The sequence below is a fragment of the Solea solea genome, chromosome 1 (genome assembly GCF_958295425.1).
Source record: "Solea solea chromosome 1, fSolSol10.1, whole genome shotgun sequence".
Classification (NCBI taxonomy): domain Eukaryota; kingdom Metazoa; phylum Chordata; class Actinopteri; order Pleuronectiformes; family Soleidae; genus Solea; species Solea solea.
Genome location: NC_081134.1, coordinates 19,405,789 through 19,469,527, shown reverse-complemented (window position 1 = coordinate 19,469,527; position 63,739 = coordinate 19,405,789). Strand labels below are relative to the sequence as shown.

General features: G+C 40.3%; 4 long non-coding RNA genes and 1 other non-coding gene across 5 annotated transcripts; 1 reads left to right on the top strand and 4 right to left on the bottom strand.

Moving 5' to 3' along the window:
* Positions 1 to 26,147: 26,147 nt before the first annotated feature.
* trnat-ugu (transfer RNA threonine (anticodon UGU)) lies at positions 26,148 to 26,221 on the bottom strand. The gene has a single exon. It is a non-coding gene; the product is annotated as a tRNA-Thr (tRNA).
* Positions 26,222 to 35,678: 9,457 nt separating this feature from the next.
* LOC131466691 (uncharacterized) lies at positions 35,679 to 39,091 on the bottom strand. Its single transcript, XR_009241447.1, has 3 exons — positions 39,020 to 39,091; positions 38,541 to 38,599; positions 35,679 to 36,446 (listed from the first exon to the last, which is right to left on the bottom strand). It is a non-coding gene; the product is annotated as an uncharacterized LOC131466691 (long non-coding RNA).
* Positions 39,092 to 47,515: 8,424 nt separating this feature from the next.
* Positions 47,516 to 52,873, bottom strand: LOC131471167 (uncharacterized). Its single transcript, XR_009241981.1, has 5 exons — positions 52,639 to 52,873; positions 51,623 to 51,655; positions 47,934 to 47,987; positions 47,755 to 47,829; positions 47,516 to 47,589 (listed from the first exon to the last, which is right to left on the bottom strand). It is a non-coding gene; the product is annotated as an uncharacterized LOC131471167 (long non-coding RNA).
* Positions 48,007 to 51,448, top strand: LOC131471161 (uncharacterized). Its single transcript, XR_009241980.1, has 2 exons — positions 48,007 to 50,350; positions 51,197 to 51,448. It is a non-coding gene; the product is annotated as an uncharacterized LOC131471161 (long non-coding RNA).
* A 4,318-nt stretch (positions 52,874 to 57,191) lies between the features above and the next one.
* Positions 57,192 to 63,100, bottom strand: LOC131471173 (uncharacterized). The gene is made up of 7 exons (XR_009241982.1): positions 62,833 to 63,100; positions 61,814 to 61,846; positions 58,449 to 58,502; positions 58,268 to 58,342; positions 58,036 to 58,107; positions 57,567 to 57,625; positions 57,192 to 57,248 (listed from the first exon to the last, which is right to left on the bottom strand). It is a non-coding gene; the product is annotated as an uncharacterized LOC131471173 (long non-coding RNA).
* Positions 63,101 to 63,739: the final 639 nt, after the last annotated feature.

Genomic DNA, 63,739 nt, shown 5'->3' with positions numbered 1-63,739 from the left:
TGCTCCTGCTCACAACTGTTTGTCTGCACTCAGATACGCTGTTTTTTTCTTTCTCTGTGTGTGTGTGTGTGTGTCGGTGTGTGTGTGTGTGTGTGTGTGTGTGTGCATTGACGCAGAGGAGAGGAACTTCAAACTGAAGCTCGGGACATTAGTGCAGCAACAGTGTACCTGAATGCAGACAAACAATCGTGAGCAAGAGCCCAGCAAATCTGCACATGATGAGCAGAGGGAGGGAGAGAGAGAGAGAGAGAGAGAGAGAGAGAGAGAGAGAGAGAGAGAGAGAGAGAGAGAGAGATAGAGCCTGGTGGATGCATAAAAATGTAGACGTGGAATGAAGCTAAATAAAGAAAGCTCTAGAAATGAAGCAACACTCTCCTAAATATATCTACATGCAAATATAGATAAGAAACTTCAGAACAGACAGAAAAGCAGTAGTAACGACATTTTCTATTTCTATTTGTTTGTTTGTCGATCCTCATTCTTTACAAACTCGAACACCCACACACACACTGCACGTTTGTTCTGTCTCTATGAGGACACTCACTCACTCACTGCGTTTACATGCATGTTAAAAGTCCAATTTTAGTCGGACTATAAGACAATAATCTGTCTTTTCTTAATGTCGTGTTAAAACATGTTAGTCTAAAATCAGGCTAGTCTTAGTCAGACTAACATATCGGACATGAGTCAGACTCCTACCTTCCTACCTACCTACCTTTCCTACCTACCTCCAAACCAATCAACCAATCAATGCAAGAATGTTGGTCTGTCTGTTAATTTTATAATCATAGGCATAATTTTTTTAATTTTTAAATGTTTTTCTTTAAATTTAATTTTGTTTGAGCATGATGATAACAGAGAGTCTTTAGCACATCTTACATAGTACTTAAACCAAACCAAACCCCCCACCCCCCTCCCCCCGGGCCTTGAGAAACGTATACATGCCGACATAACTACTCCACTGGATTATTGTCACACTCCTTATGTCGGGGTTAGCCGGATATGAACTTGTGCTGCCGCTCATATTTTCTCATAATCTCAATCTCATAATCTCTCCAATCTTTGCTCCCAGTACACCACAGGATACATTTTAAGTTATTATTGTTTGTGTACAAGTGTCTTAATGGACCCACCTCACCTCGCTGACCTACGTCAGATGATCGGGCCTTTGCTGTATCAGCTCCCAAATTCTGGAATGCTTTTTCCCACTTCCTGTTTTTAAGTCTCTCTTATAAACTCATCTCCTCACTGTGGCATTCGACGGTGATTCACTGTAGCCTCCACCACTAAATTCAAATGTATATTTTTCTATATTTGGACATTTTGTAGGCTAATATTTTTACTTCTTACTGTGATAAACCTGGTTGTTTTTACAGTTGCTATAGAAATAAAGTTGATTTGATTAGTGTAGCCACTGATATAAATATAACCCATCATTTTGCTGCCACTGCGGCTTTTGCTTTTGTTTGTTCCCTGCGAATACTGATCATAATAACGCATAGCTGCATAATTAACAGCCTGGAACAACAGGAGGCAGGTGAACGTTAACGTGTGAGCTCAGGTGAACTCACGCTCTCAACCCTAAAAGCCTCAAGCGAAAACATCTTCTCACTCAGCTCTCACTTCTTTTCACACATTCGTTACACGTCGAGCAGAAGCAGAAGTTGAGAGTCAACTTCTGCTTTCTCATTCCTCTTTTTCACAGCTCTGTGTTCTACTGTTGTTGTGCTTTGAACGTCTTAAGTGAATCATTATGTTCTCCCACAGACACTCTGTTTATCTGCAGAAGAACAAATTATCTGATATTATCATAAATACAATAAATCCTAAAAGAGATTATACATCACTGGACCCGCACAACGCTTCTTCTTCGCTCCCCGGAGTCGTCCTTTTGTAGCTTTTTTATTTTCGCTGTATTGGCCAAACGCCGAATTTTGATCAAATGGAAATCTCTAACTCTTCTCCCACATTCTCTCTGGATAAAAGAAGAGGTTATTTGGGTCAAACTAGAGAGGATTAGGTTCACGCTGAAGGGCTCACGGAGGGAATTCAATCACATGTCGGAACCTGTCCTCAAATACTCAAAGAGAACTGGACTCCTAAATGTCTATGACTGAGTTTAATGGCACATTATGTGAGAAATGTGCTACACCAAAAATATGAAATGACAATGATATGTCACTAGAAATTAAATAAACGTGTTAAATCAATCAATCAAACTGTGCTGGGAAAAAGTGCTGGATAATGTGAAGATAGAGTCACGCAACAGGTCCTGAGACTGACTGAGGAGCTTTGATTGTCTCCGTCTTTAATAAACTGATGATGGATGAGTGAAGCTGAGGCTGAAACAGGGCCATCAGGGATTGATGACACGGCTTTACTGTAAGTGCGATTAACAAGATTAAAGGCGTATTTAAGGGGTTTTATGAGGGCAACGCTAATGACATGATGCTGAAGTGAAGAATGGGTTGCAGAAGAAGATAGAGGAGTGTTGTAGATCAGGAGCTGCACAGTTTCCAAAAAACTTAAAAAAATCTATCTTTGTGGGGACATTTGTCTGGACCCCAAAACCTTAAGGGGCCTTTTCAGGGTTAAGACCTTGGGTTTCGGTTAGGATTAGGGTAAGGGTTAAGGTTAGGCACTTAGTTGTGATGGTTAAGGTAAGGGTAAGGGTAAGGGTAAGGGGCAAGGGAATACATTATGTCTATGATGTGTCCTCACTAAGTGTGTGTGTGCATGTGCTTGTATTTCTTATCTCTTTAGAACCTGGCATAAAAACCAAACTTGCCAGGACCAGCAGTCCTCATTGGAGACCAAAACCTGGTCCCTAAAGAGGCAGAACCTCATTTCTGATGAACTGGTTAATTTTGGTTGAAATTAGGTTAAGGTTAGGGGTTAGGCATTAACTGGTTATGGTTAAAGTTAGGGATAAGGCCAGGGGTGTCATTACCGTAACTCCTAGACTATTTGTGATATCTAGACTCCAAAACTATGGACTGGCGATCTGTCCAGCATGTGACCCCGCCTTTCCTTTCACCCTATGTCAGCTGAGATCGACACAGCACTTCCCTCATGAAGCAGAAGATGGACGGATGGATACCGGAAAGCAGAGAAATAGAGCTTTTTGCGCCCATATACTGTACTTGTCATTACGGTAGACACAGGGCCGATTTTCTGTACCAGTCCGTCCCTGTCCATAAATAATACCGATATTATTAATAAAACAGAAGCTGCTGGCCGTACAATGCCTGGGTTGTCCAAATAAATGGACAACTGTTATGAAAAACCAGTCCTAGAACAGAAGAAGAAAGGATGAGCGTGATGATCTTTGGTGAGATGGAAGATAAATGTAATCAGAGCTGAGAATCTAATAATGACACTGCAGTAAGTAAGTAACTGAGTAAATAGCAATAACGCTGATTGATGGCTGCTGCTGCTATATTGAATATTGGCTTTTCTGCTGGCATCATATAGTGTTGCTGTCCCGGCGACTGTCAGCCCATATGATGTAATGAAAACTGATGACTAATTAGACCCATGGGACAGAAGACGGCACGGTCTAACGGTGTAAAATAAATTCATTCTTTAAAGAGAGATTTGGTTCGATCATAGTTGACATGTGCTGACTGCATTGTCAAAACAGAAAAAAGAAAAAGGAGAGAGAGAGGAGGATGTGAAGAGAGAGCAGAGGAGGTAGAGTAAGTGTTGTTTCACCAACATCAAGGACCCTTCCTTAGTGGGACGGACTGGAATTTACAAGTCCATCGTTTACACGGACGCAGAATTAAATGATCTGATTGTGGTGTGTGTACACATGCACTAAGCACTCTGTTGGATTTTAGAATAAGAACGGGCTGCCCATGGCCAAGAGGAAAGGAATTGGGCTTGTAACCAGAAGGTCACTGCTTCAATCTCAAAATGGGATGCCCCTTGAGCACGATACTCAAGCCCCTGTTGGTCCACTGCTCCTTCACCTGGCTTGTGTGTTCACTACTGGTCAAGTTAACTGTATTTGCTTTACAGAGTTAAAGGCACAACATAAAATAGTAACATAATTGTAGGAAAGTCTACTGTTTTTTCATGTTGTATTATTTATCTAGCCCATTTACACCTTTGAGTTTCGTTTTAGTTTGTCCTAGTATGCTTTCCATACCTATGTGACGTCATAATCTCTTAACGAGGAGGTACGTTGATTCCGAGGTGTGGTGAAACTATGGTGGATACCAGTCGTGTGCGTTCATGCAGAAACGACCACACATACACCCATATATGTCCACTGACCCACCTGTAACTCCAACAAGTAACCATTAAAGAACATTAAGGAACCTCTCTGTGTCCTGCTTTCTGATCGGAGCCCCTGTCCTCAAAGTGCTATCAAGCCAGCACATTCCCAGAGTACCCACTCTATCACAATAATAAAATGGTAAAAATCTAGATAGAAGTGTCCAGGTTGCCAAGGAGAAGAAGTGTGTCTTTAAAGGTGATTTAAAATGTTCAATAGTGGCGGCAGATATAATTTCTGTGAGTAAATTGTTCCAAAGTTTAGCTACAGAAAGCTACAGAAAAGGCAAAAAAATGAAGAAGAAGGAGTTCAGAGAGGTAAGATGGTAAAACCCAACCAATACAATTTTAAAATCAACCCTAGAATGAAGAGGAAGCCACAGGTGTGCAATAAGGATTAATGGGTTAAATGCAGAGGACACAAATTCACTATTACTAACTGGTGTGTGTGTGTGTGTGTGCAAAAATGACTTATATCTTTTTTTTTTAGAATGGAAATACAGCCGTAACAAACTGGAAATACACTGCCTGGCCAAAAAGTCGCCACCTGGATTTAACTAAGCAAATAGGTAAGGGGTTGCTGCAGTTGGTCAGGTCTAGATTCAGCAACATTATGTGCCCAAAGAATGAGGTCAGCTGACTACCTGAATATAACGAATGACCAGATTATTCCATCAATGCATTTTTTTCTTCCCTGATGACATGGGCATGTTCCAAGATGACAATGCCAGGATTCATCAGGCTCAAATTGTGAAAGAGTGGGTCAGGGAGCATGAGACATCATTTTCACACATGGAGTGGCCACCACAGAGTCGAGACCTTAACCCCATTGAGAATCTTTGGGATGTGCTGGAGAAGGCTTTGCTCAGCTTATGGAAAAATGCAACAGTGAATGAGTGCCGTAATCAAAGCTAAAGGCAGTCCAACGACTTTTTTTTTGGCCAGGCAGTGTACGTCACATTTACGTGGCTCAGAAACGAGATGGCACCAAACCAGGATCTGAATCACATCGGAATGAAATTTGTTTCAAATACCGTCTCAGACCTTTCAAATTGGCATATTTACATGACATATTTTTATTCCCATCAGACTTTTATTCTGATTACTTGTGTCCATGTAGACATAGCTATATTGAGAGAAAAGTCAGGAACAGACATCAGACAAGCAGCACATAAATAATACGTAACATTAATGGAATAAAAGAAGAAAGAATAGAAGAGGAGAATTTTTCCTCCAAACATAATAAATACATGAAGAAATAAATCATTAATCTCTCTATTAATTCAAGGAATAATGTTATATATAGAGTACATATTTGGTTAATAGAAACAGCAGTTATGAAACTTGTGTTTGCCAAAGTTGAATTAAACGTAGAGTAAAAATCCAGACTCTTTGTTTCCGTCTGTCATTTTTTTTGTTTCCTAAATTGAAACCCAGTCACTTGTAACACGGTGCTGTGTCTCTGTTCTGCCGTGCTCACATTTCACATCACTCCACAGAACAACCTTGGTTGCATATTTCAAAGGGCAATTAATTTTGGATTAACACGAGCTCAGTCGGAATCTCTCACCCCCAAGCCGGGCTTTTACTTTGTTACCTTGAAACATGAGCGAGTTTAAAAAATCCCAACCAAAACTCTCAAATTGAAAGAAAGTGGGAATTAACATTAATCACACGTGTGTCCCCGAAAGCGGACACAAATCAAAAACTAGGAGAATGCACTCCTTTAAAAAAGAAATAAAATCACAAGTTGCTTGTTAAATCTTTAGAGAATAACACTCAAAATGTGGAGAGTTAGAAAAGCCATGGGCGAGTCAGCCTTCAAGATCTGATGAATAAATAATTCTGTGTCAAATCAAAAACATGATTTGAGAGGAATAACATTGCAATATGACAGAATTAGGCGATAAAGAAAAACTGTGACAAACTTTTCCACCAAACTTACACAAACAATAATATTATTTTAATTTATACAACATAAATAAAATGTAACACAGGGCTGGGCTGGTGCTTCACTCTGCTTTTAAATAAAACGTCTGATAAAAGGCATGTCTGGTTAGGCTGTGTCACTTCCTGTTTTACTTTGTAGTTTCATCCTACTTCCTGTCTTTGTCTGGTTCCCCCCCATTTTGAATTCCTGTGTACAAAATCTCGCTAACCACAGTGAATTTTGTGCTTTCAGATATTAAATGAGAATGAATTGTGAGGCTGCTGGTGCTAATCCAAAGTGACTGACGAAGGCGAAAGGCGGGGTACATTGTGGATAGATCACCAGTCCATTGCAGAGCCAACATAAGAGAAATAAACAACCATTCACTAACACACTTAAAGTGTCCAATTAACCTCTGCATGATTTTGGACATATGGGAAGAAACCGGAGAACCTGGACATGAACCAGCAACCTTGCTGCTGTGAGGCAAAAGTGCCAGCCACATAGTGCCTGGTACCAGGTACCAGATCACTTAAAACTACTTAAAAATCCTAAAAAACGTGGGTTAATCTCCAACAACTACAGGAGTCTGGTGTAAAGTCAAAAGTGTGTGTGTGTGTCTCGTATAAAACAAAGTCACCGCAGTTTCTCGCAGCCGTGCAGTGATGACTCCGCCCACGTTAAGTAGGTACTTTTTTTGTAGTGGAGATGCAACCTAATCGTGCCGTGCCGAGGCGAGTAGAGCCGGCGGAGACAAACTCATTGCTCTTCACTCTCCTCAGGTCCACTCAGTGCTAGCTCAAGTATCTGGGCTCAATATAACGGCAGACAGTGAGGGAGTGAGCTAAAATGACAGTGTGTTTTTGACATGATGGGATGTAACAATGTCAATCAAGCGTCTCCGCGCTTCAAGAGCCGCGACCCGGCGCCTCCTGAACAACACTTGTGGACAGAATGGAATACTCAAGCCCACTAGGACATTCTTAACATGCCAATCTCAAAGACATTATGTCCGTCTTCTGCGTCCTGAATGTGTCTCATGTTATTCAAAAACACTTGTCAAAGTCACGTCTGCCGCTTTTTGACCAGTGAATATGGAGTATCAGTTGTTGGAGCTGATTGAATAGTGTCCACCTGATTCTGAAAACAGGGACGGCAGCTGCGGTCCTCGGGGAAAACAACATCTCAGAGAGCCCCCTGTAAGTAAAGGAACTGTGTCACATCAGCAAAGAAGCAGCGCTCAGAAGTTCCTTGATGTCTCCCATGCTGGATAGTAAAGAAAACCCCGCTTGGAACGGTGGAAGGAAGCATTGTATAGACTTTCTTCACACAGAGAAAGGCGCCAAGAAAGTGTAGTGTCTTCTTCTTTGCTTAAGGTGCAACAGTTTGTGTTGCGATGTCTGTGTTTTGGTTTGGGTTTGTTTGGCCCAGCAGTTTCTCAAACTTTTTCTATACCAAGTAGCTACCACCTGGGAAAATATGGAGCTCTCCAAGTAACATCGCTATCACCAACGTTAAAATACAGTGGTGTAAATGGACTGAGCAAAGTCAACGATGGATCATTTGCTCTCTCATCCTCCTCCTCCTCTTCCTCACACATACTTCTCAGATGAAGATGAAGCCTAGTGTGACTTTGAAACGGCTCCTGGCACAAATTTGTGCAAGGAACCTATTGTTTTTCTTCAGATTATTAATATTAATAATAATATTATTATTCTTCTTCTGTGGCTTTGCGGTCATTTTTGAGGGGGTTAACGTGCATAAAAACCTCTTGTTTATTATTATTTGGTTCACTTTCTATCCACTCTGAGAACCACGGGTTTAACTGATTAAGGGGAGGAAAAAACTAGAACTACTTCCATTTTCCTCTTGTTTGCAGGAATAACTGTCTTCTGTCACCAAAAGCTGTGAGGTGCAGCGTGTTTGTCGTCACTCTCTGGTGAGAGGTGAGACTCCGCAGGTAGACACGTCTTGGTGTTGTTGTCGTGCGCGTGTCGTGGGCTTTGTGCAAAGTCGTTTTCTTTGCTCAAAGCCCAAAGAAAGATCTGTGATATAAAGTGAACAATCCTTAAAATTCACATTTTTTGCTTGACTTCACAAAGTTTGCACAGCGATGTTGAAGATAATTACAGTTTGATGTTTTTTGGGGGGGATTTGACATGATTTTATTTGAATAGTGAAGCGTTAAGACCAATGAGGTCCACTTTGTGTTAAACTGATGTGAGCCATTAAACAGCAATATACATTAGTTGTGAATGCTAATGCTGGATTGTGCAATACTCTTGCTATTTATTGGGTTTAACTCTCTGCTGAGAAGCCAAATGTAGAGACACGTACATTGTGGTGTTGCCTTACACATAACAGAATAAGTCATCTGTATCCATATCAGAACACTTCCTCACAGTCACAGACCCTGCAGCGGCAGAGACTGAAACATCGCGCTCAGGTGGAGTAACAACAATCCTTCGACGCTCTATAGCAACGGCTTTCGCTCTCGGCTACACTGCACTACTACTTGAGAGAGGTGACTGAAAAGTTTTGTTTTTTTTCCTGGCAGCTCAGGGAACTTTCTGTCAGCGCTTCAATTATTAGCCATAGGCAACATTTTATATGCTATTTGTTGTGAGCTCAGTTAGGTTTGTTGTTGGAGATAAGGAGGCAGAGAGAGAGAAATCAACAAGGAACCTTGAGCTGATTTTAACCGAGGAGCTGACGGACCGAGGCCTCATCCACATGGAAACACAACTTTCCCGATAGAATCTTTTTCTTCTTCTTCTTTTTCGTTCTTAAAGAAAGTTTTCCATAAACACAGCACTGGCCCCATTTATACCTGCCATTAAAATTCTGCCTTTTCTTTGGTCGGATTGCAAAAGGACCAGGACTTTGACGGATTGAGGACGGATTGTTGTCTGGTCTACCAAACCACTTCTGGAGGTGGTCGGAGACTACATTTAACAGAAGTATACATGCAATGCATCTCCGCTCCAGTCCCAACAACTACGTGAGCAGATATACGTGGTTGTCTCCGAGCACAGCTAATGTGAAAGTGGTGAATGTTCCACTTGGAAAAGACGACCTCTTCCCTTGCTTCGAAAACCCAAAGAAGAGTCCATACAATAGTGCTAGTGTACTTCATGTGCGGCTAACGTTGTTGTTGACATGGCAGCACACAGGATGTGACGCTGTAGTCTGCTGCTGGAAATCTTTGCAGAGAGGAGGGGGATGTGACGTGAGCGGTGGAAGGATGACTCAGGGTGCGTTCACACCAGCTCCTTCTATATCGAATCCTAGTTGGTTTGCTTGGAAAGTCCAGTTTGTTTGGGGAGGTGTGCAACTGAACTCTGATCCGCACCGTAGAAGAAAACGTTGGTCTCTGTTCGCTAAGTGAACCAAATGCAGGAAATGGACTACAAGGCAGGGCATTGTGGGTAAACCAAAACCAAAACATATGCGTGTGTAGAAAGATAGCCGGGAGAAATGGCTGAGCCTATTGTTGCAGCTCTGATGTGGAGGAAACAGAAGTTGTCCTGCATTTACCAACAGACGAGAGAGTCTTCTCCTTCAGTAATTCTTGATGCAGCGCCGCCTCAGGCGTGGAGGGGAATACGTCATTTTAAAAAGGTTCTTGCGAAAGTGTGAAAGCAAACTCTGGACTGGCTGAATGTGGCAACCCCCAATTGAACCGAGTTCCCAATCGTACAGAGTCCAGCTATAAGGTACTGTAAGTGTGGAAACGACCCATCCTACCAATCCGATCTGGATGTGGACACTGGAGACGCATGCTAATACCAGGTGTCCGATTAGACAGAAAACACATTCTAATGCAAGGTGTAAAGGGAACTGTTGTTTAAAACAGAGCAACTCTAAATGCAGGCCTGTAGGTGGCACTGTAATGCTGCCACAGAAATACAGACGACGGTGACGACAAGGAAGATGGATCCGTTTGGATAAAAAGCCAATACCATATACTTTTATTCCAGATTCTCCCAAACTGGTTCTTGTGAGTACAGACCCTGAGGCCATGAGATCCAGACATGATACAGGGTGTGTTTAAAAAAAAACTACTAATGGACGTGTTCTGGTGTATTTTACTTTATTAAAGAGGAGCCCAGTTCTATCATGGGCTTTTTTGTCGTCTGTATCGCTGCCAGATAATAATAGACACTCGAACAACAAGTGAGTGAAATGATGAGCTGCAGGACAAGGTCGTTCCGATGCACTTCTATCAAAGCCATTCAGAGTTTTACGGCTTCGACCTTCGGTTTGGCCTTAGTCGAAACCCGGTGACACAGTTTCAGAGTGAGCGAGTGTGAGGACGGCATAAACGAGGAGCAGGAAATAAAAAATGAAACTGACCCAAAAAATACAATGCAGGTTCTGACTTAGCTGTCCTACACTGACAAAGACATTATCGTCCCACTGGCTATAGTTTCACACATTCTGGGTAAAATAAAGTGGGCTGAGACCTGGGAGATCACTCACCTCTCATGTGACCACGAGGAGGAAAAATGTAACAAAGTGATGAATGAATTCAACCTTTTTTTTTTAATAAAAAAATAAAACTCATGCAGGCGCGGACGAGACCTAATGAAGGCAGTTGTAGAAGAAGAAGACGAGATTAAATGTGACACAGGCACAGTTCTTCCTCTCGTGTGAGAACTAGGGCTGGGAATTTAACCGCAACTCAAGACCCAGTGATGAAACCAGGCAATGCTGCGATAAAAATATACGCGAGACACTCGTATAACTTATATGTTCCTCTGAAAAGTAAACTTAAGTCATTTGAGCTTTGCCACTGTTCACCGAGCTGCTGCTGTGAGAAAGGAAAACTCCTTTTCAAAACAAGACACATCACAAATGAACATGCTTCAAATAGAACTGGAAAATAAAAACATCTTTGCAAAACCCTGGACTGCACTTAGAAGCAGAATGTCCAGTCTGACAGAAATTGAGGAGAAAAAGATTTTTTTTTAAATCGTTATATGATGTTTAATCGCTCCACAATTCCAATTCCACAACTTGTTAGCCAACTTTGCTGCCATGTCATCGTCATTTAAAGGAGTTTCTACATACATGCCATTCACTATATCCCCCTGACAACATAGTGTCAACACAGCGTTGTCAGCGTCTTTCACAGCTGCCATTACGGCTCTGAATAAGTAATTTGCGTCGCTGCTTGTCTTATCACTGTCATTTTAATTGTTGTTTGTGTCTATTTTAGTTTGCTGCTGGCTGTGCTTCAATTCGTCCCTCGGGGATAATAAAGACAAACTTTGAACTTTGAGTTGACCGAGCTCTCTCTCTCTTCCTGTCATTGACTGGTGCTTTACACTTCACACAGCACATATGGCGTGTTTGGTACAGTTTGGAACAGTTTAGTTTGGTACGTATTTCTTTGCGTTTCCATTAGGAATAGTGCAATTTTTCAGTACCCTTCCCTTGGGGGTACCAGAGTAATGGCGCGGTACGATACGGGTGGAGCCAGACCAACGACAGTCAGCTGAATGCGCGATAGAAACGCGTCACTCCACTGCGACTGGTGTTTTTTCAACGCCACAAACTGAGCCGAAAAACTGGTACACACACTGGTACATCCAAAACACCGGCTGAACCGTACTACGCCCAACTGCACTGCACCATGATGAAAACACAGCTATATGTATTTTTAAAAGTCTCCACAAATCAGTAGATTATATATTTTCAAAGACTTCACAAAACAAACAACAATTTTTGAGTAGCGATGGACCGGACGTCGTCATGGGTTTGGAGTCGCCGTCTGTCTGGAACTCGTTCCCCCAAGTTTTTCCCCGTCGACATCCGACACGATAATTGTAAATATCTAACGTTTGTCAGGTTCTAAACGTTAGATACTAACAATTCGGATGTCGACGGGGAACGAGTTCCAGACGGACAGCGAGTAGCCAATCAGCAGGCAGCTTCCTAAGGCCCGCCCACAAACAAAAAAACACTTTTTTCAAACAATATAATACAATATCTTTGAATGATGAGTGTTGTTTGTCAAACATTGACACAAATCTAATTCCATATGTCGTCAACTCTGCAGAACAAAGTGAGTGAGTCAAAATAATCCGCCGTCCTCAAGCTTTACTTTACTTAATTATGTAATTTTTTTTTATTTTCTCTTCTCCATTTTCGCTCAGAGGATGAGGTCGAACACAGACAGACGCAGCTCGTAATAATGCAGTGCTAAGTTCATTAACACTGAAGATAAGTGGACGCTTGATTTTGACCAAAGTCAATGACAAAGTTCAAATGCCAAAGAAGTGCGGGCGGCCAATATGGCGGCGTGCGAAAATCTGGACAAACTAATTATAGTAATGCCCTACAAGAGGGCACATGCACGCACAGTCTTTATCTCACAATGAATTTTCAATAAAATACAAAGAGTTGTTGCTTATTTCCCCTTTTCGCTCCCCACACACATCACTCAATGCTGCTGCCAGCAGCTTAATAACACACACACAGCACTGAATTCAGTGTGGGGACCAGATGGAGGTTTATTTTGAAATCCAAGCTTTGAAGCAGGACAGGAACATCGATTCACTGCCAGACAGACGGACATACATACAGTAGGAAGGCGTAAGAAATTCATCTTTAAGGGAAAAGGTATTTTCAAGTGTTTTTTTGTGTGTTTGATGAATACATGCTGCAGGGACACAAGGAAACCTCATAAAATGCAGAATATCTTAACAATAATGTTCTGTCTGGTGATCCACTGCTGCCTTCACGCATAGGTTTCAAATGAATAATGTTGTTTAGAGTTTCGGTAGTTATTTGAAATCCTTTATGAAGATTCACAGAGGTGACAAAAATGTGATAAACAAGGCAACACTCGACTAGCAACCCCTCACTCCCTGAAAGATGAAAAAAAGCCAATTTTCCCTATGGGATTTGGTGCAGGAGACTGAACGGGTAACAATTTACACTTTTGTTTTCATTCCTTTTCGTTCATGTTTTAGAATTGTCTTTGTTTGAGGAATGAATTTAACTAAATGATTTAACAAAACATACAGTATATACAGAGGATATAAGAATGTGCAATATAGAATGTCTTATATCCTTTTTTCTCCTGATTTTCACCAACTACATAAACACATTGGATTGAATTTGTGAAATTTGGAAACATGTCACAATTTTAAAGTTCACTCGGTTCGTTTTTATTAACAGAAAGAAAAGAAAAACTAAAATCAAATTTTGTGACTTCTCACAATTATCGGTACTTTATATCACGACCAAAAAATTTTATATACAATGACATACATAACTTTGTTTCAACAACACATAAGAAGCTGTTCAACTGTAACACAAGCACCAGTAGACCACACTACTCATCCCACATGCAATATACTGTGATTTTACACATTTTTAAGTGCAATATACATATATAATAACCCATGTTCAATCTTTGTTTATACTGTAAATATGAAGCCCATACTGTATATATTCTGGAAACTGTCTATAATGTACACTTATTAATGTAGTCTTATTTTGTTAATATTTTTCTATAGTTTACTTTAATGCATGTGTATTATTTATTATCTTTATCTTTACTGTCTTTGCTGCTGTGACTATGGAAATGTCCCCACTGCGGGACTAATAAAGGACTTATCTTATCGTATAAGATGTTGTGTATTATTCCCAGGGTAATTTACCATCATGAGCACCAAAGAAAAAAAAAGTCTCTTCTCAAAAAGTCAGGGGCAAATCAATGACAGGTAAACACAAAGGGAATATATTTGGTGCCTCATCTTGCCATTAGACAGCCTTTTCTTTGTGATATGAAACTCACGTTTAAGTATCTCACACAAATACACTGAACTATGCCTTGAAATGCAAATGTCTTGACTTTTTTGATTTTATTCTCTCAGTCTTCCAAAAATCAGTTTGATATCTACTTCTGCTGCATTTTCCCGAGCATCATCATCATCACCACGAACAAATAGTTACATTACCCAGAGCTTTATCTGCAAAAATGTCACAGAGAGTGAGACAAAATGGCCGCGTGTGAAGCAACAAAGTGAAACAACTTCGCAGCCATTTTGATGTATTGTGTGGCTGGGTTGCTCACAGCGCTGTCTGTGTTTTACAGCATGCAGTGGAGCGCTCTGACAGCTCACGTTATTGATGGCTTGACATTGCGGCGGCAAATATCTTTATTTATAGCCGCTGCCCTAACAATTCCCTGATTGACAGCCTTCTCAATGCTGCTGCGGATCAACACCATCAATTCTGTTTATTCTAAGTTCAGGGGGGACGGAGGGTATGGATATGACGGCGAGCTGTGTGTGTGTGGACTCCATGTACTTTTGCCGTTAAGTACAATATCAACCTTCTTCTATTTTACAGATTTAGATTAAATCTTCATGACAAACAACAAGCTATAAATCAAAGATTTAAAAATAAATAAATAAAAGGTTCAGACTTCAAAGCTCAAAATATATGTTGATGTGCTTCAAATGAAATGTGTGCGTGTGATTGAAATTGATTTTAAAGGTTGAATTTATCCATAAAACACTGAAAAGACAGAACTGCATCCTTATCTGCCAGTGCTGATTTATGGCAAGTTCCAGCACTATTCGCCTCAACTCGACTTTTTTTGGCTTTTCCATTCATGGTAGAACCTGGTACTGAAAATAGCAAATCACAAAGGCCTCTGTGTAACCCTGGCAACCATCATTTATCTACAGATTGTTACATCTTTGTTGAACCTAACTTAACTGGAGCAAAGGACAGATAACTCGACCACGCAGTCGTCCTCATGGTCGACTCTACGTATGGGCAGAGGAAGGGACCAGACTTCTTGACCCCGATGTCTCTACCCCTTCTCCCGCTTTTCTCCAAAACCTTACATAAACCATCACTCTGGGATTCACAGGCAGAAGGACAGAGGATGCCCAACTGTTAACATCTCCTTGTTCATGTTTGGCATCGTCTCAGTTCTCCTCAGATCTGAAGCTTTTCAACTTAACTCATCACTAACTCCAGAAACTCCACAATCAAATCGCCAAAAAAATACACCGTCATCCGTCAACGAGCTGCAGACGTTCCTGTGTTCCAGACATTGGACATTGTGTATAAAACAACGTGTTATTACGACCTGGCCCATGTTGAGGAGGTACTATTAAGTCACGGAAAACGACATGTTTGATACCCAGACCGAGTAGAGTCAAGACGCGTAGTGCTAGAACTGTATAATAGAGGAACTTTGTGCCGTTCACTTGCTGCACCAAAGTCCATACAGAAAATTACCAATTTTACTTCAAATTATTATTTATTTTACCGACCTCATTGTCAGGAATCCTGCGGTTGGATTAACTTACGCACACATATTTACCACATAAGACAGCAGTAGACCAGCAGCTCCTGTGTCCTTTGCAGGCTAAAAATGCTCTTTTTCTCTATGGACTCTGGTGCAGGAGAGTAAATGGTTTATACAGACTTCAGTTTCCAGTCAGAAAAGTCTGTCTAATGTCAAAGCTAACGCATGAAATTGTGCAGTGCTGTGCGTCAAGTGGCTTATACACTCACTGTTGTGGTGTAGAGGATCACCGCCACAGAACATGCCTGCGTTCTGCCTCATTCCGACCAGGTTTTGGTCTCCATGAGGACTTTACACGCTTAGCTCAAGATAAGGTACCAAATAAAAGTAGACACACATACACACTCAGCTTCAAACTGTGTATTCACAATAAAACAACTTCAATAGTCCTCACAGATTGTGCAGAGACGTACAGCTTTTCATTTGAGGTTTGCACTGACTCAAAGAAGTTCTAGCAAAAAGGTGAGAGTGGTGGAGGAAACGATTCAATCTCAAACATAGAAAATGAATAAAAATTGTTGGACCAGCCGAGCGTTCGTCCCCCTCTGCCCCTCCCTCTCTCTCCCCTCATCTCTCCCTCACTCCGATGTGGACATTTTTCATGACTCGTCTGCTCCTCTCCTGCAGCGCTGCCACGCTCTGCTTCTCACTGACACAGCCACAGTATGTGGGCACTGGCTCGACTTAAAGCAAATTAGGAAATAATGGAAGAGAGGAGAGAGAAAAAAAAAAAAGGTCAGAGGAACACCTGTAGTCCTGGAGCGAGGAGATGTACAGAAAGACATTTTAGCTCAAAGCTGTTGCTCTGTTTTTTGTTGTTTACTCACTTTGATTTAAATAATCACATGGTGATCAATTTTTATTTTTCTTCCACATTTTACCCTTAACTTCCATCATTTTTTTCTTAGCATATTTCTTCTTTAGTGTCCACATTTTCCCCTTAACTTCCACTTTTTCCCTTTAGTGTCCATGTTTTTCCCTAAATGTCCATGTTTTTTCTTTAACCACCTTGTTTTTCATCCATGTCCATGTTTTTCCCTAAATTTTCCTTTAACGTCTATGTTTTTCCTTAACATTCAGGTTTTTCCCTTACCGTCCATATATTTCACAAAAATGTACCTTTAATGTCTACATGTTTCCCTTAATGTCCATGAATGAATTCCTAAGACTTGGTTTTAGGGTATGAACTAGGTTGAGGTCATGTGGTTGTGATGATTAGGGTTAGCGTTAGGGGCGAGGAAATGCATTAAATCTATGAATGTCCTCATACATATAAAGAGAAACGTTATGTGTGCGTTTCCTTTCGCCTCTTTATGACCTTTTCTGTCCATGTAAGGAGCAGTAGTCCTCGAGGAGACCAAAACCCAGTTTCTGATGAACTGGTTGAGGTCAGGGTTAGGGTTAGGCATTAACCTGGTGATGGTTATAGGGATTGGCCGTCGTTTAGTCTGTCCAAATGAATGGAAGTCAATGAGAGTCCTTAAGATGATCCATCCAAAGAACATCCAGTCAACTTTTAAAACACTTTATGGAGGCTTCTTGGAATATTCAGCCACATTCCAAACCTATTGAGACACAGCACATGCTGCTGCTTTAAGATCAGTAACAACCTCACAAAACTATGACGACAACTGTTGAAGAGACTTGCTTCAATGAAATAAAACTCTTCAATAAGATTAATGACGGCCATCGCTGCAGTTGATTCTCACGTTTGGGCACCACCCTGTTTTTCTTTTTATTTATATATACACACACCATAATATGCAGAGCAACAGAATATAAACAGTGTAAGTGTGCACATTACGCTGGCTGAGTAATTTCAAATGTGAGTTATGTGCAGTCATTTTTCATAATTCCCTCTCAGAATCTTATTACCATTCAGCATAATAACATTCCCCGCACCAGTGTGTGGCTGTAGCTGTGTGCTGTTGTGTGCAGTCACACACACACACACACACACACACACACACACAGAGAGAGGAAACCAGCAGGCCATAACAATCAAAGACATGAACATTCTCCTTGCTCTGTCGCCGAGGAGAACTGCAGTGTCAGCTGATAAACTAATGTCACACTGCATTCACCTTTCGACTGGACTGTTTCCACCACCAAAGTTGTTTTCCTGGACTCATGAATCTCAATTTAAATGCTCGCTTGTATGAGTAGCTGCTGAACACGGCACGCGGTGTCACGCGGCGGTGAACATGCAGACAAGTCACGGCGTCGCAGCATAAGAGTTAACTCATCCCAAAGGGGAAGAGGAGTTTTCTGAAGAAAAACAAAAATGTGAAACGGCCCTTAACGGCTCCTTCAGTCGTCTTCCTCTGCTGTCGGGTTACGCAACTGTAGTTTCCTTATTAAAGCAGACACTCCCATGTGGGAACGGCGCTCCCCTCTAATGATCGGCTCCAGTACAAAGTTAAATTATTTCCTTAAATGATTTGCCTCAATTATTTGCTTGAAAGCCAATCACTTTTAAGATTGAACTCATTTTGAAGAGCAACACCAACACCGTTAATGTGATGAAGCAACACCGGCGGGACTGAGCGTCTGCAGTAACTCCTCATAATCACTTTGTGTGTGTGTGTGTGTGTGTGTGTGTGTGTTGGACTAACAGCATTTCCAGCTAGTTGAGTTTTAACAGCCTCTTGGAGCAGAAATGAAATAAGATGACAAATCCAGTCACGGGACATGGCTCTCTGACGACAAACGAGGAGCTGAAACACAATGAAACGTCCGGTCAAGAGTATCAGTTTAACTGTGACTGAAGTCATACCTCATTTCAGCCTGAATTTGAAGGCCAGTTGTGTCACATTTGCTGTGCCATTTCAAAGACTCCTTCCATCCTTAAGGCAATAAAGGATCCGGCAGGTGGATCCAAGGATTCACTGCGTGCTGTAGACCATGGTTCCCAACCTTTTTTCCCTTGAAGTCAAACCCGGCCACCCCCGACCCGAACCTGAGCAAAAATAAACAGCTTTTTCTTCCTCTTCGCACAGTGTATAAGGATTAAAAAGCTGTCCTGTGCTTCCATCATCTCAAAACCAAGGTAACTCTTGAGATATTGCCTTGTTTTCTTTTTTTGATGTTGGTAAGACTTTCAGACATGATGAAGTGACAACTGTGATAAACAATAAGTAAAAACTAGACAAAGTCAATTCCATTTTGTCGAGGGCTATCCTCGCCAGATCACATCCTCTAAAGAAGGTGGACAGTGGATTGGGACACAGCCGTAATGAAGAAGCTACAATGAAGTCAAAGAAAGAGAGAGATATGCAACTTCAAAGTCCATTGGATAATATTATGGAGGGTTTATTTAGGAGAGATTGAATACTATAAGTGTGTAATTGCTTAAAAATGTCAATTTTTTTGTCATTATAGAACTACCTCTTAACCTTTTAATATGTACTTTAGCCAAGGAACTTGCTACAAGGATGTTCTACAGCATCCTGAATGGGAAAACCAGCCAGAGTGCGTTTCATGGAAATGAAAGGCCATGATTCTCTGATGCAATCTGCAGTTTCACCATTAGATGTCACTAATTCATACACACTGGACCTGTAGAGCTCATACGCATTAGTTATCAAGTACAATCACATGGTAGTAATGGCTACAAACAACTGTCAACAACTTCCCGATTCTTGTTTTTCTTTTGCTTAAAAGTCCTGAGGTCAACCGCTGCAGACAAACTGCACTTGAAACGAATGCTACGAGCACAGTAGTGGGTCCTCTGAATTACTGTGTGTGAGACTTGGCCCGCCCAAGAATCTCTGCGACCAATTTCCATTTAAATTCCTGCGTTGACACAAACAGGAATTGCTTTGACCTTCCGCAACGATTGGCCCGGGCATCGTCTCCACACGTATCCTAATTAGGATTGGAGTTAATCCCCTGTCTGCCTCGTCCCTGCTGCACATTCTCCCTGTGAGAGCTGACCTCCGTCAAAGATAAGGAGCGCACCTTCCTTGTCTTGCTCTCGTCTCTCTGTTCCTGGGAAGACTTCTGAGCCGAGGTGATAAACCTCGCTACTGAGGAGAGTTTTGTTTGAAGCTCACCCTTCATTTTTTCCTGGCTGGTTGTCTCTCAGTCAATCAGCAGCTAATTAAGAATCACGCTGCTTCTCTCTGCTCCCTCTGCCACTTTTTTCTCTCCATCTCCCTGGGAGAATATTGTGAAACTTGTGGCTTCACTAAGCACTTAATTACCTGCACACCTGCCGATTCATGCAAGTGTTCTATCAGCCAGCTGTGTGGTAGCAAAAGAATATAATCATGCAAAGGTCAGGAGTTTCATTTACTGTTCACGTCAAACTTCCACAATGTGGAAAAATGTCCATGGAGAGAAAAACTAAAAAGCCTTATAGTACTTCATAATACAAAGTAAAAGTCTCTTTATAAACCGTTTACTTCCTGCACCAAAGTCCATACAGAAAATCACAGATTTTACACATTGGTATACAGGCATTGTGGATCCACTGCTGCCTCCATCAGTGAGTTCAAATGTGTTATTTTGCATCTTCAGTTTTTAAGAATCCTTCGGGTTGGACTGACCTACCCACGCATACTTACAAAATACCAAATACGGCAGTAGTGGACCAGCAGCTCCTGTGTTCCTGCAGGCTAAAAATATGCTATTTTTCTCTCTGGACTTTGGTGCGGGAGAGAAAATGGTTTACAATCTTCAGTAAAGGCAAGAAAAAGCAGCAAATGGTGTTCTGTCCAATCACACGCACAGAGGTTTGGTTTCTAAAATATGTGAAATGATTTTGAATTTTCTGTGACACTGAGCTTCAGGGCCACTGTAAACGACACGCAAAAGAATTCAATTAAATTTAAGAGCAAAGAGAGAGAATGCCCAGTATCAGTATGGTGTTCCTATTAAAGTGATCTGTTAGAGACACTTACTACAGGAGGTTCTGGAATCATATGATCTACGATCATTATGTAAACACACTTTGTCATTTCAAACTGAAGGGAGTTTTTCATACGGAACATCTGACACATCACATGTAGTCACACCCATGATTTCTGGTGTTGTGTCAATGAAGTGGTGAAACAGACGGTGCTTGTATCTGCTGGAAGGAAAAGCCACGCGTCGCCATCTGAAAAGGTCACACCTGCAAATGTTTGCCGTCTTCGTCTTGTCAGACAGACATGGCCCTGTCACTCAGTGAGTGAGACGCAGCATCTGCTGCAAATCTGACGAATTAACGAGTCACGAGCGACAAGAATCTCACTGTGTAACAGTTTGCTTCAACTACGACTCGATCAAAATGTCAAAACTTGGAAACAGACCCTGGAGGTGCAACACGGTGAACACCCTCTACTCTCTGGACATTTGGATCAAAAACGACAACAGAAAATAAAAGATTTTTGATATTTTCTTATTTAAACTGCTCCTGTGTGGCAACTAATCTTCATTAATTTGGCGTAGATTTGATCAAGTGTGACATTTTTCAGCACTAATGTACTGAAAATCTGTCCAATAATTACATCTTCATGCACACAGTTGACATGATTGTTACAGGCAGAACCAGAGCAAATGATGGAAAATTATATTAATCTAGTTCTGGTTCTGTCTAGGTTTGCTCAGAGCTTTTACTTTTCAGCTGTATAAAGACTCTAACGTAGGCAGTCACAAATACACTGACTTCTTCCAGCATCTCAGGAAGTTACAGACATTTACATAAAGCATCTTCACACTATCAACAGTGTATAGCCTGCATCTGAAAAATGTCTTATTCCCAATACGGCTTTAAAATTTCACTTCAACTGTTAAAGATCAGTGTACATGCTGGAGTTTTGGCATTAAAATGGAGCAAAAGTCACCAACGTTGGGCTTTTCTCGAGGTGCATGTGTATGTGTGTGTGTGTGTGCTAGTTTCGCCTCATGTTGTCATGGAAACCCCCAAAACCCTCTTTAATATTCCGTTTTATTATAGTTAATCATACCTTTTATCATCCATTTCAACTGCAAAAACACATTGATTTATTCATTTTCTGCCACCTTTCCCTCCATATGAGGGTCACAAGGGGTTGGAGCCAATCCCAGCTGACATTGAGCGAAAGGTAGGGTTCACACCCTGGACAGGAAGGACACCAGTGATCCTGTTGTTGTTTTATAAATCTAAATTTGGTTAACATGGCCTTGACAAAGGTTTTAAAAGTCTTGCGTTTGAGTTCCTTACACCTGCAGATACCCTGCATGCAGTACATGTTTAATTTAGCCAACAAAACTGTGCTTCACTTTGCCCAACAACATGCATACAACATACTAAATCACATGTTGACAGCAACATCAGCCAGATGTGGCTGTGGCAGCGTCAAGACAGCCGCAGCGGGGTTCCTGCAGAACCATCTCCACCCCCTACTTGTTGAGGTTCTGCCTGAGTGAGAAACTCCTCAGCCGTGTCTCAGATGTGTGGCAACAGCTGTCCGTCAAGTTTCCCGGACAATATGTTGTTGTAAAAAACCATAAACTTGCCACTGAAATGTTTAGTGACATTAGCACTTGTAATTTTTCACGAGTGATTAGAGGGTTTTTGTTCTCCCCCAGTTAATTTGAATGACACAACACTGCACATAAAGCACCAAACACAGCTTCTCAGAATGAGTCACAAATATCCTTCTACTTGTTTTCCCATTCAGTCATGGCAATCAGCCAACCCTTCCTCACTGACTGTTTATCCTCCCTTATTCATTATTATATATATTTTTGGTGTCCAACCTTTTTTATTTTAAAAGGCTGAAGGGCAACAATATTTTTTTGGCAGTTGTTGCTGTTTGCATCCCAAAAGCATGTGGTTGTTTCTTCACCTGCAGGAGAACTGCTGCAGCAAACGCCTCCACTGCACACTGATCGCACTCTCACAAGTATTCGCTGTAGGGCTAACACTGACAAATGCAATAAAAAAATATCATTAAAAAAAGAAAAAAAAGAGTAGAAGTTGTCAATGTTCCCCCTTCTTGGTGCACGTCATCAGGAAGAGAAGAGGATGAGACTGGAGAGATGAGAAACAGGTAAGGTGCTGTGGGAGTTCTCTCATCATGGATGCAAGCTGACGTTAAACCCCATAGAAGAAGAAAAAGAACCTGTCATGGGTGGGACGACTTTAGCTTTATTTCCAGCAGGCTTCACACTGGCTTATGATAATTCCCAGTAGGCTGTACATTGAGATGTAATGCTGCCCTCCACAGTTTCGAAGACGGTCTGTACCAGTGTAGACATCCAGAGATAACCAAACACAACCCACTCCCATGTCGTCAAATCAAGAGAAAGTGGCAACTGGCTAAGCCCGGACCAGAATCATGAAAATGCTGATTAAGAACTTCAAACAATGATTACTTCCAATGTCAGTGGAACTCATGATTAGATGATTCTGAACAGATGATTCTTTTTTTCACCTTCTTCTAAATCATCTACTCATGAGTTCCACTGACATTGGAACACAGAAGTCGTAACTGGGAGGGACATCAGCTACAAGTTGACAGGTCGTTCTAGAGAGAAGTTGGAAAAACCACTTGATAACAAAGAGTGCAGCAACATGTCCACAGATAGAAACTGATCGGTGCCATTTGTACAACTGATTGACTTTGACACAAACAAGACAGAAGTGCTGCTAAAAGTAAAAGTAGCAGTGCTTGTATGGTGGCAGCCATCCTGAAATCCTATTGGATATTCCAAGTTCCGACTACAAATGGAATGCACCATCATGGTAGGGGATTGCATCTGCCTATATTCTTTGCTACCCAGTAATTTTGATGTCAAAATGTGCCTTTGATCTTTTAATTTATTTCTCTTCTGCCAACATTTTGAAACTTGAAGAGAACCCCCACAAACCACACATCGTAATATTGGCTCAGATTGGTTTGTGTGCTACAGCCTCTCTGATAATGTGAGTAACCATGGCAGAATTGAGAAAAATTATAAATCACTGTGCTGTGGTTGAATAAAGATCAAAGGGAGATGTTGCCCTGGCAACTTGTGTTCTAATCAGCCGACATGTTCAAAATTCCTCCTGAGAAATTTGCTATTTTGTCTCCTGCCAAATTTTGCTCCAAAACTGCTGTCACGCATCACAGCAAGGAGGATGTTGATTCGCAAAATGCTGAGGTTGACTGAACACTGTAAATTGCCCATAGGTGTGAGTGAATGATTATTTGTCTCTATATGCTGGCTCTGTAATGAACTGGCCACCTCCTGTCCAGGGTGTACTGCCTTTTTGCCCTATGTCAGCTGGGATTGTCACCAGCAGCCCCGCGACCCTCATGAATAAACTGCTACCCCTTCTCTTTCGCGAAAAACCTGCCAAGAAGAGTGAGTGGGAGCAAAATTCAAAGTCTAATACTGTGCATCTGATGATATGCTGACGTGTAGCAGGCTGTACACTCAGTGTGAAGTTCTTTCTCACAGTTCTTTGAGGTGGTCACCTGTGGAGAGCCAGGTACATGTCAGAGGATCAGATTACATTAAGACAAAAGATGAAAGTCATCAATACCCCTGCCATCAAAGACAAAAAATAACTGACTCGAAAAGAAAAACTGTGATTAAGATCGTGGAACTGTGGAGAGCAGCGTTCCACCTCTCAGCGATGCAACATTACAGATGCCACTCACAGTTAAACCCGTCGCTGAAAACCGCGAATAATGCGTCGTCACATTCATCGGCCCTGTGGCAATCCAAGGCTTCTGAAAAGATGGATCATCACACTTTGATGAAAAACACGAGTAACGCACATCTCTTAACTGCACTGTCCAAACCAGCGACGGTGTCAAATCCAGCAGCTGTGTGGCAACACATGGCTGTTGTCCGAGAACAAATGGATCGCAGGCCGCCTTACGCCATCCACTACAAAAAAGACATATTCAGGAGCCACAACAAGGCCAGGGATGAAGTCCAGGATATGATGTGGGAGCCATATCCAGCTGACTACTTCACATCAGCCAGATGCCTCGGATCCAGCAAACCCATTAAGAGCTGTCTGCGTCCTTCCTGGAGGCGGCGGCTTGGACCTTATCCAGGTTTCGTTAAGCATGTACAGTTTGCGGATCAGGTGGAGGTCATGTACTACATACCTACTGAAGACCATTAAGGCCACAAGAGTGTTGTCTATTAACACTGTCGAAAAATACCAAGGGCGTAGAGAGGAGCTAATAAAGCCACAGGGAGTAAAAAGCAAAGGTGGCGACAGAGCACTGGGGGAGCATTGGGCCGCACACAGAGCCCTGACCTCAACCCCATCAAGCACCTTTGGGATGAACTGGAGCAGAGATTGTGAGTCTGACCTCATGAATGCTCGACAGAATGAAGAGTAGAAACACTTGAAAATCTTGAGGAGAGTTTTCCAAGAGGAGTGGAAGCCGTTATAGCTGCACAAGGGGAACCAACTCCATATTAAAGTCCTGTATATGTATTTGAATATGTGATTACAGTCGCTGTCGGTGTAGCGGTGAGGCGTCTCAGACGTACTTTTGTCCATATAGTGTACGTTGTTGCATTTTTTTTATTATTTGTTTTGTCCTGTCTTATAATGAAGCCCCCACATACTGTTTTATGCATTGAGTATTCTCCGCCCACACGTGTGTGTGTGTGTGTGTGTGTGTGTGTGATGTAGAGCAGCATTAACCAGCATGTCAGACATTGCTCGGGGCTGAGTGTGGATTTAGAGACAGCTTAATGAACACTGTAATTTCACTCTCTGCCCTGTCAGCACCGCTCTCCACTTGTCTCGACGAGCAGAGTGACAGTGCGACCTACACCACTGTACTCCCTCCAAACTTTTAATCTCAGTTTTTATGGGTGCAGACATCCCTCTTATCCCCGACTTAATATGCTGAACCCTTCATTGTGCATTATTCACCTCCTGAATAATGGATGCTCCTGCCTCAATTCTATGGCGCATACTGCACTCAGTCACCAACAAAAGCCCGTTTAAATGCATTATGGGTTCATTACATGCCAAAACTGTTGACATGACAGTAAGTACTGATAGGACATGTTTGAAGATATTTTCAAAGTGACTGCTTATGGGGTATATTCTTTATTGATGCCTCTTTGGTTTGGTTTGGTTGAAAAGAGATGACCTAAAATATTTAAACTGCATCCTTCACCTGAAAACGGGCTCTATCCAGGGATACTATCAGACATGACTGAGGGAGCGTCTTGGGGGAGTGTGGATTTGTTTCATCCACGCAACTCTCTGCAACTATGATTGTTTACGGACTTTTCCGAACAACTTCACAGCACCCGAAGTAACTAAATCCATTTTTTTTGCGGTTTCACAAATAATGTGTCTGGTGGGTGGTGTTACCAACATTGTCGGCAAGTGGCAAGACTTTCCTGAAAGGACTGTGATTAGTGGAAGTGCCAACTCCAATCATGTTTACCAATTCAGAGCCAAGTCAAGAAGACAACACAGAGTCTACTTAGTAAGTCATATTGAACACAATGACACTCTTTTTTTCACACGTGCAGCACAGATAAAGTCCATGTCAGACTCTTCTCACTTACTCAAAATACCAAATCACAGTTTATTTCCAACCCCACAGATAATCCCATTTGCATTGTGGCTGTTATGCACATTCACACAGAACTGTAAGGTACTGCTGGGATTTGAACCCAGGATCTCCTGTTTACAAGACAGGTGCTTTGACCAGCTAAGCCACAGCACCTACTGAGGATAAGGCCAACCGAGTGCAAACACTGGTCTTCTAGACAACCCGTATCAAACATCGACAGAGATAATTACAGGAAAAATAGACAGTAGCCTACAGATTACAGGATTTAACTCTCATTTTGAAGCCTCAAGATTTGCAATCTGGCCAGCATCAATTTCAGAGGCGTCGCCAGCAACCAAGCTCTGATTGGATGATACCACCCGTCAATCCCACTGGTGTCTACGCATATGTGCCTTAACTTGTAGTTTACATTCCTCTAAATTGGATCATCAACTGTTAACTGTACAGGAAGGCTCATCTTCCCATTCACTTCCATTCAAATAGAGTTATTGTGTAGGGTTTTGTATTTTTGTCAAGACACTGAAAGACACAGATAAGACTTGGTGCTAAAGCGACAAACACAGTTGTCTGCATTGCCAAGATTTTGATTTAGATTCACAGGGAGTTGCACGTCAGTCTACTGTGGTGGAAGCTAAGGTGTTGACATGCAGGGGGTAAAATACACACTCAGGATTCACATCTCCTCTTTGTTTAGATTGAGATGATACAGGCTCTGTGTATATGAGGTGTGTATACTATTGTTAAATTGTGTTTGGAGAGGAGTTGGGAATGTGGACATGTTTTGTTTTTTTGTTTACCAGAGCTGTGGAATGTAAATCTGACTGATGCGGGATAGTATCAGTGTGACAATGCATATATGATGTTATTAAAGTCAAATTGTATTTGGAGAGTGGAATCCAGAGATAGGAAAATGACACGAGAGACAAAATGTGTTTGTCTCGTACTTTTACTGTTGTACAGTGATATTGAACACCGGCAGATAACACAAGGACAATGCGTACAGACAGCTACAGCAAAGTGTTGTATGAATACATTTAGCTAGGGAGAATTCACTGACAACAAGTCCACTCTCCTCCTACACCATCTCCTCCTTTGTGCATTTATTTAAGGACATGTGGCTACAGTGCAACAAAATTATATATTTCTGCCTCGCTAATTATCAGATGAAGCCTTTTTTGGGAACTGACAGCAGCACATACCACAAGGCCAAATCACAGAACTTTTACTTCCACAATAACTTTTAAATATTTGCGCCATAACGTCATCTTCAGACATCGTCCTGAAAGGGTGTTTGGACAAAAACCTTGTCCTCATGAGGCAGACCATTCATGTCGATGTTTTTTCTTAAGGACTGAGACTTGGTTTTAGGGTTAGAATAAGGTTGAGGTCATGTGGTTGAGATTATTAGGGTTCCGGGGCGGAGCAGTATTCCTCAAGAAACCCAGTCCTAATGTGACAGAACCTCATTTCTGAAGGACTGGTTACATTTATAGCTAGGTTTTTGAGTTGTGCTTAGGTTAAGGTGAAGTTTTATCTATTATGGTTAAGGTTAGGTATTAACTGGCTATGGTTAAGATTAGGGATAACGCTTTGTTCAGGCTGTCCTATGTTAAAGGAAATAAATGCAGAGTCAATAAAAGGATAGCTGCCCTAATATGTGTGTGTATACATTTATCACTACCCCATAAGTGAAAATACTTGTTGGCTGGGATCGTGTTCATTCACTTTCTTCGTCTGTTGTTGTTAGATTTTTGAGTTGAGTGCTTCCAACAGTTTTTACTGTTCGAAAAGTTTTGTGTGCTCTGTGAGTTCTTATTTCGCTTCTGGCTGATATATAATTACGTTAGCAGTTTCTGGTACTAAGTACGAGTCAGCTGTGCTTTTAAGAGCCAAAGTGCATGGATTCAACGAAGCCACGTGCATGCACGTGGATTAGTTGAATTACTGATATTTGCCAAAGACGAAAACAGAGAAAAGTTCAAGGTTTGCAGTTTGGGTTTCATACACACAGGTGGAGCAGGTACAGTTGCAATCGGTGGGAGGAATCATTGATGAGGCTGAGAACAAAGCTTTCACTGGGTGTTGAACCAGAGACCCAGACGAACCACATTAGCAGAAGCTGACGGGTAAACAGGCAGAAGGGGAAACACAAAAACTGAATCACACGGACAATCTGGCAGAAGAGTGGACGAAAGAGCCAGCAGCTGCATTTCAGTGAGACGGACACACCACATAAGGGAAGAGAAACCACTGAGCAGGGATTAAAAAAGGGGGAAGAAACTTTAGCTTAGTTTGGAACACAGTCACCCCAACACACTGATGTCCAAACTCCATAGACTGAGCCTAAATGCTGCAAATCTGCAACTGGACTCCTTTCTGAGCAACATTCCTCAGTATGTCAGACTCGGCAAACACACACCCTCCATCGTCACCCTGGACAGTGACTTTTTCCTCTCCACTAACAACTGATATCAAAATTTTATCTCGAACAATGAAGAGACCTTGTAGAGGGGTGAGGTGCAAACCTGGCACCTCCCCAATCCTCAGCACCAGAATGGAAACGTAGAACATGTAAAAGACAAACAACGATCGATTATTTTCATCATCGATTAATCCGTGGATTATGTTCACGGTGAATCGGGTACTTGTTTGTTCTGTAAAATGTCAGAAAATGTCAAAAAAATGTTGATCAGTTTTTCCACAAACCTGGAAATGACGATGATGATGTTCTCGAATGCCTCGTTTTTGTCCACAAACCAAAAAGGATCCAATTTTAACGATTTATTTCTAAAAATGGAGCAAGGAAACCAGAAAATATTCACATTTAAGAAACTGAAAAATCTGAAAACATGAATGGATTATCAAAATAGTTAATAAATAATTGATGGATCAAATAATCGCTGCAGCCCTAATTAGTCGAAAATGATATGCGATTGATGCTATTGATTGATTGCTATTTATGTCCTTTAGGCGCCAAACTGTGCCAAGAACCACAACAAAATGCCTACGGGGGGGGGGGTGGCATTCTGAACAGTGATTTTTGGTTCCCTTTACAGCTTTAAAAAACTGAACCGTACCAGTTGGTAAAAAACCTGCTCTATCGTCACCTCTCAGCGTCTCTCTTTCCATCACTTCCCCGCTGACCGTCCCTCTCCATGTGCCGTTTCTTTTCTGGGTTACTGTGTCACATCTGGGGTGAAACTGGAGTGTGATTCATCCAGGACCTGGATGCAGCTGCTAGTGGAGGCTAATGGGCCACAAAAAGATCCCCCCTGGCCCCCCCCCCACCCGCTCCCTCCTCAATCCTCACCATTTTTGAAAGCATGGTCATCACAGTGGTCGGGCAAGAAGGACGACATTGTGAAGCTGCTGGCCTTGAAGGGTTTATTTTCTATTTCAGCTTTGATTATCCTCACAGTATAAACACACGCTGGTTAACTGGTGACCGTAAAACTGCCCATTAGTAAGTGTGAAGAGTGGTTTGACTACAAATGTCGGCTGTGTGAAAAGGCTGGAAATCTTTTCAGGGTGTAACGCCAGTGTCGGCTGTGTTCTCAGTCAGTTTTCAGAGTTAAAACCAGATCTGTTTTGTAGTTGTTGTTGTTGATTGTTCAGTGTTTCTCACACATCATTAACGTGGTCTCTGAGACAAACACTGACTCTTTGGAACAATTGGACTTTGTTGTACTCTGGCAGCAGAGGAAAGATTGCATCTGATGTAACACATGGGTGTTGGACAGTGGAAAGTCCATCTGTTTGATTAGTCATTATTCATTTCCTCTACAGAAAAGCTGGAAATAGTTCATGTAAAGTTACATTCCCTGTAAAGTTCTTTGTGGCACTGGTTTGCTGTTGTTTTTTCAATTCCTATTTATTTAGTTTTAGGTCTAAGGCTTAATAATCACTAGTGCTGTCAGTTAAACCCGTTATTAACGGCGTTAACGCAAACCCATTTTAACAGCGACAATTATTTTAACGCAAGATTTTTTGGCCAAGCAGACATAGAATTATTAAAATGTTAAACGTTAAAGACAGAAAATAACTAATAACCAATAAACTAACAGAGAAAAATGAAGAGAACATAAAAATCCAGTGTTGTAATATAACTAGCAACTTTTACTTACTCCATTACATTTCCTCTATCTATCTTTGTTACTCATTACTACCAAATAAAATCAGAACAAGAGTTGGTATTATTAACCGTCGAGTCAAAAGACAAATAACCCTACCACTGAGCCACATTTTATATCAGAACATTTTATGATATTTAAGTACAGTAAATCTTATATACTTTAAGACTTCTTACTTCTGTAATATTATAATAAACGTGACTTCAACTTCTACCAAAGTCATTTTCTGGTAAGAAACTTTTAGGTCACAATGAAGCTAATTAGCATAGGACACGCTCATGCTAGCTTAAGCTACTTTCCATTGAAAGCATTTGGCAACACTGCAAATAAGAAAATAACGCATTAATCTATACATTTACAGATGTAAAGTAAACAGCTCTTTCACCACAGTCTCTGGTTATGACAGACCTCTTCTCGTCGCTGCTGACAAGAAGGAAGAGCGATGACTAAGCGTGCGCGCGCATGTGTGTGTGCTGATCTCAACAGCGATACTTCCTACACCTCATTAAACCGTGTTGTCTCCTTGAACACAGGAAGGGGTTGGTTCAAGAAGCAATTACAGTGAGCGTGGAGTGTCACGATGGTGGTGGATTTTCATCACGCCAAATTTGTGCTGAGGGAACAAGAGGAGCAGAGATACAGACGCCAGGATGTGCGGAGGTACAACGTGTGAGGCAAGAGAGCTCCGTCAGAAACGGGTCACACACAGAAGTTACGTAGCCCGTCAGCGCCTCGTCGTGTTACTGAAGAAAAGCCCAGCGCTTTCATCACTCAGTCTCTCTCACACACAAAACAGCTCCAGCCAATTTTTTTTGAAGCAAAGTGAGCGCAGAGCAGTTAAATTTTATATTCTACCTTTTAATCTTTGATGTCCAGCTTCCTCTTTACAGGCTCAAAACTCCATAAGCTTAAAAGGTGCTCGGTGTAACGCTTGCACTCTCGTTGCACTATATTTTCGACCGGGCCAGACACAGTTAGCCGTCGTTAATCTCGCTTCAACCTCTGCCTCTGTAAACAAGGAGGCCTTTCAAAGTTAAAAATAATGGACGGATGAGACAGCTAATAGAGCTAATTAGCACCTGAGAAGTAATCGGCAACAATTACCGTGATTAAATGAGTATAAGTTGTATAAAATGAACAACATTGGCTTCACTTTCTGCTTTGGTGCAGAATGTTAAGATTGCCTGGCTTTCTTCTTCTACTTGTGATAATAAATGATCTCAGTTTAATTATCTGAGATGAATCTGTCAGATATTTTGTCAATTACTTCATTAGTTAAAGTTTGGCTGATAGAATCTCAGAAAATGGTATTTTTACTTACCTAACTCAAAGTATCAACTCTCAGGACCTTGAAACAAATTGGTTTTGTGAAATTTTTGGTCCCTCACCGCACGTTATTTACTGTTATGCTGTATGAATCCCATGATATAAACTGCACATGACTGAACAATACAACCTTGGGACACACAGAGGTTAGAGGGCATTTACAGTCTCTGTTTTCAGTGCTAATATTCCATAACGCCTTGTGTTGAGGAAATAAACGTTGTGGGTGTTCAAATGATGCGACAGAAGGTCCGACCCATACCTCAGGTCAGCTCTTCAAACTCAGCTCACAGACCCAGAGACAGAGACAGAGAAGACAGAGACAGAGACAGAGACAGAGAAGAGAACCGTCTGAGAGCGGTGAAGCATTTGAAGCTTACGTTGAAGATTAAGCAGGATCTCGTTTCGCTGCATCTCCACCGCCCACAAAAAGGAAGAGAATGTTCTCCTGCACTGTGAGCACGAGAGCGTTGGAGGATTTCATGAAAGCTGAGCCCAGGTTAGTAAACACTGAGGTGATGCCAGTGGGTTGTTTGGCACAAAACAAATCATGCATGATTTGAATTCAACGTGTGTTCTGCCACTGTGTGTCCTTCATCTCACGGGGAAACAATGAGAACGACAAATGACGGGATTATTAATTATTAATTAATTATTCCCAAGATCTCATCTTAAACGGATCCGGTCCAGCCTACATCCAGGACATCAAGAATCAAGAAGTTTTTATTGTCATTATGAGGAAATAATGACATTTTTGCAGAGACTCCCGGCTTGAGGTACACAATAGAATAGCAAAAATAACGAAGGACTTGACATTTAAATAGACATAACGAAAGGCATTTAAATAAGACACAACAAGAGACTTAACACTTAATGAGCCACAACAAAATGTAAGACCCAACAAAATATAAAAATATAAAAGTACAGTGTGTGCAAAGTGTGTGCAAAGTAAAGTATATTAAACTACAAAGTGCAGTTTAGTGCAACGTGGTCCAGTTTTATGGAGAGTTGAGCCGGTTTGGGGGGGGGGGGGGTCAGCAGGGGTGTGTTTGGGAGGGTGTGTGTGTGTGTGGCTGCTTGTGTGTGTGTTGGGGGGGGGGGGGGGGGGGGGGGGGTTGTAGAGAAGGGATGCAAATTGTTTTCACTGTGGGGGGGCGAGTGCTTTCACAGCGCTGGGGAAGAAGCTGTCCCTGAGTCTATTGTTCTTTGCTTTGATGTTTCTGTACCGCTTTCCTGATGGAAGCGGTACAAACAGTGCATAGCCCGGGTGTGTGGAATCTGTTGCTATGCGTCTGGCCCTTCTCCAGGCTCGGGCAGTGTAAACTGAGTCCAGATCAGGTAGACGGCATCCCACAATCCCCTGTGCTGTCCTCACCACCCGGGCTAGGTTCTTCCTGTCCTGTGCTGTGCAGTTGCCATACCAAACTGTCATGCTGAGACACAGGATGTTCTCTACAGTGGCTCTGTAGAAGTTTATGAGCAGTTGGGAAGAGAGCCCAGACCTCTTCAACTTCCTGAGGAAGAAGAGCCGTTGTTGAGCCTTCTTCACCAGGTGTGAAGTGTTCACAGACCAGGAGAGGTCGGAGGAAATGTGGATGCCCAGGAACTTTATGCTGTCTACACGCTCCACCTCCTTTCCATGTATGCTGAGCGGAGCGTGTACAGTCTTCCTGGACTTCCTGTAGTCCACTATGACCTCCTTGGTCTTGTTGGTGTTTAGAACAAGGTTGTTCCCTGAGCACCACTGGGTCAGGTTCTGGACCTCTCCTCTGTAGTGGGTCTCGTCGTTGTTGGAGATGAGACCCACTATGGTGGTGTCATCTGCAAACTTCACAACCATGTTTGTGGAGTGGATGGCAGAGCAGTCGTGTGTGAAGAGGGTGAAGAGGACAGGGCTGAGCACACAGCCTTGCGGTGTGCCAGTGTTGAGGGTTAGTGGAGCAGACGTGGACTCCCCTATCCTCACCACCTGTGGCCTGTTGGTGAGAAAGTCGCTGATCCAGGAGCAGAGTGATGTTGACAGACCCAGGTTGTGGAGTTTAAGGGCCAGCATGTCTGGGAGGACGGTGTTGAAGGCTGAGCTGAAGTCCACAAATAGCATCCTAACATAGGTGTCGGGATGCTGCAGGTGAGTCTGGGCCGTATGAAGTGCTAACGAGACAGCATCCTCCGTAGAACGGTTGGCTTCAGGACATGATCAAAACCTACACCCCAGCCTGCCCACTCCGCTCTGCATCAGCAAACCGGCTCGCTGCCCCATCACTGAGAGGATCGCAGAGGCATTCACAGAACTCAAGACTGTTCACTGTCCTAGATCCCAAATGGTGGAACGAGCTTCCCATCAACATCCGGACAGCGGAAAGCCTCCACATCTTCCACCGCCGACTAAAAACACATTTCTTTTTTTTTTTGTTTTTAATTTAGACTTTATTATTATTTTACACAATTATGAACATGAAAAAAATCAAAAACAACAATAACAATAACACTCAACTGGACCCTTATCCTGACCAGCGGGAACAACCTCCTTAATACAGTGTCTAATTTGTAAATATTTCCAAAAGTGGCCTCCATGTTTGAGACACTGGCATAGCTTCTGATTTGTGCCAATTAATACAATAACCAGAGACCTTAGAATATGTTTCAATAATTTCTAGTAAGACTGACACAGAACTGGTCGGATCTCGACTAATTTGTGTTCCCTGCCACCTCCAATGACTCCCTTAATTCTTGACTCCACTCTAATCAATGCAGCCAATGGTTATAAGATAATTGCGAACAATAGTGGGCTTAAGCTGCACCCCTGTCTAGTTGACCTGGTAATACTGAAAAACTGAGATATTTATTCCGTTAGTAAAGACAGCAGCTTTAGGATTTGAGTATAAAACTCTTATCCATGTCACTCCGGCAGTTTGCCCCGCCCCCTCCTCTGCCGGCCTGCCGGTCCTGATTACACACACCTGCTGACAATTAAGCCATGTGGACTTTAAAAACTCTCTGTTCCCCTGTGTCAGTGCCAGTGTGTTTTCGCCCATGCCTGATCACCCGAGCTCCTCGTCACAGCCACAGATGCCACCTCTTTATGAGCGACGCCTTTCCTTTGTAAGTTTTCTTAGCATAGCCTGTAAGTTAATACCTTAGTTAAGATTTATAGCCCCTTTTGTTTTCCTCCTTGGGAGAGATTTTCTGTTTGTTAATTTTCACAGCTTTTTAGGAAACTCCAATCACTAGGATTGTGACTTACGTTTTATTAGTTAGACTGAGTAGATCCAATCATTTAGATTGCGTTTTGTGTTTGACCTCATTCTTAGTTAGTTATAGATCGCCAATCAGTAGGATTGTTCTTTGAGTTTGTTTTCGTTTTGAAGTGCTTAGAGCCTTGTTTTTCCTCCGTTTGGTGAGTTTTCTGTTTAAGTTTTTCATGATAACCATAGTCTGAGTTTGTTTCCTCTTCGTAGTGATTTTTTGTTTCCACGTTTATAGTTCTGCAACGTTTCTTTTGAAGAGCGTTGCGCTCCCCATTGGTTATAGGTTTTCATAGCCACGCTTTGTTTTCCCTCAGTAAGAGGATCTGCCTTGTGTAGTGCCAATAAAGACAATTAAAAGGCCTCTGCGTCTGAGTCCTCGCTGAACCGTCTTGTCAATCCCTCTGCAAAAATTTCCCCAAACCCAAATTTTTAAAGAGTAGCAAATAAAAAAGCCCATTCCACCCTATCAAAAGCTTTCTGCGCATCAAGTGATATGGCCGAAACAGGGTGGGGGTTTCTATTCATCCAAATTAAGTGTAATAATCTCCTCATGTTATCAGCTGATGATCTATGTTTTATAAATCCCACTTGATCTTTGTTTGATCCCTCACGTGACTCCCTAAAAACACATTTCTTCCGACTCTATGTAGCACCCCAGTGCCCCTACAATAGGTATGGAACTTTAAATAGACTTAACTTCTACTTGGGGTGCTCCCTGAGCTCTCTTAAAATTATCAATTACAATTAACCTATATGGTTTGGTTAGGATTTGTAATATATGAATGAACTCTTTTTACCCTAAATTCTTACTGTTCACCTGATCACCACAATGGTATGTAAAATGAAATCACAGAATCATTCCTTTTTATAAAACAGAAATGTATTTACGCTATAACACATAAAACAGAACGATGAAACGCCGCCTCGCCTGTGAACTCTGTGCTAACTTAGCAGGAAGAGCTACTCACGCTGGTGAAGTCTCTTTACCGTCCAAACCATACAGCACCGATAATGTAGTTATCTGTCCGACAACTTTACCAGTCCAAATCCTCTCTCATAGCCTAGACAAAGATTCTAACTATGTCATGGAAATAAAGATCGAGCCCGGACTAGCCGTCCGCGCTATCCTTCTCCTTCTCCTTCGTTCGCTCTCTCTCCTCGCGTGCGTCTTCCGTTCCGGTTCAGAGGTCACATTTTTAAAACGGTTTACAAAAATATATTATTGAAACAAAAATAATACAGGCCATTGGAAAAATGAATTACATATTGGCATTATACATTTAAACATTTTTAACATTCCTTCATAACAGTTTCTAACATTCTTAAACATAAATAAAAGATACATATAGCCCAGGGCTACATCTACCTTGACTAAGATGACAGTGACAAAAAACCCCAGAAAAACCAAAAAGAAAATGTAATTCACATCACTCGAACCCTTGTGAATTGATCCAAAGAATTGGGGTGAGGTAGCGAAGGCTGACCCTCACACTACTGGATCATGGAATAAGCCAGTGGATTAACTTTGAAACGAAAAAATTCAGAACGTGAACTAATGCATCTTGCTGCAAATTCGGGAGCCACGGTAGGCAATGATACACCAGCTTTCCAATGAGTGTATGTAGCAGCCACTCCAGCAGCCATTTCACCACCAGCATAGGATTGAGTGCCTCCCGCCTGTGAATGAGAACGGTTAGACGGTTAACAAAAGCAGGTACACTGTACAGACTGGCTGACAAATTTAAAAAAGAACAATTGAGGAGAATAATAAGGCCTTGAGGACTAATTAAATGGTTTTGTCGAGTTGCACAGCGTTAGCGACCGAGTTAGCAGACCTTAACTCTTTTCAACTCTTCAGGGAAAAATCATGTTAAACACCAAAGCAGAGTGGAATTTATTTCAGTTTTACAGGTGGTTGATTTATTTATTTTTTTAAACATTAAACGTGCTCATCAATGACTTTATTCATGCCCACAGCAATTTAATAATTTTTCACCCTCATCCCTCTTGTAATCATTTTAGATGCAATTTCCAACTGTTTTCTTTTCAAAAACTGGCTACAATTTAAAATCACACCTGGAAGACAAGATGTCAAAATACGAGGGATGAGCTGATGATACTTGGATATCAAAAAGATGAAAATGTACTCAGCTTCATGGGTATTTAAAAGGTATAAAATGACTTTATCGGACCAATATCGGTATCGTTAGATACTCAAGGTTGTGATATCTGAGCCATTCCTATAAAAAAACTGATGTATAAACCACTTATGTTAATGTATCTCAGTGATGGGTAGTGTTTAAAACCTTGTTTTGCACCTGAAAGAATTTACAAAAAGAGACCCTAGAAGCAGACAAAGAAGACAGAGTTGAAGCAGAGGAAGAAGAGGCAGACGACGACGAAAAAGAAGATGAAGATGAAGCAGCAGACAAAGACGACAAAGACGACGCAGAAGCAGATGAAGAAGACGAAGCAGACGACGAAGAAAGAATAATAAATAATACAAATGATCTTCACACCAATCTGATCCAACAACAGTAATTCATAACCAAATGTATAACACAGTTTGTTTTGGTGGTAGAAAGAAGATTAAAGTTCAGAGTTTTTCAGCGTTTTGAGTGCAATCATAGAGGCTTAAATTAGACGTTGGCCCAAAGATGACGATAATAACGAGTTTTAGCTCCACTCCTACATTTTGACCACGTCTCCACCCAAACGTCTTCATAGAAAAGACAGAAATATTATCAGATCGCAGATGATGAAACCCAAGAGTTATCAGTGAATCATTTCCCCTTATCTCGCCCTCCTATCCTCCACGCGTCTCCTCCGGTTTAACAAATGAACAACCTACGACGTTTGACACCCCGTGAATATTAATGAATACAAATGAAGAGCATGAAAAGAGCCCCCATGCATTTGGGGCTATAAATGATTAAACGCTGTTAGCAGCAGTTAAGGATTCTTAGTTTTTCCTCCTCCTGCTTGACAAATCAGTGACTAATTTCTAAAAAGACTAATTTCCTGTTGAAACCTTTAAATGATCTAACTTGGAATTTATATCTGCAGTGTATAAATTGTCACATTTTCTCCAGGGCTGCACAGAAAGATAAAATAAATATGATGGCTACAACAATCAGAGAAATGATACTGACATATATACATACATCCATATATATACATATATATGTGTGTATATATATATATATATATATATATATATATATACATACATATATATTTGTGTGTATATATATATATACATATATACATACATATACACACACACATATATATACATATATACACACATCATATATATATACATATACATATACATATATATATATATATACATATACATATACATATACATATATATATATATATATTGAATTTATGGCAGTAAATATTCTGCTGAGGAGATTAACGTCAGACCTTAAAGCTCCCACTTAAAAGATCTTATTTTATTACCACTTTTTTATTCTTTAGACAGCTTTTGTGTTTGAATTGTCACTGGCAATAAAATATACTTTAAATGGGAGCTTTAAGTTCTTTTTATTCACCCAACACCCTTCTAAAACTGTTTTCTTTTTATTGGAGGTGTCTGCCCTTTTTGGTGTTTATGTTTATAAATTATCGGCTCATATGCAGACTCAATAGCTGTGACATTGACAGCAGGTGCCTGGTTGAACTCTGATTTTAAACATACAGTAGCACTGGCTAAAATACCAAACTCAAGGCTTCAAAACAACAGTAAAATACTGTAATTACCATGGTGCACTTGCTCTGCCAGTCCAAGAACGAGCCAAAGACGAGGCTTGAGGTCTTGACTGGTGGGAGCAACAAAAACAAGAAGAGATGAGCGAGATAGAACAAAAAGTTGACATTTTATTACTTGATCTTTAATAGGATACAGGGTGTAAATCGTGCAAACCGGCATGAATCACTGGATTGGGAATCAAAAATGCAAACAATTTGAGTTACGGCTGCAAACGTGTGCCATGCTGCTGGAGCATTATGTTCATAGGTAACAAATGCAACCTCTAAATCAGACGAAATTGGTAGAAAATAAAAATTATACTCTCAATATCACATAAGACACAAAAAAGTGGTGTTGGGTCATTTCTACAAATGACTTTGATTGATCTGATCAAATTAACGTGACGATCAAAGTGACAAAAAGTTTGCATCAGCTAGATGCTATTTACAGGTGTTCAACAGGTCAGAGGTCACTGCCGTACAGTACTTACAGGACGGAGGTTGTGATCTCCTTCATCAACAATGACTTCGTCTAATTCAGAAGGGTTGGTGACATGCTGGACCTAAAAAGTTAGACAAGGACACGAGTCACGGCTGCAAACGGATATTGATACAATGACAATGCTACTTTAATATATATAAATGAATTGTAATGTATAACTAAATTATTGTGCATCTTAAACATGATGATGCTGCTAACCCTAGCCCTGGTATCTATAGTACTTACAGGACAGAGGTTGTGATCTCCTTCATCAACAATGACTTCGACTAATTCAGAAGGGTTGGTGACATGCTGGACCTAAAAAGTTTGACAAGGATACGAGTCACGGCTGCAAACGGATATTGATACAATGACAATGCTACTTTAATATATATAAATGAATTGTAATGTATAACTAAATTATTGTGCATCTTAAACATGATGATGCTGCTAACCCTACCCCTGGTATATATAGTACTTACAGGACAGAGGTTGTGATCTCCTTCATCAACAATGACTTCGTCTAATTCAGAAGGGTAGGTGACATGCTGGACCTAAAAAGTTTGACAAGGATACGAGTCACGGCTGCAAACGGATATTGATACAATGACAATGCTACTTTAATATATATAAATGAATTGTAATGTATAACTAAATTATTGTGCATCTTAAACATGATGATGCTGCTAACCCTACCCCTGGTATATATAGTACTTACAGGACAGAGGTTGTGATCTCCTTCATCAACAATGACTTCGTCTAATTCAGAAGGGTAGGTGACATGCTGGACCTAAAAAGTTTGACAAGGATACGAGTCACGGCTGCAAACGGATATTGATACAATGACAATGCTACTTTAATATATATAAATGAATTGTAATGTATAACTAAATTATTGTGCATCTTAAACATGATGATGCTGCTAACCCTAGCCCTGGTATATATAGTACTTACAGGACGGAGGTTGTGATCTCCTTCATCAACAATGACTTCGTCTAATTCAGAAGGGTTGGTGACATGCTGGACCTAAAAAGTTTGACAAGGATACGAGTCACGGCTGCAAACGGATATTGATACAATGACAATGCTACTTTAATATATATAAATGAATTGTAATGTATAACTAAATTATTGTGCATCTTAAACATGATGATGCTGCTAACCCTACCCCTGGTATATATAGTACTTACAGGACGGAGGTTGTGATCTCCTTCATCAACAATGACTTCGACTAATTCAGAAGGGTAGGTGACATGCTGGACCTAAAAAGTTAGACAAGGACACGAGTCACGGCTGCAAACGGATATTGATACAATGACAATGCTACTTTAATATATATAAATGAATTGTAATGTATAACTAAATTATTGTGCATCTTAAACATGATGATGCTGCTAACCCTACCCCTGGTATATATAGTACTTACAGGACGGAGGTTGTGATCTCCTTCATCAACAATGACTTCGACTAATTCAGAAGGGTTGGTGACATGCTGGACCTAAAAAGTTTGACAAGGATACGAGTCACGGCTGCAAACGGATATTGATACAATGACAATGCTACTTTAAAATATATATATGAATTGTAATGTATAACTAAATTATTGTGCATCTTAAACATGATGATGCTGCTAACCCTAGCCCTGGTATATATAGTACTTACAGGACGGAGGTTGTGATCTCCTTCATCAACAATGACTTCGACTAATTCAGAAGGGTTGGTGACATGCTGGACCTAAAAAGTTTGACAAGGATACGAGTCACGGCTGCAAACGGATATTGATACAATGACAATGCTACTTTAATATATATAAATGAATTGTAATGTATAACTAAATTATTGTGCATCTTAAACATGATGATGCTGCTAACCCTACCCCTGGTATATATAGTACTTACAGGACGGAGGTTGTGATCTCCTTCATCAACAATGACTTCGACTAATTCAGAAGGGTTGGTGACATGCTGGACCTAAAAAGTTTGACAAGGACACGAGTCACGGCTGCAAACGAATATTGATACAATGACAATGCTACCTAAAATATATATAAATGAATTGTAATGTATAACTAAATTATTGTGCATCTTAAACATGATGATGCTGCTAACCCTACCCCTGGTATATATAGTACTTACAGGACAGAGGTTGTGATCTCCTTCATCAACAATGACTTCGTCTAATTCAGAAGGGTAGGTGACATGCTGGACCTAAAAAGTTTGACAAGGATACGAGTCACGGCTGCAAACGGATATTGATACAATGACAATGCTACTTTAATATATATAAATGAATTGTAATGTATAACTAAATTATTGTGCATCTTAAACATGATGATGCTGCTAACCCTACCCCTGGTATATATAGTACTTACAGGACAGAGGTTGTGATCTCCTTCATCAACAATGACTTCGTCTAATTCAGAAGGGTAGGTGACATGCTGGACCTAAAATGTTTGACAAGGATACGAGTCACGGCTGCAAACGGATATTGATACAATGACAATGCTACTTTAATATATATAAATGAATTGTAATGTATAACTAAATTATTGTGCATCTTAAACATGATGATGCTGCTAACCCTACCCCTGGTATATATAGTACTTACAGGACGGAGGTTGTGATCTCCTACATCAACAATGACTTCGACTAATTCAGAAGGGTTGGTGACATGCTGGACCTAAAAAGTTTGACAAGGATACGAGTCACGGCTGCAAACGGATATTGATACAATGACAATGCTACTTTAATATATATAAATGAATTGTAATGTATAACTAAATTATTGTGCATCTTAAACATGATGATGCTGCTAACCCTACCCCTGGTATATATAGTACTTACAGGACAGAGGTTGTGATCTCCTTCATCAACAATGACTTCGTCTAATTCAGAAGGGTAGGTGACATGCTGGACCTAAAAAGTTTGACAAGGATACGAGTCACGGCTGCAAACGGATATTGATACAATGACAATGCTACTTTAATATATATAAATGAATTGTAATGTATAACTAAATTATTGTGCATCTTAAACATGATGATGCTGCTAACCCTAGCCCTGGTATATATAGTACTTACAGGACGGAGGTTGTGATCTCCTTCATCAACAATGACTTCGACTAATTCAGAAGGGTTGGTGACATGCTGGACCTAAAAAGTTAGACAAGGACACGAGTCACGGCTGCAAACGGATATTGATACAATGACAATGCTACTTTAATATATATAAATGAATTGTAATGTATAACTAAATTATTGTGCATCTTAAACATGATGATGCTGCTAACCCTACCCCTGGTATATATAGTACTTACAGGACGGAGGTTGTGATCTCCTTCATCAACAATGACTTCGACTAATTCAGAAGGGTTGGTGACATGCTGGACCTAAAAAGTTTGACAAGGATACGAGTCACGGCTGCAAACGGATATTGATACAATGACAATGCTACTTTAATATATATAAATGAATTGTAATGTATAACTAAATTATTGTGCATCTTAAACATGATGATGCTGCTAACCCTAGCCCTGGTATATATAGTACTTACAGGACAGAGGTTGTGATCTCCTTCATCAACAATGACTTCGTCTAATTCAGAAGGGTAGGTGACATGCTGGACCTAAAAAGTTTGACAAGGATACGAGTCACGGCTGCAAACGGATATTGATACAATGACAATGCTACTTTAATATATATAAATGAATTGTAATGTATAACTAAATTATTGTGCATCTTAAACATGATGATGCTGCTAACCCTAGCCCTGGTATATATAGTACTTACAGGACGGAGGTTGTGATCTCCTTCATCAACAATGACTTCGACTAATTCAGAAGGGTTGGTGACATGCTGGACCTAAAAAGTTTGACAAGGATACGAGTCACGGCTGCAAACGGATATTGATACAATAACAATGCTACTTTAATATATATAAATGAATTGTAATGTATAACTAAATTATTGTGCATCTTAAACATGATGATGCTGCTAACCCTACCCCTGGTATATATAGTACTTACAGGACAGAGGTTGTGATCTCCTTCATCAACAATGACTTCGTCTAATTCAGAAGGGTAGGTGACATGCTGGACCTAAAATGTTTGACAAGGATACGAGTCACGGCTGCAAACGGATATTGATACAATGACAATGCTACTTTAATATATATAAATGAATTGTAATGTATAACTAAATTATTGTGCATCTTAAACATGATGATGCTGCTAACCCTAGCCCTGGTATATATAGTACTTACAGGACGGAGGTTGTGATCTCCTTCATCAACAATGACTTCGACTAATTCAGAAGGGTTGGTGACATGCTGGACCTAAAAAGTTTGACAAGGATACGAGTCACGGCTGCAAACGGATATTGATACAATAACAATGCTACTTTAATATATATAAATGAATTGTAATGTATAACTAAATTATTGTGCATCTTAAACATGATGATGCTGCTAACCCTACCCCTGGTATATATAGTACTTACAGGACGGAGGTTGTGATCTCCTTCATCAACAATGACTTCGACTAATTCAGAAGGGTTGGTGACATGCTGGACCTAAAAAGTTTGACAAGGATACGAGTCACGGCTGCAAACGGATATTGATACAATGACAATGCTACTTTAATATATATAAATGAATTGTAATGTATAACTAAATTATTGTGCATCTTAAACATGATGATGCTGCTAACCCTAGCCCTGGTATATATAGTACTTACAGGACGGAGGTTGTGATCTCCTTCATCAACAATGACTTCGACTAATTCAGAAGGGTTGGTGACATGCTGGACCTAAAAAGTTTGACAAGGATACGAGTCACGGCTGCAAACGGATATTGATACAATAACAATGCTACTTTAATATATATAAATGAATTGTAATGTATAACTAAATTATTGTGCATCTTAAACATGATGATGCTGCTAACCCTACCCCTGGTATATATAGTACTTACAGGACAGAGGTTGTGATCTCCTTCATCAACAATGACTTCGTCTAATTCAGAAGGGTAGGTGACATGCTGGACCTAAAATGTTTGACAAGGATACGAGTCACGGCTGCAAACGGATATTGATACAATGACAATGCTACTTTAATATATATAAATGAATTGTAATGTATAACTAAATTATTGTGCATCTTAAACATGATGATGCTGCTAACCCTAGCCCTGGTATATATAGTACTTACAGGACGGAGGTTGTGATCTCCTTCATCAACAATGACTTCGACTAATTCAGAAGGGTTGGTGACATGCTGGACCTAAAAAGTTTGACAAGGATACGAGTCACGGCTGCAAACGGATATTGATACAATAACAATGCTACTTTAATATATATAAATGAATTGTAATGTATAACTAAATTATTGTGCATCTTAAACATGATGATGCTGCTAACCCTACCCCTGGTATATATAGTACTTACAGGACGGAGGTTGTGATCTCCTTCATCAACAATGACTTCGACTAATTCAGAAGGGTTGGTGACATGCTGGACCTAAAAAGTTTGACAAGGATACGAGTCACGGCTGCAAACGGATATTGATACAATGACAATGCTACTTTAATATATATAAATGAATTGTAATGTATAACTAAATTATTGTGCATCTTAAACATGATGATGCTGCTAACCCTACCCCTGGTATATATAGTACTTACAGGACGGAGGTTGTGATCTCCTTCATCAACAATGACTTCGACTAATTCAGAAGGGTTGGTGACATGCTGGACCTAAAAAGTTTGACAAGGACACGAGTCACGGCTGCAAACGAATATTGATACAATGACAATGCTACCTAAAATATATATAAATGAATTGTAATGTATAACTAAATTATTGTGCATCTTAAACATGATGATGCTGCTAACCCTACCCCTGGTATATATAGTACTTACAGGACAGAGGTTGTGATCTCCTTCATCAACAATGACTTCGTCTAATTCAGAAGGGTAGGTGACATGCTGGACCTAAAAAGTTTGACAAGGATACGAGTCACGGCTGCAAACGGATATTGATACAATGACAATGCTACTTTAATATATATAAATGAATTGTAATGTATAACTAAATTATTGTGCATCTTAAACATGATGATGCTGCTAACCCTACCCCTGGTATATATAGTACTTACAGGACAGAGGTTGTGATCTCCTTCATCAACAATGACTTCGTCTAATTCAGAAGGGTAGGTGACATGCTGGACCTAAAATGTTTGACAAGGATACGAGTCACGGCTGCAAACGGATATTGATACAATGACAATGCTACTTTAATATATATAAATGAATTGTAATGTATAACTAAATTATTGTGCATCTTAAACATGATGATGCTGCTAACCCTACCCCTGGTATATATAGTACTTACAGGACGGAGGTTGTGATCTCCTACATCAACAATGACTTCGACTAATTCAGAAGGGTTGGTGACATGCTGGACCTAAAAAGTTTGACAAGGATACGAGTCACGGCTGCAAACGGATATTGATACAATGACAATGCTACTTTAATATATATAAATGAATTGTAATGTATAACTAAATTATTGTGCATCTTAAACATGATGATGCTGCTAACCCTACCCCTGGTATATATAGTACTTACAGGACAGAGGTTGTGATCTCCTTCATCAACAATGACTTCGTCTAATTCAGAAGGGTAGGTGACATGCTGGACCTAAAAAGTTTGACAAGGATACGAGTCACGGCTGCAAACGGATATTGATACAATGACAATGCTACTTTAATATATATAAATGAATTGTAATGTATAACTAAATTATTGTGCATCTTAAACATGATGATGCTGCTAACCCTAGCCCTGGTATATATAGTACTTACAGGACGGAGGTTGTGATCTCCTTCATCAACAATGACTTCGACTAATTCAGAAGGGTTGGTGACATGCTGGACCTAAAAAGTTTGACAAGGATACGAGTCACGGCTGCAAACGGATATTGATACAATGACAATGCTACTTTAATATATATAAATGAATTGTAATGTATAACTAAATTATTGTGCATCTTAAACATGATGATGCTGCTAACCCTACCCCTGGTATATATAGTACTTACAGGACGGAGGTTGTGATCTCCTTCATCAACAATGACTTCGACTAATTCAGAAGGGTAGGTGACATGCTGGACCTAAAAAGTTAGACAAGGACACGAGTCACGGCTGCAAACGGATATTGATACAATGACAATGCTACTTTAATATATATAAATGAATTGTAATGTATAACTAAATTATTGTGCATCTTAAACATGATGATGCTGCTAACCCTACCCCTGGTATATATAGTACTTACAGGACGGAGGTTGTGATCTCCTTCATCAACAATGACTTCGACTAATTCAGAAGGGTTGGTGACATGCTGGACCTAAAAAGTTTGACAAGGATACGAGTCACGGCTGCAAACGGATATTGATACAATGACAATGCTACTTTAAAATATATATATGAATTGTAATGTATAACTAAATTATTGTGCATCTTAAACATGATGATGCTGCTAACCCTAGCCCTGGTATATATAGTACTTACAGGACGGAGGTTGTGATCTCCTTCATCAACAATGACTTCGACTAATTCAGAAGGGTTGGTGACATGCTGGACCTAAAAAGTTTGACAAGGATACGAGTCACGGCTGCAAACGGATATTGATACAATGACAATGCTACTTTAATATATATAAATGAATTGTAATGTATAACTAAATTATTGTGCATCTTAAACATGATGATGCTGCTAACCCTACCCCTGGTATATATAGTACTTACAGGACAGAGGTTGTGATCTCCTTCATCAACAATGACTTCGTCTAATTCAGAAGGGTAGGTGACATGCTGGACCTAAAAAGTTTGACAAGGATACGAGTCACGGCTGCAAACGGATATTGATACAATGACAATGCTACTTTAATATATATAAATGAATTGTAATGTATAACTAAATTATTGTGCATCTTAAACATGATGATGCTGCTAACCCTAGCCCTGGTATATATAGTACTTACAGGACGGAGGTTGTGATCTCCTTCATCAACAATGACTTCGACTAATTCAGAAGGGTTGGTGACATGCTGGACCTAAAAAGTTTGACAAGGATACGAGTCACGGCTGCAAACGGATATTGATACAATAACAATGCTACTTTAATATATATAAATGAATTGTAATGTATAACTAAATTATTGTGCATCTTAAACATGATGATGCTGCTAACCCTACCCCTGGTATATATAGTACTTACAGGACGGAGGTTGTGATCTCCTTCATCAACAATGACTTCGACTAATTCAGAAGGGTTGGTGACATGCTGGACCTAAAAAGTTTGACAAGGATACGAGTCACGGCTGCAAACGGATATTGATACAATGACAATGCTACTTTAATATATATAAATGAATTGTAATGTATAACTAAATTATTGTGCATCTTAAACATGATGATGCTGCTAACCCTACCCCTGGTATATATAGTACTTACAGGACGGAGGTTGTGATCTCCTACATCAACAATGACTTCGACTAATTCAGAAGGGTTGGTGACATGCTGGACCTAAAAAGTTTGACAAGGACACGAGTCACGGCTGCAAACGAATATTGATACAATGACAATGCTACCTAAAATATATATAAATGAATTGTAATGTATAACTAAATTATAATGCATCTTAAACATGATGATGCTGCTAACCCTACCCCTGGTATATATAGTACTTACAGGACGGAGGCTGTATTCCTCGCCATCATACACTACTCTTCCATTCAGTCCGGTAGGGTCGGTGACACACTGCACCTATAAAGTGTGACAATGACGTGTTAGGGCTGCAAAACGTCTGCCATGCAGCCATGTACAGGTGTTCAGAGGTCAGAGGTCACCGAGGTACAATATATACTTACAGAGAGCTGAGTTACACCGTCATCCACTTCTCCATTCAACCCGGTATCCTGCACCTAAAAAAGCGTGAGACAACAAACAGTTATCAGGAGTGTTCGTGTCTTTCAAGAAAGCAGCAGAAGACAATGTTGGTGTTGGGTAACCCTAACCCTAACCCTAACGAGTCCAGGTGTATTTGTGTTTGGTCACTGTTAAAGGACACAGGTGTCTCAAAAAGCAGCCGGCATATTCTTGGTGAACACTTTTCTTTTTTTTACCGTTTATGGGTACAGAAATAACACAGTTTGTGCCATAAATCGATCATTTTTGACATGAAAACTGCATCCTGGATTTCAAGAGAATAATGGTGTCTTCATTCACCATTACTGTGCAGTTTGAACATTGCAATGACAACCTTAAAGTCTGGCCTTGGCCTAGGTATAGTTTGGCCTAGGACAGTTTATTCCCCGGGTATACTCTGGCCTGGACCAAACTACACCCGGGTTTATAGTGGACAGGGGTTCATTTGTCCTGTTACACCTGTAACTATTCTGTTTGGAGTGAAGAGTAGCTGAGAAAATGCCAAAATGTGAGTTTTGAAAGGTTGTTCAAATATAGAACTGTGTGCTTAAAAATGAAGGAGGGAGGATCATTTGCCATGTTTGTGATGAACGTAACGTCTGATAAAGGTTTTAAAAACAGATTATTGCACAATTTTAAAAAAATAAAAGGGAAGGGGAAAAGGGGAAGAAGACGAGAGGAGTGCAAGTGGACACAGATGTCCAGGAAAAAAAGTGCTTGAGCAAGTTGTTTGTACTGGCTTGACTGGAATGTCTGCAAGGAGGGTCAAAGTGACCAGAACATGTGACGACACTTTACAGAATTAGCACAGATTTGACCTGCCTGACCAATCCTGCAACTACAGCTAATCTAAAGGGAGGAAGTTCTCATGAGGAAGGAAAAACCATTAAGTAATCACAGGATATATAATAACGCCCAGGGCTTTTGCACAGAGAGGGTAAGTTTCTTTGAGTATTTGACAGCTGATGGACAAGAGAGAAGACGAAGACCAGAGGACGGTCCAGGACACAAAGGCGCCGTTCTTTCAATCTCTCACATCTGTGCGTCGAGCTTCCAGAGGTCCAAACACTTAGCGTGTTTGTGAGTAGAGGAATTGAGCTGTAATGGTAACTATAGTAACTACTAAATATTTTAATCAATGTTTTATCATTGTGTTTTAAGGATTTTTATTGGTTTCCATTGGGACTTTCTTTCTTTGTTAAAATTCTTCAATAAACAGTATAATAATAATTAAATAAAAGGATATTTAATTAAGTAATACAGTGTAAACGTATTAATAATCTCAGTTTTTGCTACTTGTCTTGTTTGTGAACAGTAGAACTCAAACAGTTAAAGAGGTTTGTGCTCTCCAAGTTATTTGAATTTGAAAATTGTTGAATTCATTGATGTCCCTGATAATCATATTTAGTCATTTTCTTACAGGGAATTCAGACATGATGTCCCAAAATTTGATGTAGTCACTCTCTCTTTCCTCCTCTCAGTTTTGAGCAGTTGTCCAGCAGCCTGTGGTTTTATATTTTTGTTTCGATTGGGGGCTTTAGGAGAGCAGACAGGAGGGGGTGGGATGCATTGGTTATGTTTATTTAAATGTACATTATAACCATTTCAAGATTAATTTCCCCAAAAAATGTATTGTTGAAGTTTTTTTTTTTTTTTTTGTAACAAATAACACACAAAAGTGTTTTAGAAACAAGTACAGTCATGCTATAAATTGCTAATTCCTAACCGTGGACTGCAGCCCTCTGGTGGGCAGAGGAGGTACTGCAAGTAGGCTGTGAGAGGTGAAAGTTTTTAACTTTCATTTTTTTGTGCTTGTATTTCTAAAAAGAATAGACATGAAATATTTACTTAATCGGAAGTCATTAAACAAAGCAATGGCAGTTTTAATGTGTTTTCATGTTTGATTTATTTTTACAATCTGGACCTGGATTAGAGCTGAGATTAAAGGGTTTGGTGAATTTCTGAATTAAAATTTAAATCTTAAATTTGGGAATGGAGGATGTGTATAATCTAAATGGTTGAGCAGGATGTCGAGTTTGTATTTAACTTGTGTGGCTTTTCTGGCCTTTAGAGGACCTGGAAATGCAGTACGATGGGGCCCTTTGCACGGCAGCCATTTTGACAGGTCATTTCAGGTCTGAATCTTCCGGTTACTGATGCCCCGAGTTCCTTTTAACTTCCTCAGTGTCCCAGTGCATGCTGCTTCTCCCAACACTGTCACATGAACAGAGCCTTTGTTAATGCGAACACTAACACCTGCACCTTTTTCTGCTAGAACACATCAAAATGGCTGCCGTGTGTGAGAGACACACATATAGAGACAAGGGGAGGAAGAAGAGACAAAATAAATCAGAGAAAGGTAACTTCATCTGGGGTTTTTCTCTCCGGACAGAACAACAAATAACATTTTTTAACTTAATTTCATCCTTTTAATCATTTTAGCTCAAGTTTTACTTTACTTTTAAATTCTTGACTAAACTAGTCTGAATGACTATTTTTGAATAAAAAACATTTGCACAAAGCAAGCTGATCCACCTGCGATTAAATATTTTAATGGTTTGACAGCACTAATGTATTTATTATACAGTTAAACCGAAAACAAATATTGTTACAGTATCACCGCACTTCAGTCCTAAAGATTTTCGTCATCCGGACTGCTCTGAATTTTAATTTAACACCATTATCACAGTGTCACTGCTGCTGTTTTGACAGACACTTCTCATAGGATGGTATACATCTGCCTCTTTTTTCCTCCCCCCCTTTTTCTCTCTCCACCTGTGTGTCTGCCTCTGCCACAGATTTCTTCCTGTTATATTGATTTTTCTTCACTGCTTACTCATTGTGTCAACTGTTGGCTTTCTCTTCTCTCTGTGAGGATGTACAGTTTTGGCCTTAAAAGACCTGCACGTCGTAGTTGGTACAAATAAGAGTGATTTTCAGTGCCCGTGCTCTAACCGGCAGAGATTTCATTGTTCACCCTGGTATTGAAAATGTTTTCTTCCAAGTAAAATAGGGCCTGTATCATCACCAGTGTCTTGCTTCTGCTACGTCTTAACATGAAGGTCAAGAAACACGAAGTGGTGGTGATGAGAAAGTCGCCTCTTTAAATGTGCACAGCAAAAGTTTTTTGCACGTGACAATAAAGCTTTTTAAGCCCTTAATTTGACCAGTTTTTTTAATTGTGTGATATTTTCTTGTGTTACAGGGTTTCTCTGTAAGCTTCCCTTGTTACATATAAGAGGCAATCTGTGCTTTTATTTGTATTTTATAAGTAAGTCATACTGCAGTCGACCATGCTTACAAGGACAAGACCGGACTTCCTCGTACTGTGAGCCAGGTTAAAGACAAGAAGAAATAATGTATTAATATTGGGTCCATATTCTCATCCTCCACTAAAATTTAGCTTTGCGTGAAAATAATCTGTCTTCATTGTACAATAAAACCCAAGTTTATTAAATCCATTGTCACAGAGTGTTTATTATCGTATACAGTTGTTTAAGTCACAGTCTAAAGTCTTGGAAAGCTTGAGGAAACTGAATGATTCATTCAGTACAACTAGGATTGTGTTCAGGGTGAAAGTTAGATCAGATATTTCAAATCACTATGATGAGAAAAGTTAGCGGGGACTTACCGGAGAAGACACGGCCTCTGGCCATGGTAGCACCTGAGAGCATGAAGACAACATGTGGCATTAGAACGTATTTACATCATTACATCATTATTAAAACATGAGATTGGTTTTAATGCCGCAGCTGACGAGTGTACAGATTGTATTTTTGTTGTAATTAGAGAGACAGAAATCCCCGCGAAAAAAACCGTGTTCAAACATGCCGACGTGATTACCACGCTAAATAAAAAATATGACCTCATTAAACATGAAAACAAACTGGCTTTACTCGTTCTTTTTTATTAAAGTATTAAAATCAAGGCAGCAGCGCTATCTTACCATTATTATGAATGATGATCGTGTGCACCGGCTTTTGACTGCTGAACGATGAACTGCTAGCATGAAGCTTCAATGCCAAAGCAATAAGAGTGGAAATACGTGACGTACTTCCGTATTTTAGCATGCCCGAGGCATACGCGCGTTTTCGACCAAGTTCAAAACTCTCCCGTGAGTTTTTTATTTTTTTTTTATTTCTTCATTCCTGCGTGGCCTACATGTGGTTAAATTGCCATTTATATGTAAAAGTTACTGTTTAAAAAAAAAAAAAAAAAAAAAAAAAAGGTCCGAAGTGGCCATTACCCCCCCGGACACCCGGACATCTTCACAACTTCAGACCTTTTTTAATTGTTTTGTTAACAGTAACTTTTACATACAAATGCATGGTTTAATTAAAATTAAATTTTCATTATCATTCTTAAATGGCAATGTAACCACATCTAGGCCACGCAGGAGTGAAAAAAATAATACATTAAAATAAATCTGACGGTCACAGGTGGGTTTCCAACCTGGGACTCTGGTTCCAAAGCACAACTCCTTACCAGCTGAGTTAACTGGAACGGAACGTACATCTTTTTGGCCATAATTCGAATGCTTTATCAAGGGCTCCATTGGAGAATTTTCTGCCAAATCTGTCACATTTCCCTTGGTGTAAATCGTGTCTGACACTCATGATCACATGAAAATTAAGAGTTGGAATTTACCTGTATTGTTGAGAAGTCCCCTGCTGTCCTTCAGTGGAAGTGATTCCACAAAAATTTGAAAAAGGAAAATTCCGTCTTTTTCCATTTCCATGACTTTTCAGATTCCTGCTGTGGTCGTTGAAGGTTTAGCTTCAAGACTTTACATTTAACATCCAAGATTTTCAGTGTCAGTCTGTCAACAACACCCAGTGCATGTTTGTCGGTGAGAGAAGGAGCACACAAGCATAACTGAAACTCACCTTCACGCCGTCTTTAACGAAGTCACAATTTGTGCTGGGAAAGTTGCGAAAGATGGGTGTGTGATTATGTCATTATCAGGAACTCGTTCATCCAGAAGTCAGAAGAGTTGGTACATTTCCTCTATCAAGAGCTAAGTCTTAGAATTAGATTTGTGTCAATATTTTTTTTAGTAATTTTTTTTTTATAACAACACTTTTCACGAAGCAAACAACACTTTTTAAGAAACAAAAAAACTATTGATTTAACCATTCAAAAATATTGTATTTTATTGTTTGAAATACACTTGTTCTTTGCGCTCCCTGGTTTGTATTTTCCGTGGTGATTATTTGTTTGCAAGCGGGCCTGACGAAGCTGCCTGCTGATTGGCTACTGGGTTTTGGAGTGGCGACTCAATAGACCGGAAGTCGTCACGGGTTTGGAGTCACTGTCATCCCTCTTCCACCATCACAGTCTCCCTTTGCTTCCTCACCATCTGTGACTCTCAGTAGTTTGTATTGAAGACAAGGATCGAGTTGGATTGCTGGATCAGAAAGGCCAGATGGGAAGGACAGTGCGAGGAAAGCTCTGGGGGAATATAGATGACTGCTGGGCATTTTCTCCATTGTAAAGATTCTTCAAGTTTTGTTCCCTAAAATTTTGAAGGCAGACTCTTGGACAAGATGGACAAGGCTCTGTGAACACAAACTTAATCTGGGAAACGCGCTCATGCTCACGGGTTTGCACAGCTATTCTTCTCAGGACACTGGACTGATCCCCAACCTTAACCATAACCAGTTACATGTCTGGCGCGTTTCCACTGGCTTGGATTGAATTTGTGAAATTTGGAATTTTTGTCTCGTTTTTATGAACAAAAACAGAAGAAAAATCGTCTAGTTTGTGACTTCTGCACAGTTGTCACAATTTTTTTTAAATGAAATCATAATTTTGACTCAGCTACACATAAGACAGGATAAATGCACTTTATCCTGTGAACACACACACACACACACACACACCTAGGATGTCGGAGTTGTTTATTATCCCAACTACAATTTACCCAGGGTGCACCTGTGACTCCGCAATTCAAATTTTATCCTCGAGTTTAACCATGTTGCTCAGAAATGAGGCTCTTTTCCTCTTTAGGATTAGGTTTTGGTCTCCAAAGGACCAAAGGACTCCATATTAAGGGCCACTGGTTCTGAGAGTTTATGCCAGAAAACAAGAACAAAGACATGGGTGTGTGCTGAATCAAGTTCAGGCTTGTCTGCATTGCTGTTCTCACACCAGCATAAGTGTCACGCCTGCAGTTCTTCTGAGGGCCAAGTTTGATTTTGATAGGAGAGGGAGGAGTGAGAGAGTGCTGGAATGAGACGGGCAGAGCTCGACTGAGGAGGGGAGCTTGGTTTTGGCAAATTAGTCGGGAGGTTTTTTAAATGCTTTGAGGGGGAAACAACAAAACAAAGTCCCTCGACTGTGGAAAAAGAGATTAACTTGTTTATGAGTGTAAATTTGAGCCTTGTGGGGATCCATACAGTCCTGATGGGATTTCAGGTCTCGATACATAAACTGGTAAACACCCAGTGTTCCCAGTGTTTACTCTACCAAACGGCTTATTCTTTTAATTGTCCCAGGAACAGCACGCCGCATATCGCAATTCCTATAAGGTCTCGTGCACAAGGTTTTTACGAGTTTAGTAGTTGCTCCCCTTGATTGTAAGTCCTCGCGCCTCCAAAAGTTGTGTATTTTCCATTTCTATACGCTCACTTCAGTCTACGATGAAACAACAAAAACAAGCGACTAATTAGTGACCAACGTTGCAAACGCATGAGGGAAAAACAGGGCTAAGAGTCCAAAGTCAAACCAGGAGCTGCAGTGAAGCATCGCCTCGGCACAGTGGTACTCCTGCCAATTAACCGCTAATTAGCACATAATGTAAATTACAGCCGAGCTTGATTGATGACTTCGGTCAAAAAAACACAAAAACTGAAAATAGAAATCTGGAAAATTTCTAATTTTTCATTCAAAACCAAAAATGTTAATCTTCATGGTAAAATGCTGAATTTAAAATTCAGGGAATGTCCTTTGGAATTCATTTTATGGAGCATGGATGAAACAGCCAGGCCAAAAGTTCATGGATCAAACTATGGAACACAAAGAATGGGTTTAGCAAATGTAATTGAGCTTTTACTAACGTGGAAGTAGATTATGGCGCGTTTCCATTATTCAGTTCTAGCACGACTCGACTCGTCATAACACAGCTCGTCCAAAGTGCTGTGACGTCATTTTAAACCGGCTACGTCCAGCTCTCACCAGCCACTAAACACAGGAATGTCTGCATCACAAGTCGACGGACAACGGTGTAATTTTTGCGGACAGCAGCCGTGTATGCTCACTGTAACGCTCCCGCCAGCACGGCTCGACTCTACTCGGTCCAGTAACGTTTTAAATGACTACCTCCTCAATGTGGGTGGGGTTGCCATAGCACGGCTGCATGAAACTGCCATGGCTTCATTTTATATGCGACACAAACACACAGACTGCTGACGGTCAAAGCAGTTGTTTTCGGTGACATTTCCTTTGCTAAATGCTGGAGATTAAACACATGTTTTCAGGATTTTTAAGCATTTTTAACTGATCTACAGTTTGGCATTGTTCGCTTTGATTCTTGTGCTCTGATGTCGCGCTCAAGACGCTTCAGTGATGACGCTCTCTGACCAATCATTGGCTTCACTTTCTGCTTTGGTGCAGAATGTTAAGATTCCCTGGCTTTCTTCTTCTACTTGCGATAATAAATGATCTCAGTTTAATTATCTGAGATGAATCTGTCAGATATTTTGTCAATTACTTCATTAGTTAAAGTTTGGCTGATAGAATCTCAGAAAATGGTATTTTTACTTCCCTAACTCAAAGTATCAACTCTCAGGACCTTGAAACAAATTGGTTTTGTGAAATTTTTGGTCCCTCACCGCACGTTATTTACTGTTATGCTGTATGAATCCCATGATATAAACTGCACATGACTGAACAATACAACCTTGGGACACACAGAGGTTTGAGGGCATTTACGGTCTCTGTTTTCAGTGCTAATATTCCATAACGCCTTGTGTTGAGGAAATAAACGTCGTGGGTGTTCAAATGATGCGACAGAAGGTCCGACCCATACCTCAGGTCAGCTCTTCAGACTCAGCTCACAGACCCAGAGACAGAGACAGAGAAGAGCCGTCTGAGAGCGGTGAAGCATTTGAAGCTTACGTTGAAGATTAAGCAGGATCTCGTTTCGCTGCATCTTCACCGCCCACAAAAAGGAAGAGAATGTTCTCCTGCACTGTGAGCACGAGAGCGTTGGAGGATTTCATGAAAGCTGAGCCCAGGTTAGTAAACACGGAGATGATGCCAGTGGGTTGTTTGGCAGAAAAAAATCATGCATGATTTGAATTCAACGTGTGTTCTGCCACTGTGTGTGCTTCATCTCACGGGGAAACAATGAGAACGACAAATTAATTAATTATTAATTAATTATTCCCAAGATCTCATCACACTCTATTTTGAAAAGAGTCTTTGCATGTTTGAAACCAACTTACAACAAAAAAATTTGAACCGCTGGCTTGACGCGTAACTTCAAGTATGGTGGACATCACGGACGAGAAGCACAGAAAGACTCTTTAAAATGTTTCTTTTTTTTGGATATTTTTATTCTTTGCAAAGGGAAAGTCAAGATGGCCAATAGATTAAAATAATTCACTATTTTGTTCTTCATAGTGTAAGTCTCATCACTCAAACCATTGTGAATTGAAGGCTGACCCTCACACTACTTTACATTATTACATTACATGTCATTTAGCAGACGCTTTTATCCAAAGCGACTTAAATTAAACACTTACACTAACCTTACACATTACCTGCTGAGTGATATTTGATGTTTTACCTGTGTTGTATTTATCTTTAGGTGGGGACTGCAGATGTAAATTAGCCCAAGGCTAACTCTGGTGTAATGCATCAAATGGTGACATTTATGTTTTTTATTGCACATGGTCCCTTTCAAATAAAAATAAATCAAATCAAATCTAATAAATCAAAACTCAAACCATTGTGAATTGAAGGCTGACCCTCACACTACTGGATCATGGAATAAATCCATTTGAATAACTTTGAAAAGAAAAAAATCTAGGAAGTAAGTTAATGCATCTTTAAGCAACTTCGGGAGCCACGGTAGGTAATGATACACCAGAACTCCAATGAGTGTCTTTAGCAGCCACTGCAGCAGCTGCAGCCGCAGCCGCCACAGCAGCCGCAGCAGCCACAGCAGCAGCTGCTGCAGCCGCCGCAGCAGCCATTGCAGCAGCCACTGCAGCAGCCATTGCACCACGAGCATAGGATTGAGTGCCTCCCACCTGTGAATGAGAACGATGAGAACGAGAGACGATTAATAAAAACAGGTACGCTTTTGTGTTTGAATTGTCACTGGCAATAAAATATAATTTAAATGGGGGCTTTAAGTTCTTTTTATTCATCCAACACCCTTCTAAAACAGTTTTCTTATTATTGGAGGTGTCTGCCCTTTTTGGTGTAAATTATCGGCTCATATGCAGACTCAATAGCTGTGACATTGACAGCAGGTGCCTGGTTGACCTCTGATTTTAAACATACAGTAGCACTGGCTAAAATACCAAACTCAAGGCTTCAAAACAACAGTAAAATACTGTAATTACCATGGTGCACTTGCTCTGCGAGTCCCAGAACGAGCCAAAGACGAGGCTTGAGGTCTTGACTGGTGGGAGCAACAAAAACAAGAAGAGATGAGCGAGATAGAACAAAAAGTTGACATTTTATTACTTGATCTTTAATATGATACAGGGTGTAAATCGTGCAAACCGGCATGAATCACTGGATTGGGAATCAAAAAAGCAAACAATTTGAGTTACGGCTGCAAACATGTGCCATGCTGCTGGAGCATTATATTCACAAGTAACAAATGCAACAACTAAATCAGACGAAATTGGTTTAAAATAAAAAATGATGCTCTTAATATCACATAAGACAGAAAAAAAGTGGTGTTGGGTCATTTCTACAAATGACTTTGATTGATCTGATCAAATTACAAGTGACAAAAGTTTGCATCAGCTAGATGCTATTTACAGGTGTTCAACAGGTCAGAGGTCACTGCCATACAATACTTACAGGACGGAGGTTGTGATCTCCTTCATCAACAATGACTTCGTCTAATTCAGAAGGGTTGGTGACATGCTGAACCTAAAATGTTTGACAAGGACACGAGTTACGGCTGCAAACGGATATTGATACAATGACAATGCTACTTTAATATATATAAATGAATTGTAATGTATAACTAAATTATAATGCATCTTAAACATGATGATGCTGCTAACCCTACCCCTGGTATAGTACTTACAGGACGGAGGCTGTATTCCTCGCCATCATACACTACTCTTCCATTCAGTCCGGTAGGGTCGGTGACACACTGCACCTATAAAGTGTGACAATGACGTGAGTTAGGGCTGCAAAACGTCTGCCATGCAGCCATGTACAGGTGTTCAGAGGTCAGAGGTCACCGAGGTACAATATATACTTACAGAGAGCTGAGTTACACCGTCATCCACTTCTCCATTCAACCCGGTATCCTGCACCTAAAAAAGCGTGAGACAACAAACAGTTATCAGGAGTGTTCGTGTCTTTCAAGAAAGCAGCAGAAGACAATGTTGGTGTTGGGTAACCCTAACCCTAACCCTAACGAGTCCAGGTGTATTTGTGTTTGGTCACTGTTAAAGGACACAGGTGTCTCAAAAAGCAGCCGGCATATTCTTGGTGAACACTTTTATGGGTACAGAAATAACACAGTTTGTGCCATAAATCGATCATTTTTGACAAGAAAACTGCATCCTGGATTTCAAGAGAATAATGGTGTCTTCATTCACCATTACTGTGCAGTTTGAACATTGCAATGACAACCTTAAAGTCTGGCCTTGGCCTAGGTATAGTTTGGCCTAGGACAGTTTATTCCCCGGGTATACTCTGGCCTGGACCAAACTACACCCGGGTTTATAGTGGACAGGGGTTCATTTGTCCTGTTACACCTGTAACTATTCTGTTGTGACGACACTTTACAGAATTAGCACAGATTTGACCTGCCTGACCAATCCTGCAACTACAGCTAATCTAAAGGGAGGAAGTTCTCATGAGGAAGGAAAAACCATTAAGTAATCACAGGATATATAATAACGCCCAGGGCTTTTGCACAGAGAGGGTAAGTTTCTTTGAGTATTTGACAGCTGATGGACAAGAGAGAAGACGAAGACCAGAGGGCGGTCCAGGACACGAAGGCGCCGTTCTTTCAATCTCTCACATCTGTGCGTCGAGCTTCCAGAGGTCCAAACACTTAGCGTGTTTGTGAGTAGAGGAATTGAGCTGTAATGGTAACTATAGTAACTACTAAATATTTTAATCAATGTTTTATCATTGTGTTTTAAGGATTTTTATTGGTTTCCATTGGGACTTTCTTTCTTTGTTAAAATTCTTCAATAAACAGTATAATAATAATTAAATAAAAGGATATTTAATAAAGTAATACAGTTTAAACGTATTAATAATCTCAGTTTTTGCAACTTGTCTTGTTTGTGAACAGTTAAAGAGGTTTGTGCTCTCCAAGTTATTTGAATTTGAAAATTGTTGAATTCATTGATGTCCCTGATAATCATATTTAGTCATTTTCTTACAGGGAATTCAGACATGATGTCCCAAAATTGAATGTAGTCACGCTCTCTTTCCTCCTCTCAGTTTTGAGCAGTTGTCCAGCAGCATGTGGTTTTATATTTTTGTTTTGATTGGGGGCTTTAGGAGAGCAGACAGGAGGGGGTGGGATGCATTGGTTATGTTTATTTAAATGTACAATATAACCATTTCAAGATTAATTTCCCCAAAAAAGTATTGTTGACTAAGCGTGTAAAGTTTTTTAGTTTTTTTTAACAAATAACACACAAAAGTGTTTTAGAAACAAGTACAGTCATGCTATAAATTGCTAATTCCTAACCTTGGACTGCAGCCCTCTGGTGGGCAGAGGAGGTACTGCAAGTAGGCTGTGAGAGGTGAAAGTTTTTAACTTTCATTTTTTTGTACTTGTATTTCTAAAAAAAATAGACATGAAATATTTACTTAATCGGAAGTCATTAAACAAAGCAATGGCAGTTTTAATGTGTTTATATGTTTGATTTATTTTTACAATCTGGACCTGGATTAGAGCTGAGATTAAAGGGTTTGGTGAATTTCTGAATTAAAATTTAAATCTTAAATTTGGGAATGGAGGATGTGTATAATCTAAATGGTTGAGCAGGATGTCGAGTTTGTTTTTAACTTGTGTGGCTTTTCTGGCCTTTAGAGGACCTGGAAATGCAGTACGATGGGGCCCTTTGCACGGCAGCCACTTTGTCAGGTCATTTCAGGTCTGAATCTTCCGGTTACTGATGCCCCGAGTTCCTTTTAACTTCCTCAGTGTCACAGTGCATGCTGCTTCTCCCAACACCGTCACATGAACAGAGCCTTTGTTAATGCGAACACTAACACCTGCACCTTTTTCTGCTAGAACACATCAAAATGGCTGCTGTGTGTGAGAGACACACATATAGAGACAAGGGGAGGAAGAAGAGACAAAATAAATCAGAGAAAGGTAACTTCATCTGGGGGTTTTCTCTCTGGACAGAACAACAAATAACATTTTTTAACTTAATTTCATCCTTTTAATCATTTTAGCTCAAGTTTTACTTTACTTTTAAATTCTTGACTAAACTAGTCTGAATGACTATTTTTGAATAAAAAACATTTGCACAAAGCAAGCTGATCCACCTGCGATTAAATATTTTAATGGTTTGACAGCACTAATGTATTTATTATACAGTTAAACCGAAAACAAATATTGTTACAGTATCACCGCACTTCAGTCCTAAAGATTTTCGTCATCCGGAATGCTCTGAATTTTAATTTAACACCATTATCACAGTGTCACTGCTGCTGTTTTGACAGACACTTCTCATAGGATGGTATACATCTGCCTCTTTTTTCCTCCCCCCCTTTTTCTCTCTCCACCTGTGTGTCTGCCTCTGCCACAGATTTCTTCCTGTTATATTGATTTTTCTTCACTGCTTACTCATTGTGTCAACTGTTGGCTTTCTCTTCTCTCTGTGAGGATGTACAGTTTTGGCCTTAAAACACCTGCATGTCGTAGTTGGTGCTGTACAAATAAGAGTGATTTTCAGTGCCCGTGCTCTAACCGGCAGAGATTTCATTGTTCACCCTGGTATTGAAAATGTTTTCTTCCAAGTAAAATAGGGCCTGTATCATCACCAGTGTCTTGCTTCTGCTACGTCTTAACATGAAGGTCAAGAAACACGAAGTGGTGGTGATGAGAAAGTCGCCTCTTTAAATGTGCACAGCAAAAGTTTTTTGCACGTGACAATAAAGCTTTTTAAGCCCTTAATTTGACCAGTTTTTTTAATTGTGTGATATTTTCTTGTGTTACAGGGTTTCTCTGTAAGCTTCCCTTGTTCCATATAAGAGGCAATCTGTGCTTTTATTTGTATTTTATTTTTTAAGTCATACTGCAGTCGACCATGCTTACAAGGACAAGACCGGACTTCCTCGTACTGTGAGCCAGGTTAAAGACAAGAAGAAATAATGTATTAATATTGGGTCCATATTCTCATCCTCCACTAAAATTTAGCTCTGCGTGAAAATAATCTGTCTTCATTGTACAATAAAACCCAAGTTTATTAAATCCATTGTCACAGAGTGTTTATTATCGTATACAGTTGTTTAAGTCACAGTCTAAAGTCTTGGAAAGCTTGAGGAAACTGAATGATTCATTCAGTACAACTAGGATTGTGTTCAGGGTGAAAGTTAGATCAGATATTTCAAATCACTATGATGAGAAAAGTTAGCGGGGACTTACCGGAGAAGACACAGCCTCTGGCCATGGTAGCACCTGAGAGCATGAAGACAACATGTGGCATTAGAACGTATTTACATCATTACATCATTATTAAAACATGAGATTGGTTTTAATGCCGCAGCTGACGAGTGTACAGATTGTATTTTTGTTGTAATTAGAGAGACAGAAATCCCCGCGAAAAAAACCGTGTTCAAACATGCCGACGTGATTACCACGCTAAATAAAAAATCTGACCTCATTAAACATGAAAACAAACTGGCTTTACTCGTTCTTTTTTATTAAAGTATTAAAATCAAGGCAGCAGCGCTATCTTACCATTATTATGAATGATGATCGTGTGCACCGGCTTTTGACTGCTGAACGATGAACTGCTAGCATGAAGCTTCAATGCCAAAGCAATAAGAGTGGAAATACGTGACGTACTTCCGTATTTTAGCATGCCCGAGGCATACGCGCGTTTTCGACCAAGTTCTAAACTCTCCCGTGAGTTTTTTATTTTTTTTTATTTCTTCATTCCTGCGTGGCCTACATGTGGTTAGATTGCTATTTATATGTAAAAGTTACTGTTTAAAAAAAAAAAAAAAAAAAAAAAAGGTCCGAAGTGGCCATTACCCCCCCGGACACCCGGACATCTTCACAATGGTCACTTCAGACCTTTTTTAATTTTTTTGTTAACAGTAACTTTTACATACAAATGCATGGTTTAATTAAAATTAAATTTTCATTATCATTCTTAAATGGCAATGTAACCACATCTAGGCCACGCAGGAGTGAAAAAAATAATACATTAAAATAAATCTGATGGTCACAGGTGGGTTTCCAACCTGGGACTCTGGTTCCAAAGCACAACTCCTTACCAGCTGAGTTAACTGGAACGGAACCTACATCTTTTTGGCCATAATTCGAATGCTTTATCAAGGGCTCCATTGGAGAATTTTCTGCTAAATCTGTCACATTTCCCTTGGTGTAAATCGTGTCTGACACTCATGATCACATGAAAATTAAGAGTTGGAATTTACCTGTATTGTTGAGAAGTCCTCTGCTGTCCTTCAGTGGAAGTGATTCCACAAAAATTTGAAAAAGGAAAATTCCGTCTTTGTCCATTTCCATGACTTTTCAGATTCCTGCTGTGGTCGTTGAAGGTTTAGCTTCAAGACTTTACATTTAACATCCAAGATTTTCAGTGTCAGTCTGTCAACAACAGCCAGTGCATGTTTGTCTGTCTGTGACATATGAGGGAAAAGGTGAGAGAAGGAGCACACAAGCATAACTGAAACTCACCTTCACGCCGTCTTTAACAAAGTCACAATTTGTGCTGGGAAAGTTGCGAAAGATGGGTGTGTGATTATGTCATTATCAGGAACTCGTTCATCCAGAAGTCAGAAGAGTTGGTACATTTCCTCTATCAAGAGCTAAGTCTTAGAATTAGATTTTTTTTTTATAACAACACTTTTCACGAAGCAAACAACACTTTTTAAGAAACAAAAAAACTATCGATTTAACCATTCAAAAATATTGTATTTTATTGTTTGAAATACACTTGTTCTTTGCGCTCCCTGGTTTTTATTTTTCGTGGTGATTATTTGTTTGCAAGCGGGCCTGACAAAGCTGCCTGCTGATTGGCTACTGGGTTTTGGAGTGGCAACTCAATAGACCGGAAGTCGTCACGGGTTTGGAGTCACTGTCCGTCTGGAACACGTTATTTTATCGACATCCGACAAAATAATTGTAAATATCTAACGTTTGCCAGATTGTCGACGGAGAACGAGTTCCAGATGGACAGCGACTCCAAACCTGTGACGACTTCCGGGCTATTGAGCTGTCTACGTGCCTAAATGCACCGAGTTGAGCAGTGTTGTGAAGGTGTACCTGATAAAGTGGCCATGGAGCATTTGCACGGACACAATTTGAGTTTTTAAACTGCCG